General features: G+C 35.5%; 1 pseudogene; it reads left to right on the forward strand.

Annotated features, from left to right (window-relative positions):
* The first annotated feature begins 32,729 nt into the window (after positions 1–32,729).
* LOC104867624 lies at positions 32,730–33,658 on the forward strand (annotated as a pseudogene).
* Positions 33,659–66,094: the final 32,436 nt, after the last annotated feature.

Consider the following 66,094-nt stretch of genomic DNA (forward strand, 5'->3'; position numbering starts at 1 on the left):
AAAAAAAAAAAAAAAAAAAAAAAAAGATAGGAATCAATAATACAGTGTGCCAAAGGAATGTCATCTACGGAGAAAAAAAATCTCTGATGCTTTCACAGTAAGCGATATTATCAAGCAAGGCCATGACACGTTCTGATGGCAAAAACTGGTAGGAACTGAGAGGCTCTATGCATTGTTCAAAGTTTGCTGAAAGAGTCTTAATTGACCTTAATAGATAGCAAGAGGATACTTTTAATTAATATAGGTCTCATCTTAACTTGGTCTTAGATATCCAGTAGAAAAATATAACTAAAAAATATATGAAGTCAAGACATAATAACAAACTAGACTTCAAAAGAGGCTCCAACTTCCTACCCCTTTTGACATTTTCCAGGTACACCAGTAACTAACCACTATTATGGTTATTAGACAAAACTATGGTAAAATTTATAAGACTTCAAAAATACTTTATCAAATCTTTAGGCAAAATTATTTTTCCAAGTTGTTAAATTTTAATCCTTTTACAGCTAATAGTTTTTTTTAAAAAATCAGACTGATAGATAATCTCCATTACTACAGGGGTCCAAAAACCATCAGTTACAATGGCTATTTTAGTTCCTGAAAAAATGGTTTCTAAATATGACTCTTTTCATAACTGTTTTTTATAGTGTTTATACTTTAAATATACATGCTCTAATTTATTTAAAATGTTTTATTTGATACTGCCTGTAGGCTGCCAAACTCTAGGTGATCATACAGATAATATCAACAAGACATATAATATAACTTTTTTTTTAAAATAATGCACCAAATTGACTTTATATAGAGAGTTTATAATTGCTAAATTACAACACGCCTTTGAGTTAAGGCCTATTAAACTAGCTCCCTAGAAGTAGTCCCTAAATGCAGTAATCCCAGGATCAACACTTCTAAGCTTGAGGCAGTGGATTGAAATGATGCCCTTTCACCCTGCCTGCACACAACCAGCCAGAGTAAGGAAGGTGAGATTTGGAAGGCCACTCTGAGGTTTGTTCTCCCTCCAGGCTGCTTGGGCCCATTTGGAGGAACTGGGTAGCCATGCCATCACCTGCCGGCTCTGACACCACCTTCAGCAAGGAAGGTAGCTGGGCAGACACCCCTGAAACACCCTGCACTCTCATACCTCCTGATTGGGCCTGTCCTTGGACCTAGTAGACGGAGGCAGAGGTGGTCATAAAGGGTAGTTTTCTGAGCTCCCAACTTTAAACATCTTTAAAGAAAGGGGGGGGGAACCTGAGATAGAGCTGTGTGGAATTCAACACTGCAGGTCAGGAAACTCAATCTGGGCCTTATGGCCTGAGGTCAGTCTGAGTCATGAGGATCTGCCATTGGCTAGCTTAGATCAGGGGACTTGGTTCTGCACATGGCTGCACATGTTCTGCATTATAACAGCAGAGACATAGTCTGAAAGAGATGCTTGAAATTCATTTTTTTCTTTCTTTTCCTCATTCCACTCTGCAAATTATTTATTTTTTCTTTCCTTTCTCCAACTCAGTCTCTTGCTCCACCATATTATCCATCATGTTCCTTTCTGTTGCTGTTCCTGCCCTAACTCAGACTCTTCTTTTATCCTTTTTTCTTTTTTTTCTTTATGTTCTTCTCTTCTGTCATTTTACCTCACTCATGGGTCAACAGTTGTAAGGGAAAGGGAGCCCCTATTATGGTTAATGGAATATATTCATGTCCTTATTCTTGTACTCTCTCTAACCTTTTCAAATTTAATAGTTTCCTAAACATTGTATGGTTATTCTATGTCCTCTGGCTTCACATTAAACCTTCTCCAATTCTTTCACTTAGATACTCCTCTCACCCTAACTCTATCGAAGCTGCCATCCTAAAGGGTAAAGATGCTTTACTGAAAAGTCAATTCACTGCAAACATAATTTGGGCTGCTTCTTGATTTTAATTTAATTTATGTGGTTTAAAGGTTATAAAAAAAACACTACCACAAGTGGTCAATTTGTAAATTATGCTTGATCCTATTGTGCTGCTGATTGTATCAATTGGGATAAAGGATTGTGATTGATTTAATGTGTTGCTTCCTCAGATAATATGAAAATGAGAATGTCTATGAGTCATTAGAGATTCAAAAGCTAAGGCACAGTGATATCATGGAGATTTAAATAATAACCCAGAAATTAAACCAAAAAAAAACACAATATCAAAAATAAAAATGAGAAAACACTTAAGCAAGATACAAAGACAGACTTCTAGTTCACCAATGAAAAACAGTAGGGAAAATGAGGATGAAAAGTCTGATAACGAACCACCAGGACACCCTGAAGCAATAGCACAGGAAGTAACAAAACAGATCAATAAGGCTCCACAAAAAATCAAAACAGAAATAATTTCTCAGATAACCATAGAGATGGTGAGTAAAATGTAAGTCATGATTCAAGACTCTAGAACAGAAACTGAGAAAAATATACATGAGCTCAGGACCATGATAGAAGCCAGGAAGGACCAGCATGAGAAAGAAATGCAAACCATGAACGCACAACATAGGAAAGAAATGGAATCCATGAAACAGATTCAAACAGATTTTCAGGAGATTAAAAACTCTATTGAAAATGTACACAAAAGAATAAAAGAATGAGAAGATAAAATCTCAGATATAGAAAACAGGATTGCAGTTAGTGACTGTGAAAAGAGAGGTCTCTTAAAAACGTAAGGCAGCATGAGAAATTGATCCAAAAATTCCTAGATGTTGCATAGAAGAATAACAGAAGAATGATAGGAATCCAGGAAGTAGCAGGAGAAAATAAAAATGACTTTAAAAAACTTCACAGAATTAATGACAGAAAACTTCCCAAACAGAAGGGAAATTTTAGACATACAGATATTTGAGGAATATAGGACGCCAACTAGTGATAAACAAAAAAATTCTACACCTGGACATATAATAGTCAAGATCCCAGAAACCCAACAGAAGAAAAAATACTTCAAGCAGTAAGAGAAAAGAAACAAATCACATGCAAAGGAAAGCCAATCAGAAACGTAGTAGACTTTTCAACACAAACCCTCAGGTCAAGGAGAGACTGAAGTAAGGTATTTCATGTCCTAAAAGAAAAAAACCTGTAACCCATACTTATGTATGCTGCAAAATTCTCTTTCAAAATGGATAGGGAAATAAGATACTTGCATGACAAAGAACACCTGAGAAACTTCATGAACACCAAACCAGCACTACAAGGACTTCTAAACAATATCCTAGAAAAGGACAATGAATGTCACAACACCATGAGCCCCAACAGACCAAATCAAATAGGCAAGGCAAGAAACTGAAAGTAGAGGGGGAGGGGGAGTGATTTAGCTCACCTTGCAAGCACAGGGACCGGAGTTCCATCACTGGTACCAAAAAAAGAAAAAAAAAAAAGAAAAAGAAAAAAGAAAAGTAGATGGGGGAAAAAGTAAAAATAGTCAACAAAACGACAATAATATGACAATAATAAGTCAGTGCATGCCATTTAAAATCATCAATGTCAGTGGCCTCAATACACCAATTAAGAGAAATAGACTGGCAGAATGGATTAAGAAGCAAAATCCAAACAATATGTTGCATACAAGAAACACACCTAGAGCAAAAAGAAGCCAATAGACTGAAAGTGAAAGGATGGAAATAAATTCTCCAAGTGACAGGAGTCCAGAAATAGCAGGGGTAGCAATCTTATTCACAGACAAAGTAAATTTCAAACCAAAACTAACAGAGAAAAGCAAGGCCACCACATCAGTGTAAAGGGAACAATTCAAGAGAAAGAGATAAGAAAAAATATATGCATTGAATATTAATTTCCAGAACTATATAAAAAATTAGGAAACATGAAAAACCAAATAAGAACTAATGCAATTGTGGTGGGGGAGCTAAATACCCCACTTTCACAAATAGACAGACCATCTAGGCAAAAAATCAACAATGAAATACTAGAACTGATCCAAGATGTTGTGTGCTTTTTTCAGCTTTAATTGAGTTTATTCCTACATTTTAGGGATACAGTACAGTTACATTCATTGTTGGGATCTTGTACATCTACATGACAGGTCTTGGTGCACATTTTTTACCTTTTCCCTGCTCTCCCCTCCCCATCTACAAGCACTTTATTTCCGTCTTTTCTTTTTCTCACATTTTTTTCATTTCCCTTGTTACCTTTCCCCTATCCATCCCACCTTCCCTACACATGTAACCCCTTTCTTCTCATTTCACAATGTCAGTAATCTTATTAGGATCTTACGTATTATTGCAGTTTTATTCACACCAGAGAAAGTATTCCATTTTATAGAAAAACCACATCTTCTTTATCCAGTTTCCAACAGAGGGGCAAATGGGCTGTTTCCAAATTTTAGCTATTACAAACTGCTGCTATAAACATTGGTATGCATACATCACTGTGATATGATTCTTTTAGTTCTTTTGGAAAGATACCCAGCAGAGGGATGGCTGGGTCAAATGGAACTTCCAGTCCAAGCTCTTTGAGGTATTTCCATATTGATTTCCATAGTGCTTGCACAAGTCTTCACTCCCACCAACAATGGAGAAGGGTTGCTTTCTCCCCACGACCCAACCAACATTTGTTATTGTGTGATATCTTGATAGCAGACATTCTTTGTGGTGTGAGGTGGAATCTCAGTCAACACTGAGATTTTTCATCTTTTTTCATCTTTCATTTTCATCTTCATCTCTCAAATGACCAGTCACGTGTAACATTTTTCATATGTTTACTTGCTCCTTTTATTTCCTTGTCTGAGAAATGTCTGTTCATTTCCAATGCCCATTTTTGGATCAGGTCTTTATGTTTGGGGGGTGCTTGTTTTGAGTTCTTTATGTATTCTAGGTAGTGCTTTGTCTGAGGAACAGCTGGTAAAATTATTTCCCACATTGTAGATTGTCTCTCAGTTTGGCTGATGGTTTCTTTTTCAGTACAGAAGGTTTTTAATAAGATGAGATCCCATTTGTTGACTATTTCTGCTAGTTCCCATGCTACTGAAGATTTGTTCATAAAGTATTTTCCTAGGCCAATGTATTCAAGAGTTCTCTCTAGCTTACCTTCCAGCAAATTTAATGTTTCTCTTTTAATATTTAGATCTTTAATCCACTTGGATTTTAATTTAGTGCATGGTGAAAGGTAAGGCTCTGGTTTTTATCTATGGCAGGTTGGAATCCAGTTTTTCCAACACCATTTATTAAAGAGGCTATCTTTCCTCCTGTGGGGATGGTCAGCTCCTTTGTCAAAGATGAGGTAGCTGAGTACATCTGGAGTTGGTTTTTTATGTTCCAGTCTGTCCCACTGATCCTCAGGTCTGTTTCTTTGCCAGTACCATGCTGTTTTTATCACAGAGGCTTTGTAGTATAGTTTCACATTGGGAATTGTTATACCCGCTGCCATATGTCTGTTGCTTAGGATGGCTTTTGCGATTTTAGGTCTCTAATGGTTACAAATGAATTCTTGGATTCATTTTTCTAGTTCTGAGATATATAGTGATGGAATTTAATTGGTATTGCATTGAATCTGTATAGCAGTTTTGGTAGTATGGCCATTTTCACATGTTGATTCTTCCTACATGGAACAGGGAATATCTTTCCATTTTCTTATATCCTCTTCGGTCTCTTTTCTTCAGAGTGCTGTAGTTTTCAATTTATGGGTCTTTTGCTTTTTTTTGTTACATTGGTTCCTAGATAATTTTTTTTTGGATGCTATTGTAAAAGGAATTTTTTGCCTTATTTATATCTCAGTGAGTCTGCTATTTGTATATAAGAAGGATATAGATTTTTGGATGTTCACCTTGTATCCAGCTACTCTACTGAATCTGTCAACTAAGTCTAGAAATATTATGGTGGAGTTTTTTGGGTCTTCAATGTAGAGTATCATATCATCAACAAATAATGACAGTTTAACTTCTTCCATTCCTATCTTGATTGCTTTAATTTCTTTCTCTTATCTAATTGCGATGGCTAATGTTTCCAGAACTATATTGAAGAGGAGTGGTGATAATGGGCATCCTTGTCTTGTTCCTGATTTTAACGTGAAGGTTTTCAGTTTTTGGCCATTTAATATGATGTCAGCTGTTTGTTTTTCATAGATAGCCTTTATTAAGTTGAGGTATAGGCCATCTATTTCAATTTTTGCAGGGTTTTTATCATGAATGGGTGTTGAATTTTATCAAATGCTTTTTCTGCATCTATTGAGAGGATCATATGGATTTTGTCCTTGACTTTGTTAATGTAATGTATTACATTTATTGTTTTATGTATGTTGAACCACGCTTGCATTGCTGGAATAAATCTGACTTGGTCAGGATGTAAGATCTTCTTGATAATCCTCTGTATTCTGTTTGCTAGTATCTTATTAATGATTTTTGCATCTATATTCATTAAGGAGATTGGCCTGTAGTTCTCTTTTTTAGTCACATCTTTTTTCTTGTTTGGGAATCAAAGTCATATTTGCTTCCAGGAATGAATTTGGAAGTATAGCTTCCCTTTCAATTTCATTGAAAAGTTTGAAGAGTAATGTCAGTAGTTCTTCTCTAAATTTCTTGAAAAAGTCAGCAGTGAATCCATCAGGGCCTGGGATTTTCTTTGCTAGTAAATTTTGAAATACATTTTCAATTTTACTGACTGTAATTGGGGTGTTTAAAATGTTTTTATCTTCTTTGTTCAACTTTCATAATTCATATCTAAAAATATGTCCATTTCTTCAGTGTTTTCCATTTTATTGGAGTTCAGGTTCTTAAAGTAGGTATTCATGATCCTCTGGATTTCTTTTGGATCTGTTGTGACTTTACCTTTTCTATTCATGATTGCATGTATGTGAGCCTTTTCTTTCCTTTTTTTTTTATTGAGTTTATTGGTACATTTAGGGATACAGTACAGTTACATTCATTGTTGGGATCATGTACCTTTACATGGCAAGTCTTGATTCTCATTTTTTTCCCCTTACCTTTCCTTTTTTTGATAAGATTAGCTAAGGGCTTGTCAATTTTATTTATTCTTTCAAAAAAACAGCTCTGTGTTTCATTTATTTTTAGTATCATTTTCTTAGTTTCCATTGCATTGATTTCTGCTTGAATATTTATAATTTCCTCTGGTGTTCGAGCTTTGGGTTTTTCTTGCTTCTGTTTTATAGGAGTCTAAGTTTCATCATTAGGTTGTTTATTTGAGCCTACTCTGTTTTCCTAATATTGGCATTCAATATTATGAATTTTCCCCGTAGAACTTCTTTCCTTGTGTCCCATAGATTCTTGTATATTGTATTGGCATTTTCATCTATTTATAAAAACTCTCTGATATCTTCTTTAATGTCCTCTGTAATCCATTGATTGTTCAGGAGAGTGTTGTTCAGTTTCCATGTGCTTCTGAAGTTCCTACGGTTTCTTGTGCTATTGATCTCCAGCTTGATTGCACTATGATCTGATAAGATACAAGGGAAGACTTTTATTCTTTTGCATTTATTCAGACCTGTTCTGTGAGCCAATATGTGGTCTTTCTTGGAGAATGATCCATGTGCAGCCAAAAAGAATGTATATTCTGATTTTGTGGGGTGGAATGCTCTATAGATATCTGTTATGCCCATGTGTTCCAAAGCTTGTTTCAGTTCTATTATTTCATTGTTGATTTTCTGCTTAGATGATTTGTCAGTTTTTGTTAGTGGGGTATTTAAATCTCCCACTACAATTGCATTAGTGCTTATTTGGTTTTTCATGTTACTTAATATTTGTTTTGTATAGTTGGGGGCATTTATATTTGGTGCATATATGTTTATGATTGTCATCTCTTCCTCTTGAATTGTTCCCTTTACAAGGATGTAGTGGCCTTCTTTGTCTCTCTTAATGAGTTTTGGTTTGAAATTTACTTTGTCTGTGAATAAGATTGCTATCCCTGCTTTTTTCTAGGCTCCTGACACATGGAGAATTGTTTTGCATCCTTTCATTCTAAGTCTATGGGCTTCCTTTTGCACTAGGTATGTTTTTTGTATACAATGTATTTTTGGATTTTGCTTCTTAATCCATTCTGCCAGTCTGTTTCTCTTGATGAGTGAATTGAGGCCATTAATATTGATGGTTATAACTGATATGTTCTGAATTATTATTGTCATGTTATTGTCCTTTTGTTTACTCTTTTTACTTTTTCTCCCCTCTCCTTTTAGTTTCTTGCCTTGCCTATTTGATTTGGTCTGTTTTGCCTCATGGTATTGTGACCTTCATTGTCCTTTTCTAGGATATTGTTTAGAATTCCTTGTAGTGTGATTTTGGTGTTCATGATTTTTCTCAAGTGTTCTTTGTTGTGAAGTATCTTATTTTCCCATCTATTTTGAAAGAGAGTTTTGCAGGCTACATCAGTCTAGTTTGGAGGTTGTTTTCCTTTAGGACTTGAAATACCTCACTCTAGGCTCTGCTAGCCCTAAGGTTTGTGTTGAAAAGTCTGCTGTGATTCTGATGGGCTTTCCTTTGCATATGATTTGTTTCTTTTCTCTTACTGCCTGTAGTATTTTGTTCTTCTGTTGGATTTCTGTGATCCTGATTATTATATGTCTTACTGTAGATTTCTTTTTTATCATGGCTAGTTGGAGTACTATATGCCTTGCCATCTGTATGTCTAATTCTTCCCTTCTGTTTGGGAAGTTTTCTGTCATTAATTCTGTGAAGAGATTTTTTAAGTCATTTGTGTTTTCTCCTGCTATTTCATGCATTCCTATCAGTCTTATGTTATTTTTCTTTGCATCGTCTAGAAGTTGTTGGATGGATTTCTCATGATCCCTTACTCTTTTTGAGAGACCTCTTTTTTCACGGTCACTCACTGTGATCCTCTTCTATATCTGAAATTCTGTCTTCGCAATCTTTTATTCTGTTGCATACACTTTCAATGGAATTTTTAATCTGGATATCGGTTTGAATCCGTTTTATGGATTCCATTTCTTTCATCTGTTGGGCATTCATTGTTTCCATTTCTTTCTCATGCTGAGTCTTCATGGCTTCTATCAAGGTCTTGAGCTCATCTATTTTTTTGTCAGTTTCTGTTCTAGAGTCTCGAATCATGATTTCCATTTTGCTTATCATCTCTATGGCTAACTGGGAAATTATTTCTGAGTTGAAATTTTCTAGAGCCTGATTGATCTGTTTTGTTACCTCCTGTGCTATGGGTCCAGGGTATCCTGCTGATTCACCGTCAGACTTTTCATCTTTATTTGCCCTACTCTTTGCCATTGGTGAACTGGAAGTCTGTCTTTGTGTCTTGCTTAAGTGTTTCCTCATTTTTACTTTTGTTGTTGGGTGTTCCTTGGTTTACTTTCTGGGTTATTACTTAAATCTTCCTGATATGGTTGCTTTTTAGGTTTTGTGTCTCTAATGACTCATAGTCATCCCCATTTTCATAATATTGGAGAAAAAAACATTAAATCAATTACAATCCTTTATCCCAATTAATACCTTCGGCATCCCTGTAGCATCAAGAACAGCTTGCAAATTGACCACTTGTGGTAATCATTAATCTATCACTTTAACCCATTTGAATAAAATTAATATCAAGAAGCAGCCCAATATATGTTTGCAGTGAATACACTTTTCTATATACCATCTTTATCATTTAGGATGGGGACTTAGACTGAGTTAGGATGAGAGTAGTAGATAAGTGAAAGAATTGGAGAAGGTCTGAAGTGAAGCCAGAGGACGTAGAATGACCATGCTATCTTTACAAAACTATTAACTTCAAAGGGGATACACAGCTTGCAGGCATAAGGAGAAGAATATATCCCCTTAACAGTAACAGTGGTTCGCCTTCCCTTGAAGTTATGCAGACAGGAGTGAGGTTAAATGACAGGAGAAAAGAACATAAATAAAAAAAATAATAAAAGATGAAGTCTGAGTTAGGGCAGGAGCAGGAATAAATGAGAGATGAGGGATAATATGTTGGAGCAAGAGACTGAGTTGGAGAGAGAGGACAGAAAAAAGAAAGAATGTGAAGAGTGGAATGAGGAAAAAAAAAGAACTTGAATGGAGTCTTTCAGACTATGTATCTATTTTCATATTATACCATGTATACAGCCATGTGCAGAACTGAATCCCCTAATCTCAGCTAGCCAATGGCAGGTCCCTGTGACTCAGACTGACCTAAGTCCGCAAGGCCTAAATTGAGTTTCCCAACCTGCAGGGTTGAACTCCACTTAGTTCTATTACAGGTTTCCCCTGCCCTTTCTTTAAAGATGTTCAAAGTTGGGAACTCAGAAAAATACCCTTCATAAGCACCTATGCCTCTGCAGAGTGGGTCCAAGGACTGGCCCAATCAGGAGGTTTGAGAATGGGGGGGCGGTGCACAGGTCATAGGGGTGTTTCAAGTGCTTCCACACCACTACCTTCAGTACTGGGTCAGGGGGCGTGCAGTCGGGGAGGTCATGCACCTGCCAGTTGGGCCCAAGCAGGTGGCTGGAGCGATATCCTCCAGGGTCTTTGCTTCCTTACTGGATCTGGTGATGCACAGTCGGGGAAGTTGTGCTTCCATCAGATAGGCCCGAGCAAGCTGCTGGAGAGACCTCTGGGGACCTTGCTTCCTTAGTGGATCTGGGGACAAACAGTCAGGGAGGTCATGCAGCCACCAGGTGGGCCTGAGCAGGTGGCTGGAGAGACCTCCTCTGGGGTCCTTGCTTCCTTACTTGATCTGGGGACATGCAGTCTGGATCGTCGTGCAGCCACCAGGTGTGCCCAAGCAGGAGGCTGGAAAGACCTTCTCTGGGGTCCTTGCTTCCTTACTGGATCTGGGGGCACACGGTCGGGGAGATCTCACACCCGCCCTGAACCAAGATTTTAAATACATAGAATTCTAAGGCATCTATAGAGCGTTCCACCCCACAACATCAGAATATACATATTTTTCAGCTGCACATGGGTCATTCTCCAAGATAGATTGCATACTAGCTCACAGAACAGGTTTGCATGAATGCAAAAGAATTGAGGTTATTCCCTGTATATTATCAGGTCATAGTGCAATCAAACTGGAGTTCAATGGCAGAAGAAACCATAGGAACTTCACAATCACATGGAATTTTTTTTTACTTTTATTGAGATTATTGGTACATTTTACAAACAGTACAGTTACATTCATTATTGGGCTTTTGTACCTTTACATGATAAGTGGTCTTAGTTCTCATTTTTTCACTTTGTTGCTGCCCTCCCTTCACCCCCTCCTCCCCTCCCAATTTACAAACACTTTATTTCCATTTTTTAAAATTTTCTCATATTTTGGCTTATTACCTTTCCCCTACCCTGCCGACTTTCCCTACACTTTTATCCCTTTTCTTGCCATTTCACAATGTCAGTTATTTCTTTAGGATCTTATGTACTATTAGTGTTTATTCACATGAGAGAAACTATGTGGTATTTACACATATGGACAAACAAATTGAAATTGAACAACACTCTCCTGAAAAACTGATGTATCACAGAAGAAGACAGTTTTTACAAATAAGTGGAAATACCAATACAACGTACACGATTCTCTGGGACACAATGAAAGCAGTTCTATGTGGAAAATTCATAGCACTGAATGTCTACACTAGGAAAACACAGTGAGCTCAAATAAACAACCTAATGACCTTAGACTCTTAGGAAAACAAGAGCAAGAAAAACTCAAAGCTCAAACAATAAAGGAAATTATAAAGATTAGAGCAGATTTCTAAATGTCAGTAATCTTATTAGGCTCTTATATATTATTGCAGATTATTCAAACCAGGGAAACTATTCGGTATTTACACATGTGTGACTTATTTATTTCACTTAGGAGTATATCTTCAATATGTATCCTAAAGGTGTTGGGAAGGTGGGATGGGTAGGGGAAGGGTAATAAGGGAAAAGAAAAAATGTGAGATGATGAAAATAAAGTGTTTGTAGATGGGGAGAGGAGGATGGGGTGAAGGGATGGCAGGGATAAGGGGAAAAATGAGAATCAAGACTTGTCATGTAGAGGTACAAGATCCCAACAATGAATGTAACTGTACTGTATCCCTAAAATGTACCAATAAACTCAATTAAAGCTGAAAAAAAGATTAGAGCAGAAATCATTGCATTGCAAACTAAGAAAACAATACAAAAAATAAAGGAATCAAAGAGTTGTTTTTTTTGAAAGAATAAATAATATTGATAAGACCTTAGCTAACCTTATCAAAAAATGGAAAGAAAAGGCTCAGATCCATGGTATTAGTAAATAAAAAGGTGAAGTCACAGCAGATACAACAGAAATCCAGAGGATAGTCAATACCTGATTTGAGAACCTGTACTCTAACAAAATGGAAAACACAGAAGAAATCGACAGAATTCTAGATATTTCTGAATTACCAAAGTTGAACAAAGAAGACAAAAACAAATTAAACACCCAAATTACAATCAGTAAATTTGGAAATGTAATTAACACTTTACCAACAATGAAAAGCATAGGTACTGATGGATTCACTACTGAATTTTATAAGACATTTACAGAAGAACTACTGCCATTACTCTTCAAACATTTCAATGAAATTGAAAGGGCAACAATACTTCCAAATTCATTCCTGGAAGCAAGTATCACTTTGATTCCCAAACCAGAAAAAGATGCAAGTAAAAAAGAGAACTACAGGTCAATCACCTGAATGAATATAGATGCAAAAATCCTTAATAAGATATTAGCAAGTAGAATAGAGTATCATCAAGAAGATTATACATCCTGACCAAGTCAGATTTATTTCAGGGATTGAAGGATGGTTCAACACACATAAATCAATAAATGTAATACACTATATTAACAAAGTCAAGGACAAAAACCACATGATCTTCTTCATAGATTTAGAAATTCATTTGACAAAATTCAACACCCATTCATAATACAAACCCTGTAAAAAATGGAATAGGTAATCTATATCTCAACTTAATAAAAGCTATGTATGTAAAACTAACAGCCAACATCATATTAAATGTACAAAAACTGAAAACTTTCACAATAAAATCAGGAACAAGACAAGGATGCTCACTATCACCACTTCTATTCAATATAATTCTGGAAAGATAAGAAACAGCAAGTAGACGAGAGAAAGAAATTAAAGCAATAAAGATAGGAAAGGAAGAAGTTAAACTGTCATTATTTGCTGATGATATGATACTCTACATTGAAGACCCAAAAAACTCCACCAAAATATTTCTAGAGATAATTTAGCAGAGTAGCTGGATACAAGGTCAACACCCCAAAATCAATAGCCTTCTTGTACACAAATAACAGACTCACTGAGCAAGAAATTAGTGAAACAATTCCTTTCACAATCACACCCAAAAAAAGAAGTATCTAGGAATCAATCTAACAAAAGAAGCAAAAATATCTACACTGAAAACTACAACACTCTGCAAAAAGAGATCAAAGAGGATATAAGTAAATGGAAAGATATCCCCTGCTTCTGGGTAGGAAGAATCAACACAGTGGAAATGGCCATACTACCAAAACTGCTATACAGATTCAATGCAATGCCAATTAAAATTCCAACACTATATTTCACAGAACTAGAAAAAAAAATAAAAAATTCATTTGGAACCATATGAGACCTACAATAGCAAAAGCCATCCTAGGCAACAGACACATGGCAGCGGATATAACAATTCCCAATTTGAAACCATACTACAAAGACTCTGTGATAAAAACAGCATGGTACTGGCAAAAAACAGACCTGAGGAACAGTGGAACAGACTGGAAGATACAAAAACAGCTCCAGATGTACTCAGATACCTCATCTTTGACAAAGGAGCTGACCATTCCCACTGGAGAAAGTATGGCCTCTTTAATAAATGGTGCTGGAAAAATTGGATCTCAACCTGCCATGGATTAAAACTAGATGCTAATTTTTCACCATGCACTAAATTAAAATCCAAGTGTACTAAAGATCTAAATATTAAAACAGAAACATTAAACTTGCTGGAAGATAAATTAGGCAGAACTCTTGAATACATTGGCATACAAAACGATTTTATGAATAAATCCTCAGTAGCACTGGAACTAGCAGAAAGAATCAACAACTGGGATCTCATCTTATTAATAACCTTCTTTACTGCCAAAGAAACCATCAACATAATTAAGAGAAAACCTAAAATGTGGGAAAAAATTTTTACCAGCTGCTCCTCACACAAAGTACTATTATCTAGAATACATAAAGAAGTGAAAATAGTCACCCCCCCAAATATAAAGACCCAATTCAAAAAAAGGGCATCCAAAATGAACAGACATTTCTCAAACAAAGAAGTAAGAGCAGCAAGTAAATATATGAAAAAGTGTTCCGCATCACTGGTCATTTGAGAGATGCAGATGAAAACAACACTGAGATTCCACCTTGCTCCAGAAAGTATGGCTGCTATCAAGAAATTAATCAGTATCAAATATTGGCGGGATTGCGGGGAGAAAGGAATAGGCTGGGGATTTAGCTCAGTGGTTCTGCCACCTGCCTTCTAAGCTGAAGAATCACAGTTCAATACCCAGTGTCAAAATAAGAAATAAGAAAGGGACTCTTCTCCATTTTTGGTGGGAGTGCAGACTGATGCAACCACTATGGAAATCAATATGGAGATACCTCAAAGAGCTGGGACTAGAGGTTCCATTTGACCCAGCCATCCCTCTGCTGGATATCTTTCCAAAAGAATTAAAAGAATCCTATTAGAGTGATATATGTGCACCTATGTTTATAACGGCACAGTTTTTAATAGCTAAAACTTGGAAACAGCACATTTGCCCATCACTGTGAAACTGGATAAATAAAATGTGTTTTTTCTATAAATTGGAATACTACTCAGCCATAAAGAATGAGAAATTAGATTCATTCATTCAAAATGAATACATATTGAGGATATAACCTAAGTGAAATAAATAAGCCACACATTTGTAAATACGGAATAGTTTCTGTGATGTGAATAAGATATAATAGTACACAAGATCCTAATGAGATAATGGACAATTTGAAATAGGAAGAAAAGGGCTAAAAGTGTAGGGAAACCGGGAAGGGTAGGGGAAAATTCATAAAGGAAAATTTAAAAATGTGATAAACTGAAAAAAATGGAAATAAATTGTTTGTAAAGTGGGAGGGGAGGAGGGGGTTAAGGGAGGGCAAAAAAAAGAAAAAAAAAGAAATAAAAACAAAAACAAAATGAAATAAAGAAAAGAGTCATGAACCCCATCCTCAATATTAGTGGGACAAATGCTATCTAATTTTTAAATCCTTTTTAGCTATTTTTTTTTATTTATGTCTCATACTACACAGGACTACTTCGTGTAAAAGCAATATTTTATCTTAGGAATATCTATTATCTGCCTTTTTGGCTGTGAAAGGATCTAAGCCCCTTGTATTTTTTTTCTCTTTGAGTTTATTGGTACATTTATTTATGCAGTACAGTTACATTCATCATTGGGATCCTGTACCTTTACATGACAGGCCTTAGCTCTCATTTTTCCCCTTGTCTCTGCCCTCCCTTCACCCCTTTTCCCCTTCCCCATTTACGAATACTTTATTTCCATTTTTTTTTCATTTTATCAGATTTTTTTCTTTACTCTTATTACCTTTCCCCTACCCTTCCCACTTTCTCTACACCTTTAGCCCTTTTCTTCCTATTTCACATTGTCAATTATCTCATTAGGATCTTATGTACTATTAGTTTTTCACACCAGAGAAACTATTTGGTATTTACACATGTGTGATTTATTTATTTCACTTAGATAATATCCTCAATATGTATCCATTTTCCTATGAATGACTAATTTCTCATTCTTTATGGCTGAGCAGTATCCCATTTTATAGAAAACCATATCTTCATTATCCAGTCTCCAACTGATAGCCTCTAGTATTTGAAGGGTTTTTGCTGCCAGGGAATCTATCTGAGCTTGTAAAGTGAGAAAAAAAGTCATGTATTTTTTGAGCCTGTTAGAACTCAGAGGAAGAAATGATATTATGTCAGAGGGGTTATAGGTCTCTATGTTGTTGGATCAGAGCTTTAATGGAGAAAGGCAGACTAGGGTAAAGGAGGGGAAAAGGGATGAAGATTGCCCATGAAGAGCATAGAGATGTAATGCTAGTGGCAGGCAGAAACTAAACAGAAGAAGTCTCCAGCTAGAAGAGCCTAATGGAGTATAGGTGAGTGGCCAAGGCACAGGTCCCAGTGGTTGGCCAAACACCGAGGGAACAGAGGACTCTTCAATTACCAGTGCTGAATTTCAATGGTGTGGAAAGTGGAATGAGATTCTTCAGGTCTTAGTGGATGAAGAGACAGGAGAAGCAGGAGGAGGGAAATCTAGAAACAGGATTTTCAGGGACCTCTGTATGTGTCATTGAATAGAAGAAGGGCTGGCAGGAAGGAAAACAAATGGGTCTTATTTGGGTTGAAGTCACAGTGTCACCTGAAAAAGGATAACTTTTCTTTACATAAGGGTATGTAAGGAATCCAAAGTGAAAACCTGAGGGTAAAACCAATTAAGGTCAAAGCAGACTGAATGAAGGAATTGGGTGAAGCACAGGAGAGGGACGGGCAAGGCATTTAAATGTCCTCTAGAATCCACATCAGCTGTAGGGAAGTAGGGAATGTTACTTGAGATTTTCACAAGGAAGTGTCAGGTGAGTTATCAGCAGGACACAGGGAGTGGTGTACCCAATGGGGAAGATCTCAAAGATGGGCAGCCATCAGGGTTACTCTATTTTTACAAGGCTGAATTTCAGAAGGCAAAAGAACATTAGTGGAGTGTGGCATTTTTTTCAGGCTTGTGGCAGATCTGGGAGATTGTTTCTGGTGGAACTGGCCTCTTGGCTGAAGCTTTCCCTCAGGAGAAAAGTGTGACCATATAAAATCTTAAATAGCAGGGGATTTAGCTCAGTGGTTCCAGTGCCTGCTTTGCAAGCGCAAGCACCCGACTTCGATCCCTGGTACAAAAAAAAAAAAAAAAAAAAAAAAAAAAAAATCTTAAACCTTTCTCCCACAGGTTCCTGGGAGATGGGCATGGGCTCAAATGTGAAGAGAGCAATAAGGAGCAGAGAAACACAATCTTTATAGAGTTTGAGTGTGAGCCTAGTAATGCCTTAACAAGGCTATTGTTCCTATGTACCTTTCCAGATGAGTGAAGCTGGTAGGCGGTTTGAAAGTTCTATTGTATGCAAAGTAACTTGGACACTACCTGAGTAATTTGACTAATGGAAGCTGGGACATGTCTGATTGAATGGAGGTGGTACAGACAAACTGATGGATAATGTTGTCTAGGTTCAGTTTGGGTAGAAAGCACTGTTCCTACTGTTGAGATCTCTTCATTTGGTGTGAATCCAAGTCAGAGGTGATGTTAGCTTTGATTATGTTTTGGTGTTCACACACCTATTCGACCTATTCAAAGTAATCAGAACAGCCCTGGACACTGTGTTACTAGAACAGAATAGCTAGGGGTTATATCAAAATCTACAGAAACAAACATATATAAGTCATATAACATGATACCTGTCTAAAAATTTTATACACAGAAAGGAAGAAAAGAAATATGTACTGATGATGAGTATGGTGGGATATAGGAAATAAGAGAAGTAAAGTGTAAAAGAATAGAAAGAGATAGTTCAGAAAAAGGAGGAAGATAAAGTGGAAAATAAACAGTGCAAGAGAAAAACAAATAAGATTTGCTGATATTATTCTTATATCTGGAATAAAGAAGTGTGGAAAGTGTGTTTCAGAGGTTGAGAAGAAAGAAGACAGAGCAAAAAGTAGAGTTTGAAAGAAGGCTTAAGAATGTTAGAGTCAATCTACATCTACCAAAAAAGCTTGTTTTAATTCTCCATACACAAATTGTATTGAGGATTAATTTGACATGACCATCAAACATACTATAGAAAATAAAGCAATAATTAAATATTTTCCCCACTTCACTTACAAATACCTCACATACATTTTCTAAAGTTGAAAAAATGTAAAACAAAAAATTTAAAAATAAATAAAGTAAAATTATTAAAATGTGATGTAAAATATTATTTGTGTCACACAGTATGAGAAACAAAGAGAGACAGAGAGAAAGACACAGAGAGATAGAGAGCGAGAGAGGAGGCATTTGAAACAGTGCCAATGGAAAGAAAGTATAGAGGAATAGAGAAAGGAGTTTAAATGGGCCATGTTGGAAAGTACAGTAAGATTGTGTCTGATTTATAAATCATAAAACTAATTTAGCTTACCCTACATAACAACTCTTTCCTAGTAGAATTTAGCATGCCTAGGTAAGGAACTATGGAAGTAAAAGCATAAACCCTTAGTTCTACACTATTTATAAGACATTGCTGACCCATTAGCTCTTAATAAAAACAACGGAAGATGCAATAGTGAACGAGGAGAAAGAAAAAAATAGAAATGCATTGTGATGTCAGTATTGGTGAAAGACAAAGGGAAGGGATGTAGTGGGGGATTTGAGTTTGTCTGAAAGGGGAAGAAAGTAAAAAGAAAAGGAAGAAAGTGTGAAACAAAACACTGTGGAGTGTACAGGAAGACTGGTACTGATAGATTATAAAACAAAAAAATAGTTAAATTTATGTAACAACCTATGGGAATAAAAAAACCTGGTGCAGATTTGAAAGAGCCATAGGCTAGACTTCCATGATCTTCCTAGCACACAACATCCCCTCAGGTCTTTCAAAAAGCAATTTAAGGCCAGGGATTTAGCTCAGTGGTTCTGCCACCTTTCTCACAAGTGCAAGGACCCAAATTTGATCCCAGTACCAAAAAAAAAATTTCAGATGATATGAGAAGAAAATATGCATACAAAATACCCCGCAAAAGTATAAAATCATTTCAGTCTTAGTTACATTGCCCTAAGAATTTGACCAATGTGATCTACTCCCTCAACTGAAAAATGCAAATCCCTTGTGTAATAGCATCTGGGGGTGCTAAGCTCCTGACATCTGCATTTAGGATCTAGAGGATGTGTGTGTCCACCAGTGCTTGCTGTAATTTTCCTCTAAGTACTTGTTCTTTGCCTATTATGGAGTGAAAAGCCTCAGGGGTGTTGATGGACCTCAGAGAATGGAGTCTAGTAGCCAGTCTTCCCCCTATCTCAAGAGGGCCTTCCTAAATCTCTGTTCACTTCCCCCTGCAATAATCCCTACACCTGCTTACATAATTCTCTTTTTCCACTATTTTGCTTGAGTTCATTGTGCCAAAATTTTTGATCACACTGTTCCTCTCTTGCTTTCTAAATACACCAGATTCTATATCTAAGCCATGCAATGAATCTCTGCCTCTCCTATGAATTGAGTGACATTTATGGCTTAGCTGAGGAAAGTGAACCTTCTGTTTGAAATTCAGTATGTCTAGGACATTAAGGGAGGGAGCTCACATAGGCACAAAACTCTGCAGCTTTAAGTAAATAGTGAGAGGGCTCCTGAGTAGGTGCTGAGCTCTCTTCATTTTCATTTTGACTTTCTGGATTATCCAGAATTTGCACTATTTCAGGTCCTGTGAATGAGGGGTTTGAGGACCCACCACAATGTATTCATGATGTTGCTACCTTTCAGTTGGATGGCAGCCAGCAGCAGCATTCACCATATTTTGGTCACATGTCATAAAGACACCTAAGAAATAAGAATACCTCAAATTTAATATACAATAGTTCAAATATTAAAAAATTTAGTTACAAAGGAAATATTCAATATGTACTTTTTCAAGTTTTTTAATGATTTATTAAAAATAATAACAAGTACTATTAGGGCACCATTTCTAAATGCCACTATGTATCTAAAGCAATGTTTTTGAACCCTGATTTAGGAGAAGACCGCCAGAAATTCATATGGTACTATTCTGGTGGAATTAGTTGCAAGTTGATACCAGTTGTTTGAAAATCTACAGGTAAAAATATCGATAAATAAGAATGCAGTTAGATCCTATGCATACTATATGACCCAGAGTTCTCTTATTCTCAGTTTTGGGTGTTTGGGTGACATGTGCCTGCCTGTGTTGGCTATTTTTATCTATTTAAAAGTTTTTAAAATGATCAAAACATGTTACATTCATGTACATATTTGGTACATATACCAAAAATGAATCCTATTATTCTCTAAATTATATTTTAAATAAAAAGTATTTTAAAAGTCGTCATACTGTTGTTCCAATATCACACATAGTAAAATTTCCATGATTTTATTTACTTTCCTCTTTCTGCATTTTTTTCAGTTAATTCGTAGTAACAGCTGATAAAACAATGGACCAGGATTCTTCCTGTAGCTGAGGTATGGAAATTGCAATTCAAATATCCCAAAGTATTGATGAAAAATGTGTTAACTACAAATAAGGAGTGTTGTACTCAAATCTTGGCTTTTGTCTTCACACTGATCCTAAATACTTAATTAAAAATGAAAAACAAGAAAATAGTTTCAATAGATCACTAATAGAATATAGAATAAAATATGAAAGCAGATCATCTCACATGATATTTGGGTGGTGGATGGGTTTGATACAAATAAACCTAAATGAAATAAACATTCTTAAGTGTTTCTTAACATTTTATTATTTTTTAGCCACAGACTAGTGCAGTGTGTACTTACGCTACAATTCTGGTCAATGTTGTTGTATTAGAATGTGTATTTAACTAAAAGTCATATATTAAATTTACTGCTCATGAAGACCATAAGAGACATTATAAAGTTTCAAATGTATATTTGGATAAGCACATAAGACTTCATAGAGGGAAATCATAAAAAAGTAAAATTATGAAAAACTATAGAGAGATAAGTAGCATATTACAATATTTTCTTATCATGAAGCATTTAAATTGTTATTTGTATAATGCAGTTGAAATCCCTACTATGTGTTTATGAACACTTTAAATCAAGGGAATATGTACTATTCTCTTAGAATAATGTAAGATGGATCCAGTGGCAGGAAGGTGGAATGTGGAGGTTCAAGATAGCCACTCTGAGATCTGTTCTCCTTCTGGCCTGCCTGGGCCCAATCTGGCAGGACTTGGCAGTCACACCCTCAGCTGCCTGTGCCACCATCAGCATACAGCGGAAGGAAGGTGGAAGGCGGAGGTCTGGGACAGCTACTCTGAGATCCAGTCTCCCTCCTGCCTGCCTGGGTGCAATCATTGCGGAGTAGCTAGACACAAGGGTGCCCGTACAACAAACACACCACGCCCCTGCACTCAGGCCTTCTGAATGCACCAGTCCTTGGATCCACTCTGCAGAGACATAGGTAATCATAAAGTGCATTTTTCTAAGCTCCCAACTTTAACATATTTAAAGAAAGGGCAGAAGGAATCTATAATAGAACTTTGTGGAGTTCAACCCTGCAGGAGATCAGGGAACTCAATTTGGGACTTGCACCCCAAAATCAGTCTGAATCTCAGGGGTCTGCCATCAGCTAGCTGAGATCAAAGGACTTAGTTATGCACATGGCTGCACACCTTGTATATTATGACAGCAGAGATATAGTCCAAAAGAGGCCCCTCAAATTCTTTTTTTTTTCTTTTCCTCAATCCACTCTGCAAATTCTTTTTTTTTTCTTTCCTCTTTTTCCAATTCAGTCTCTTGCTCCACCACATTATTCCTCATTTCCACTTCTGTTCTGTTGCTGCCCTAAGTTGGATTTCTTCTTTTATCGTTTTTTTTCTTCATGTTCTTTTCTTTTCTCATTTTACCTCACTCAAGGGTCAATAGTTTCAAAGGAAACTGAGCCCCTATTACTGTTAGGTGATTATGTTCTTGTGCTTATTCTTGCACTCTCTCTTTCCCTTTTGAATTTAACAGTTTCCTGAAGATTGTACTGTCATTCTATGTCCCTGGCTTTACTTGAAAACTTCTCCCAATTCTTTTACTTATCTACTCCTCTCATCCTAACTCTGTCTAAGCCCCCATCCTAAATGGTAAAGATACTATATGACAGACTTTATTCACTGCAAAAATACTTTGGGCTGCTTCTTGATTTTAATTTAATTCACATGGATTAAAGGTGACAGATTAATAACTATCATGAATGGTCAATTTGTAAGTTATGCTTGATCCTAATGTGTGGCTGATTGTTTCAATTGGGCTAAAGGATTGTGATTACTTTAATGAGTTATCTTCTGTGATATTATAAAAGGAGAATATCTATGAATCATTAGAGACTCAAAAGCTAAAGTGCAACTATATCAGGAAGATTTAAGTAATAACCCAGAAATTAAGCCAAAGAAAACTCAACAACAAAAATAAAAATGAGAAAACAGTTAAGCAAGACACAAAGACAGACGTCCAGTTCACCAATGGCAAACAGTAGGGCAAAGGAGAATGAAAAGTCTGACAGTGAATCACCAGGACACCCTGAACTCATGGCACAGGAAGTAACAATACAGATCAATCAGGCTCTAGAAAAATTCAAGATAGAAATAATTTCCCAGATAACCATAGAGATGGTGAGCAAAGTGAAAGTCATGATTTGAGACACTAGAACAGAAACAGAGAAAAAAAAATAGATGAGCTCAGGACCATGATAGAAACCATGAAGCCCCAGCATAAGAAATAAATGGAAAAAATGAATGCCTACCATAGGAAAGAAATGGAATCCATGAAACAGATTCAAACAGATATCCAAGAGATTAAAAAACTCTATTGAAAGTGTTCACAGAATAATAAAAGAATGCAAAGATAGAATCTCAGATACAGAAGATAGGATTGCAGTCAGTGACCCTAAAAAGAGACAGTTCTTAAAATCAGTAAGGGATCATGAGAAATCGATCCAACAACTCGTAGACCATGCAAAGAAGAATAACATAGGACTGATAGGAATCCATGAAGTAGCAGGAGAAAATACAAATGACTTAAAAAATCTGTGTACAGAATTAATGACAGAAAACTTCTAAAACAGAGGGGAAGAATTTGACACACATTTAATTGAGGCATATAGGACTCCAACTAGCTATGATAATAAAAAAAACTACATCTAGACATATAATAATCAAGACTGTAGAAACACAACAGAAGAACAAAATACTACAAGCAGTAACAGAAGAGATGCATTTCCTTCTTAATTTTCTTCTTTTTTTTAGGGATAGAGGTAGATTTCTTATTCGTTTTGTGTTTTTGTTTTAAAAGAGTAGGGTTCATTTTAATAATAGGGTTCATTTTACTGTGATCATGAATATATTATCTATAATGTCCTGAACTTTTCATTTTTCAAATAAGTGACCCTTGCAGGTGTGTATAGAAGTTCATGATCAACTAGCAACCAGGATTGAATGAAATGAGATTGCCACTACTGAAACAGTGCTGAAAATGCATCAATGTAAAGTGTGAATTTACTAGTGAGAATGTGATTCAGAATACACAGAGTATTTTATACCTGTTCAGTTGTTTCTCTTTTACCAAATGTCTTTTGTTTTAGATAGATAGATAGATAGATAGATAGATAGATAGATAGATAGATAGATAGATATATGATTAGGGAAACAGAAATCTAACATTTGCCTCAGAATTTCATTTTCCAGAAATATATAATCTTCCTCTTTGGATTATTCCATGTATTTGATCATTGTGCTCAGAAACCTCTGCATCCCGGCTGTCAATTCTAACTCCCACATCCACACCGTCATGTCCTTCTCCTTAATTTTCTTTCACTGACATCACTTTTTTCTCCACAATGCTCAAGGTTGATGATTTTAAATATGGAAACACAAAACAAGGCAGATCCTATGAAGGCTGTATGACCCAGAGTTCTCTTTTTCTCAGTTTTGGATATTAGGGTGCCATATGTCTGCCTGTGATGGCTGATTATCAGATTGTAGCTCTCCATGACCCATCAACTTACTTGGCCAATGCATACTCTTCTTTTGTGGCTCCTTAGTTTAGGGTTTTATTTTTGCTTAGCCTTTTGCACTCTTATCTGCATAGTTTTATTGTCTTATACCTTATCTCCGTCAGGAATGTGATAAATTCTTGTGTTACCCTGCCTACCTCCTTAACTTTTCCTAGTTGGAAAACTTCCCCAGTAACACAGTGAAATATATGAATGATGTAATTTTCTTTAGACCCAATCTTACAGATTTTTTTACTCTTACTAGAAAATTGTTTTCTCAGTCTGAAAGTCCCATCATCATCTTCTTTACTTATAGAGCCAAATTGGCAGGGGTTTGTTTATTTTATGAAGCAGGTGCTATGAGAATGTATTGACTCAAATGTATCAGGTTTGCCTAGAAACAATTCAGTAGCCTTGGTGATATACATTATGCTCTCCCCTGCACTGAATTCCCTGAAAGCCAGAAGGACAGGGACAATGTAGGTACCCTGGGGGAATTCCACATCAACATAGTCTAATATCAAGATCAGGAACACCCATTTGAATACAGTTGAAAAAGACAAACAACATACATCTAGAATCGTAAGTCCTGCCTGCCTGATTGTGTTAATATTGTATCTTCATGGATTTACTTTTTCACAGTTATCATAGTGTAAATACTCATGACATCAATGGAGAACTTTAAAATTGATTATAAATATTCATTTTGGAGTAAAATGTTCCTTAAGATGGAATATGTGGAATATTTCACAACAATGTGAAAGTAATTAAAGTGATGGAGGTGTGTACTTAATTCAGTTAAAAATATAAAATACTTATGCATGTTTTTTCTCCAAGAAGGAAATAAAGCAGACGAACATTTAACATCATGTATTAATAAGATCAGTGATTAGAACACACCAGTTTTACCTAAGTACAGAAATCCCAAACCCCCTCATGGACACTTGTTTTCCAACTCTCTTTTCTTCTCTTTAATTTTGGGAAGTACTTAGTGGTTGGGATGGCAGGGACAATTTGGCTAATTATGAACTCTGTTTTGAATCTCTGCAGTTACACACTTGTGAATAAACAGCTTGTGCCTCCAGCCCTTCAGTTTGATGACTCTAGTCTGGTGAGTCCCATACCTATGTTCAAGTTCCCGCAGTGGTCAGCAATGAGAAGCTTCTCCTGTCTATCTGCTTTAATTGAATCCTGAGGCCAGACCTGAGCTTTCATTGGGCAGCAAACATAGGACGTTGTTTTGATGTTCTCTTCTTAACTGTGATCCAGCAGAGAAACAGCATTACCTAATCAGTGCAGATGAAACTCACGGACCTAGGAAGGGTGCTTGAAAATATATTTTTCTTACCACGAAGACAAAAATGACAGTAGGATAGACAGATTGAAAGGTATGAATATGAAACATATTTGTTATGAGAAATAGAATTTGTATGTTTTTGGTGTAGTGGGGAAAGCAAAAAGATTATGCAAAATTTGGTTTCTACACACCCTGTTTCTGCTATCAATTGGTGTCCCATCCATAGCAGAGGAAAATGTGCCCCTCTGCAATATTTCTAAGAACTGTGAAGGGACAGTGAAGATGATAATGAGGATGGAGAGGAGGAGGATAATGAGTATAGAGTCATGGACTGGTATTAAGGGATTCCTGGACTGTGGGCAATGAAGAATGTGTTCTATGCAGCTCATTGCATTTCAATGGTTTTGTCTTCCTATCATTTTGAGTGCTTACATTGTTATTCTGCATCTAAGTTATTCTTCTCCAATTTCTGTGGCAGCACATTTTATTTTTCCTGTGTGTAATTACATGTGTATGTTTGCAGAGGAATGATGTGCTGTCCTTTACATCTGATTCCCCAGAGCCTATACTGTGTTTGACACAGAGGAGGCATCAGAAATGTGAGAGGATTCTTCCCTGAGTCATGATAATTGTCCTTACTCAGAGTGACACAAACTTTAGTAAGTTCCTCTCTGCATGGCTATTTTTTCCTTGAATATCCCATAGCTATAGAGACTATAAAGATAGCTGTTTGTTTGTGTCATGGACACATGGGCCCAATAATCTATTTATTTGCATCTGTAACCATGATCATTAAACATGGCAGAGATACTTATGGGTTAAAGAAAAAAAAACTCAGAAAGAAGGAAGCAGGTGAATATATTCCTCAGGCTGAGATGTAACAGACCGTCATATCAGTTCAGGTTCTAGCACCTTTTGAATACAGTTAATTGTGTTTAATCAATAGTTTTCTCCTTAGAGAAGGAAGGAACTCCTTATTTTAAAAACAAAAACTCACATTGACTACATTCTTAATTTCCAAATATTCTTTAGTTGTTGCACAGATGAAGATGGGTGATGCTCTTCTTATTTCCCTTAAGCAGTGTGAATGCAGAGAGGAGGAGATATTCACACACAGTTTGCATTTGGCAGCAAATCAGGGACGCATGACTAAGTACCCACTCCCCCACTTCAGAAGTGGTCTCCTCCAGTAGGGCAAAAGTTTCTTGTTAGTCTCTATTTGATCATGACATTTCATTGTGTTTTATCTCATTGAGATCATTGCTGGACAGACTGCAGGGCATTTTGAAGATTTTTCTGAGGAATAAGTTAATGTAAGTGATAATGACTGAGTTCTTTGATGAAAATGCAAAAATTATAGGGGATTTAGCTCAGCAGGTTGGTGGTCTGCTTGCAAGTGCAAAGACCCAGGTTCCATCCCCGGTACCCCCCTCAAAAAAAAAGCAAAAATTTAAATGTATTAATATTTGGAAATCAGAGAAGTAACTCACACCAGTATTTTAATAAAAATTTTCACTTGTTTGTTAGGAAAAGATACACAGGTATTCCAAATAGATTGTCATACTTATAAGCTTACAATTGGAATGAAAAACCTCCAGGCAATTGTTCTCATTACTTCAAGAAGATATAAACCTTGTGTATATGAAGCCTACTTACTTTCAAGGGCAATATGTTTGTATTATACATAATTTAAATGGACTTTAGGCAATTTTAGGTAATTTTTGAATAAAACTATTGATTCCAAAATAAATGCAGACCTAAATAACTTGGCGGGAAAATATATACATAAAATACATGAGAACCAATTTCTTTGAAGATGACTTATCAAAAGAATGGAATTATAGAGATATGGTAACAATGAAAATTTCATAGGTAATCATCAATCTCTAAAAATTAGTTATCTTACTATCAATATATATTTATATGTTATTATTTGTTTGTTTGTTTGTTTGTTTTTTTGAGACAGGGTCTCACTGCATAGAGACTGACCTGGAATTCACTATGTAGCCCAGGCTGGTCTCGAACTCACAGCGATCCTCCTGCCTCAGCCTCCTGAGTGCTGGGATTACAGGTGTGCACCACCACACCCGGCTATATGTTATTATTTGGAGAGGTAATATGGATGAAGTTTTATTTCATTTTGTTTTAGACAGTGGCTCACTATGTAGTTGAGACTGACCTTGAAATCACTATGTATCCTAGGCTGGCATTGAACTCAAAGCAATCCTGCTGCCTCAGGCTCCGAAATACTGGGATTACAGGTATGTGCAACCACACCTGGCCTGGATGTAACTGTTGAACACAACAAATATTCTAAGACAGTGGTTTCAAGCCTAGTGTAAGAAATTAAACAAAATCTCAAAATCTCACTAAAGTGATAGTCCGAGTCTAGAATATCCAAGTTTTTAAAAATTATCTAACATTTATCCATTTATCTATGGATCACTAGTGATGAAAATAAAATTTCACATAACAACCTATAAAATTGGTTAATGTTATTCCCGTTTTAGAGATGAGAGTGAATAACTATTTACACATATTTCTCACTATTCTATATATAATTCTTTTGTACATGAGTTTTCAGCTGTGTAAAATGATTGTGTGTACTTTTTTGCACGTTCCAAAATTATATGGGGTAACAATACAAAGTATCCCAATTTCCTTTATGTAGCTAAAGTAAGAGAAATAAAAATCATATATCAAAAAGAATGCTATGAAACATATGTCAATCAAGGGTGCAAATCATTTGTGCCTTTGGAATTTCCTGGTTTCTAATGTTTGAAACTGGATATGAAAGGGTTTGTTATCAGAGAAACAATGAAGCATAATTTTATCCTGCTATAGAATATAGAAATTTAAAAAGAGCAAAAACTAATACAACATAGGAGATATTTTGGTGATATTATATGGAGTGAATTAAGCCTGTACAATACATAAATGTCAGATGTGCTTCTTATATTTTATTACTTTTATTATTATTATTATTATTATTAATGTATAAGTATAGTATGCACTAATGTCACATTCATAGTTATTGTGTCATACGATTATGTGCATATATTAGCATTGGCTTTATAGCAATTTATATTCACTACAGGAAATTAGGAATTAGATATTAAATTAGTTGTAGATAACGAAGCCTGAGCTAGTACATACATTCTTCAAAGATGGAAATAAGAAAACCAAAGAATGTTGAAAACTTCCTGGGAAATAACTGGCTTAATACTATACATTTGGATTATGGACTATTAACTTTACTTAAACATTCAGATCACAAATTCCTAGGTATTCAGTAACCCTAGATATTCTAGGTCAAGAGAAATTGTCCAATTTTCACATAATAAAATGAGGCGAATTTAAATATTTATCAGCTTTCCTCCAGTAGAATCATATATTGTTGAATCTAATTTTCCTATTTATAAGTACTGTCTATTCATTTCATTTGCCCAGATTTTTTTTTTAATTTTATTGAGTTTATTGGTACATTGTAGGGATACAGTACAGTTACATTCATTGTTGGGATCATGTACCTCTACATGGCAAGTCTTGATTCTCATTTTTTCTCCTTACCTCTGTCCTCCATTCACCCTCTCCTCCCCTCCCCATCTACAAACACTTTATTTTCATCTTTTCATTCTCTCACATTTTTTTCTTTCCCATTTTTGTTCTTCCCCTATGCATCACACATTCCCTACACCTTTAGCTCCTTTCTTCAAATTTCTAAATGTCAGTAATCTTATTAGAATCTTATGCATTGTTGCAGAATATTCACACCAGGGAAACTATTTGGTATTTACACATGTGTGACTTATTTATTTCATTTAGGAGTATATCTTCAATATGTATCCATTTTCCTATGAATGAATCTATTCTCTCGCTCTTTATGGCTGAGTAATACTCCATTTTATAGAAAAAGCACAACTTCTTTATCCAGTTTCCAACGGATGGGCAAATAGGCTGTTTCCAAGATTTAGCTGTTACAAACTGTGCTGCTATAAACATGGGTGCACATACTTCTCTGTGATATGATTCTTTTAGTTCTCTTGGAAAGATACCCAGCAGAGGGATGGCTGGGTCAAATGGAACCTCCAGTCCAAGCTCTTTGAGGTATCTCCATATTGATTTCCATAGTGGTTGCACTAGTCTGCACTCCCACCAACAATGGAGGAGGGTTCCTTTCTCCCCACAACCCCGCCAACATTTGTTATTGTGTGATTTCTTGATAGCAGCCATTCTTTGTGGGGTGAGGTGGAATCTCAGTGTTGTTTTCATCTGCATCTCTCGAATGACCAGTGATGTGGAACATTTTTTCATATATTTTCTTGCTGCTTTCACTTCTTTGTATGAGAAATGTCTGTTCATTTCGGATGCCCATTTTTGGATCGGGTCTTTATATTTGGGGGGACTGATTGTTTTGAGTTCTTTATATATCCTTGATAATAGTCCTTTGTCTGAGGTACAGCTGGTAAAAATTTTTTCCCACATTGTAGATTGTCTCTTAGTTCTGCTAATGGTTTCTTTTGAAGTACAGAAGCTTTTTAGTAAGATGAGATCCCAGTTGTTGATTCTTTCTGCTAGTTCCCGTGCTACTGAGGATTTGTTCATAAAGTCTTTTCCTATACCAATGTCTTCCAGAGTTCTGCCTAACTTACTTTCCAGCAAGTTTAATGTTTCTGTTTTAATATTTAGATCTTTAATCCATTTGGATTTTAATTTAGTGCATGGCGAAAGATAAGGGTCTAATTTTAATCTGTGACAGGTTGATATCCAGTTTTTCCAACACCATTTATTAAAGAGGCTATCTTTCCTCCACTGAGGATGGTGAGCTCCTTTGTCGAAGATGAGGTAGCTGAGTACATCTGCATTTGTTTTTGTGTCTTCCAGTCTGTTCCATTGATCCTCAGGCCTATTTCTTTGCCAGTACCATGCTGATTTTATCACAGTGGCTTTGTAGTATAGTTTCAAATTGGGAATTGTTACACCTGGTGCCATGTGACTGTTGCCTATAATGGCTTTTGCTATTCTAGGTCTCTTGTGGTTCCAAATGAATTTTTGGATTCTTTTTTCTAGTTCTGTGAAATATAGTGTTGGAATTTCAATTGGCATTGCATTGAATGTATATAGCAGTTTCGGTAGTATGGCCATTTTCACTATGTTGATTCTTCCTACCCAGGAGCAGGGGATATCTTTCCATTTTTTTATATCCTCTTCGATTTCTTTTTTCAGAGTGCTGTAGTTTTCAGTGTAGAGATCTTTTGTTTCTTTTGTTAGATTGATTCCTAGATACTTCATTTTTTTGGATGCTATTGTAAAAGGAATTTTTTCCCTTATTTCTCTTTCTGTCTGTCTGTTATTTGTGTATAGAAAGGCTATTGATTTTTGGGTATTCACCTTGTATCCAGATACTTTACTGAATCTGTCAATTAAGTCTAGAAGTTTTTTGGTGGAGTTTTTTGGATCTTCAATGTAGAGTATCATATCATCAGCAAATAATGATAGTTTAACTTCTTCCTTTCCTATCTTTATTGCTTTAATTTCTTTCTCTTGTCTAATTGCTGTGGCTAATGTTTCCAGAACTATATTGAAGAGAAGTGGCGATAGTGGGCATCCTTGTCTTGTTCCTGATTTTAACATGAAGGTTTTCAGTTTTTGGCCATTCAATATGATGTTGGCTGATGGTTTTTCATAAATAGCCTTTATTAAATTGAGGTATAGACCATCTATTCCAATTTTTTGCAGGGTTTTTATCATGAATGGGTGTTGAATTTTATCAAATGCTTTTTCTGCATCTATTGAGAGGATCATATGGTTTTTGTCCTTGACTTTGTTAATATAATGTATTACATTCACTGACTTTCGTATGTTGAACCACCCTTGCATCTCTGGAATAAATCCGACTTGGTCATGATGGATGATCTTCTTAATAATCCTCTGTATTCTGTTTGCTAGTATCTTATTAAGGATTTTTGCATCTATATTCATTAAGGAGATTGGTCTGTAGTTCTCCTTTTTGGTTGTATCTTTCTCTGGTTTGGGAATCAGAGTGATACTTGCTTCCAGGAATGAATTTGGAAGTATAGCTTCTCTTTCAATTTCATTGAAAAGTTTGAAGAGTAATGGTAGTAGTTCTTCTCTAAATGTCTTGTAAAATTCAGCAGTGAATCCATCAGGGCCTGACATTTGCGCAAATTTTGAATGGGTCTTTTACTTTGGGAATCTAACGTTTGTGGGGTTTTTTGCTTTTCTTTTTTATATTTTATTGGTACAATTTAAATATACATAATAATCACACCCATCAGAGGAAATTTGTAACTTTACATGGGACCACTTGATTCCTCTTTTTCTCATGGTGTAACCGAATGGAAAATAAAAAATATTGAGATAAAATAATTATACAAATGTGATTCCCTCTTCACTATGAAATAATTGTGAAATCCATAATTGTTAATAAATTATTGGATATTTTAATAGATAGAAAAATAGAAATATATTTGGTAAGTAGCAGCAAGAAAAATGCATACACATATAAAGCACAAAATATAAGCTGGAAAATAAAAAGGAAGTAGTGAGAAGTTCAAATAATTCTCCAAATTATTCCATTGTTTCTAAAATATTTCAGTAGACATGCTAATTTGTTTCATTTCTACTACTGGCTTCCATGTTAAAATGAATATTTTGTGCAATGATCTATTTAATTTCCTTTTTAAGGGAGATCCCTTTTTGTCCATGAATTATATATTCTCTGAGTAACATTTGTGCCCTTCTTTTGAGCTTATGGGAAAAATAAAACAAGATATATCATGTAAAGGTACAAGATCCCAATGATGAATGTAAATGTACTGTATACCTAAAATGTACCAATAAATAATATACTTAAAAAAAACAAGACACCTTTTATTTTATTAGAATCTTATAAACTATTATATTTTATTCATACCAGATAAACTATTTGGTATTTACACAGGTGTGACTTATTTATTTCACTTTGGAGTATATCCTCAATAATTGGGAAGGGTACGGGAAAGGTAACAAGGGAAAATAAAAAAATAGGAGAAAATGAAATAATGGAAATAAAGTGTTTGTAAATGGGGAGGGAAGGAGGCAATGAAGGGAGGGCAGGGACAAGGGAAAAAATGAGAACCAAGACCTGTCATGTAAAGGTACAAGATCCCAATAACAAATGTACCTGTACTGTATACCTAAAATGTACCAATAAACTCAATAAAGAAAAGAAAAAAAAAAAACAAGACTATGGTAGACCCTGTAGTAAGTAGGTCATTCTCTTACTATTTTGCAATGAGGTTTTGTTTTATATTTTCATAGACATAAAAAAATTGTTTTAAAAATAATCATATTCTCATTTTTTAAAAGTGCTTAGTATATTGCACTGGGTCATTGAATTCTCAACTAGAATATTCTCACCTGGACAGTAGAATTCTATAAACTGAGAGTGCTGAGAGAGAGGTGGATAACAAATAATCCAGTAATCAGAGTCCCTGAAAATGGAATTGATCACAATGGGTCACTGTTTAAAGATTTATAGATCTCATATAGGTATATTTTGCTTGTGAAAACATAAATTTATAACAGACAGAAAGTATTGAGTGCTATTTATTCATTTTTTCCAGGGAATTTTTGGAAAAGGTGTTCAAGAGCTATGGAAACACATAATGTTACATACATCTTCGAATTCTATCTCACTGATTTCTCAGAGGACCCAGATTTTCAACCCATTCTATTTGGATTGTTCCTGTCCATGTACCTGGTCACAGTGCTCGGGAATCTCCTTATCATCCTGGTCGTCAGCTCTAACTCCCACCTCCACACCCCCATGTACTTCTTTCTCTCTAACCTGTCCTTGGATGATATCTGTTTCACCTCCACCACAGTCGCAAAGATGATTGTGGACATCCTAACTCACAGTAGGATCATTTTCTATGTGGGCTGCCTGACACAGATGTCTTTTGTTGCCATATTTACATGTATGGATGACATGCTTCTGACAGTGATGGCTTATGATAGGTTTCTGGCAATCTGTCACCCTCTGCATTATGCAGTCATTATGAATCCTTGCTTCTGTGTCTTACTACTTTTGGTATTTGCCTTTATTAGCCTTCTGTACTCCCAGCTGCAAATTGTAACTGCTTTGCAATATACTTGCTTCAAGGATGTGGAAATTGCTATTTTCTTCTGCCATCCTACTCAACTATTTAACCTTTCATGTTCTGATAGTTTGATAAAAACCGTTGTCACATATTTATCAGATACTATGTTTGGCTTTTTTCCCATATTATGGATCCTTTTTTCTTGCTGCAAAATTATTCCCTCCATTTTAAAAATACACCATCAGGTGGGTGATGCAAAGCTTTCCATACTTGTAGTTCTCACCTGTCAGTTGTTTGCTTATTTTATGGAAGTGGTATTGGAGTGTACCTTGCTTCAGCTGAGTCATATTCTCCCAGAAAGGGTGAGGTGGCCACACTGATGTACACTGTGGTTACCCCTATGCTGAATACCTTCATCTACTGCCTGAGGAACAGTGACATTCTTAGCACCCTGAAGAGGCTCCACAGTTGGAAAGCATAATCCCAGGACCTTTGGCATCTATTTCAAAATGGCTAAAGGTGTACGGAAAGTGGGAAGGGTAGGGGGAAGGTAATAAGGGAAAAGAAAAAAATATGGAAAAATGGAAATAAAGTCTTTGTAAATGGGGAGGAGAGGAGGGGCTAAAGCAAGGGCAGGAATAAGGGCAGGAACAAGGGGAAAAAATGAGAACCAAGACCTATTGTGTAAAGGTACAAGATCCAAATGATAAATGTAACTGTACTGTATACCTAAAATGTACCAATAAACTCAATAAAAGAAAAAAGGTAGTTTGGAAAATATAGTAAAGTGGAAAGCTCAAAACTAATTTGCAAATACTGACTCCTTGGCTATACTTCAGAAGTTTGATGTATTCCATTTACCATGTTTCACAACAGAATCATGACTGGTTGGGAAATGTTGGAATTAAGGTTCTTCCTATGTGCAAAATTAATTTTGGATGTAAATTTTTTTGGAGAAGGATAAGAATGAAGGTTGTACATCAACAAAATTATAGTTAATATTACCAAGTTGTGTATATAAAAATGATTGAAATGGTATATTTGATTACGTGTATCTTAACACAATAAGTATAAATAGAGCCACAAAATTCTGATATATATATTTTGCAGTTTGTGAATTGTGGTTGCCAAATTCTTAAAAGTATCATTTTTAAATTATGACACTTTTAGTCTTTCTTCTAACTAACTTTATTTCTTCTATCCATTCTTATTTCAACCTACCTCTTTGGTCTCTCCTTTCTAAGAAATTGGGAGGGGCTCAAGTTCCATCTTCTTATGACTGTTTCAGGATGAGTATGTTTTGGGGCACCACCACTGCTAAATAAGGCAACAACAGTTAGGGAACTGTCTCACACCAATTGATCTAAAAGGAGGCACAGAAAGAAGAGTTTTGTGGTTTGATGAACCATCTTCCTTTAAAATCCTGCAAAAGAAACTCATTAGTGAGTGAATGAGTTTTCAACCTCATTTTTTAAACAAGTTAAATAAGTAAGTATTAAAAAAATAGAATATTGATACATGGTCACTAAATTAAAATCCAAGTGGATTAAAGATATAAACATTAAAACAGAAACACTAAACTTGCTGGAAAATAAATTAGGCCCAACTCTTGAAGAAATAGGCATAGAAAAAGACTGTATGAACAAATCCTCTGTAGCACAGAAACTATCAGAAAGAATCAAGAACTGGGATCTCATATTATTAAAAACTTCTGCACTACAGGATAAACCATCAACAGAACTAAGAGACAACCTACAATGTGGGGAAAATTTTTACCAGCTGCTCTTCAGACAAAGTACTATTATCTAGAATATATAAAGAACTCAAAATAATCAGCATCCCCAAATATAAAAACCCAATTCAAGAATGGGCATCTGAAATGAACAGACATTTCTCAGACAAAGAAGTAAAATCATCAACTAAATATATGAAAAAATTTTCCACATGACTGGTCATTTGAGAGATGCAGATGAAAACAACACTGAAATTCCACCTACCCCACAAATATGGCTGCTATCAAGAAATTACACAATAGGCTATTTCCAAGTTTTAGCTAATACAAACTGTGCCACTATAAACATGGGTGCACATACTTCTCTGTGATATGATTGTTTTAGTTCTTTTGGAAAGACACCCAGCAGAGGGAAGCCTGGGTCAAATGGAATCTCCAGTCCAACCTCTTTGAGGTCTCTCCATATTGATTTCCATAGTGGTTGTACCAGTCTTCACTCCCACCAACAATGGAGAACCAAAAATGTACCAATAAACTCAATTAAAGCTGAAAAAAAAATCACACAATAACAAATGTTGGTGGGGTTTTAGGGAGAAAGAAACCCTTCTCCATTGTTGGTGGATGTACAGACTGGTGCAACCCCTATGGAAATCAATATGGAGATATCTCAAAGAGCTAGGACTAGAGGTTCCATTTGACCCAGCCATCCCTCTGCTGGGTATCTTTCAAATGAATTAAAAGAATCATACCAGAGTGATATATGTGCACCCATGTTTATAGTGGCACAGTTTGTAATAGCTAAAACTTGGAAACAGCCCATTTGCACATTAGTTGGAAACTGGATAAAGAAAATGGGGTTTTTCTGTAAAATGGAATACTACTCAGCCATAAAGAATGAGAAATTAGATTCATTCATAGCAAAATTGATACATTTTGAGGATATACTCTGAAGTGAAATAAATAAGTCACACATGTGTAAATACCAGTTTCTCTGGTGTGAAAAACTATACTAGTACACAAGATCCTAATGAGTCAATTAACAATATGAAATAGGAAGAAAAGGGCTAAAGGTGCAGGGAAAGTGGGAAATATACAGCAAATATATGTTTATGTTTCTATGTGAGCATTGTACCATCAAAAATTTTAGTACCAGTCTCAGAAGGTGAGATCTGTCTTCTATTTTGTATTCCTGAAGATATTTTGTCCTGATTGTCCTCTGAAAATATAAACATAGTCTGAAGTAGGTATCAGAAGGTTCGTACTGCAAAAGTAATAAAGTTTAGCAGGTTGAATATTTATGTTACCATTTTCAACTTCTTAGAAGACATATACAAGGAGTCAAATCCTTTCCTGAGAGTTAAAGCTACATAAAAATAACACAATGATTGTTCACTAAGATAATACAAGGACACATTTAGGGGAGAGATAGGAAATTAAAAAAAAACTTCTTTGGATTATAGTTTAAAATTTTATAAGTTCAGCTGGTGACTACCAGTAGTTGCTACTGCAGTGTTGCGAGCTCCTTATTCAAAGATAGCCTAGCTTTCTCTGATTTATAATGGCATTATTCCACATTTTCAGATATGCTTTGCTGTTGGGTGTTTACACCAACTCAAAGTAAGACATTGTCAACAAAGTTAATATATTTACACATATTTGTGAAGGACAGTCCGTTATGGGTCTTCAGGAATTTCTTTTGGGGCCTTGTGCAGTGTCTCAGATTATCTAGTTTTTTGTTGTACAAGATACATCATGTAATGGTATAAGATCCCAATGATGATTGTATGTCTGAAATGTACCAATAACAAAACGATGTTATGAGTTAAACTGGAGACTGCCAGTAGTGGCTGGTACTGTGTTTTGGAGCACATATTTAAATATAGCCAGCTGTCTCTGATCTTATAATGCCATTGTTCCACAATTTCAGTTAGACTTTGTGTTTACATCAAGTCAAAGTAAGACACTGTCAAAGAATGTTAATGATTTTACACATATTTGTGAAAGAAATTCAGTTAAGAGTCTTGAGGGCTTACTTTTGGATCCATGTGTGATGCCTTAGATCCTCTAGTTTTTGCTCTACATGTTGTTTCATTGGCCAGGTTGAGTCATAGTTTTGTTTGACAGTATGGCTTTACTAGAAAACATGGTAACAATTTCCTCTCTTGCGACTATCTTTTTGGCAAAAATGCATACCTGACTCATGTTGTCTGTGGTTCAACTTTCCCTTTTGTTCAGTATTTGGTGACTCAAAACATAATTCAAAGGGATATTGTCATATATAGGGATTTGACTGGCCACCCAGGGCTAGGGCCATAGTGTAGGCTCTCTTTGTAGCCTCTTTCTTAAATTCTGTCTCTAAGCCTATGTTTTCAACACCCAGAAGGCCAGTTATACCCGTCTTGAATGGGAGAAGTATATCTTATTCCTATAATAATAGTTCCAGGATATTGGAAACTTTGAAATATGTAGCATGACCAGTGAATAGCCACTTCTTCCATTAATCATGGTCAGGATTATGACCTGTAGGGGATGTCACATCATCTAAGGCTAGTATATACGTTGTCTTTTAGAAGTCACATTATTTTTCTTAATTAATTTTATTGACACATTTTAGATATACAATACAATTACAATTTGGGATCTTGTAACTATACACGACTTCTCTTGGTTCTTATTTTTCCCCATTCCCCAGCCCTCCCTTCACCATCTCCACCCTTGCCTATTTACAAAAACATTGTTCCATATTTTTCCTTTTCACATATTTTTTCTTTTCCCTTTTCCTTGACCCCGCCTTCCTCTACTCTTTTATACCTTTTCTTCCTATTAGACAATATCAATTATACATTTTGATTCTCATTTACACTTTTAGTTTTTCATGCTAGATAAATTATTTGATATTTACATATGTGTGAAATATTAATTTCACTTAAGAGTATGGAGTCAATGTACATCCACTTAGCTTTAAATATCTTTAGTTTCTCATTATTTATAGCTAAGTAGTACTCCATTTTATAGAAAAACACATATTTATCCAGTCTCCAACTGATGGACAAATGGGCTGTTTTCAAATTTTAGCTATTACAAACTGCTACTATAAACATGGGTGAGCATATATTGCTGTGATATGATTATTTTAATTCTTTTGGGAAGATATTCATCAGAGTAATAGCTGGGTCAAATGGGACTTCTAATCCTAATTGTTGTTTAGTTATTTTCATATTTATTTCCACAGTGGTTGCACCAGTCTGCACTCCCACCAACTATGAAGAAGCCACATTCTGATAGAAAGTTAGTAGATTTTACAAATTTTACCAAGAAAATAAAAATAAAATTAATAAGAGGAAACATGGCATTTTAGAATAAACTCAGGAAGACATTATTAGAACAGTGCCATTAGATTCTCCTTCTTGACTCTAAATATATATTTAAATTTTATGTTATAGTATAACTTATAAGTAATTTGTCACCTTTTACCAAATTATAAAATAGCAATTGACATAAATAAGTCAACTACTTGTGTATTTAAAAAAAAGTGTCTAAGTAGAATGTTTTTGTTTACTGATATATTTTATAAATGATTATTGCCCAACCTTTCTTCACTAGAATAAAACTGCACACACTGTATAATGCACAGGCACAGCTAGCTACCATAATACAATAAAAGACTCCTAGACATATACCAGGAAAATGTTTTCATTATAAATAATAACACTTGAGGATACCAACATGTGTTTTTCTAAGCTTTGCACTTTACGAACCATGTATACACAGGGAATGCAAAATGTATTTAACGTACAGAAATGTCCATAGTAATTAGCACTACAACTGCATAGACATCTTTATATATTAAATTTTATTTTACTCTTAAGGTAAAATATAGAGTCGTTTAAGAGGTTTACATAGTTTGTCAGGTGTGAGGGGTGAGTTTAAATATTAGTACAATTTTACAATTTGTGAAGAAGTAAAAATTTCTAGAAATGATAGTGAATGTTTCATTGAACTGTAAATATAATAATAGTATTGCACTATACACTTAACCCAGTTTAGAAGGTAATTAGTTTTATTTATATTTTATCATAAAAATTATGTTGCAAATAGCAGAAAGAACTTCAAATTTTTTATTAACCAGATGTAAAGACGTTGGGACTCATAACTTGGTTTAAAACCTTCCATGGTGCTAAAGTCATGCATTCTCAATTCATAGATTGATTATCCAAAAAAAAAAGAAGGGCAGAAGACATGAACAAAACTCATGGTAAATATTTAAAGAAAAATTATTGCAAAAGAAATCACATTGCTATTAACCTGCTTCAAAATACTTCTTTTAAACACACTTATCCCTCTTTCTTGCCACTTTCAGAAGCAGTTTGGGAAGTTTTCTTTGGTGAGTCTCTATAGATGATCTGTTCTGGATACTGACATGTCCTGAATTAATTCAATACCTTAGGTTTCATAGTCATTAGAGGTTTGGGGAAGAAACAGAAGCCACATAATTCCAGATCCAATGAATAAAGTAAATGAGATTATGCCATTATGAGCCTGCTTCATTAAACTGTTTTAATTATACACACTTTTTCTTTGATTGCTAGCTGTCATTCTTTTTTGACTCTTGGAGCAATTATGTTTCTGTTCCTTCAGTTATTGTTTGCCAACTGTCTCAATTTCAGTGCCTGCAAAGGCTGTAATTTCCTGCTTGCTCTTACTGTACAATCTTTTTCTCTCTTGTGCTGTACTGATCTTAGACAGGAGATTGTGATCATGTTTATTAATAAATTGGCTAATCTTTTTGGGGGGAGTGAGACAGGGTCTCACTATGCAGTTGAGACTGACCTGGAACTCATTATGTAGCCCAGGCTGGTATCAAACTCACAGCAATACTCCTGCCTCTACATCCCAAGTGCTGAGATTACAGGCATGTGCCACCACACCTGGCTTGGTTATTCTTGTAATATTTAATTTCTGTACTAAAAATCACCACTTTGTTATTTATTATTCCTTTGCTTACAAGTATCAAGTATTTCCATAAGCTTATGTGTGTCTCAGTGATATAGGCTCTGGTCACCTGTATTTTGAGTCCCCTTTTCTGTAGCCTAAGATGCAGAGAAATTTTTGCCCTGTCAGAGGTATAACTGTTGATTATTAAGTATGCTTTCAGAATGTATTTTGGAAATAGCAATGAAACAGTATCTAGAAATGTGATTACTACTTCTTTGCTCATATTTTATCACTTCATGCATTTATTTCCTTATGATTTTTTAAAATTGAAATTTTGTATTTGCAGTACACACTGATTACATTCATCATGGGAAATTGAAGGATGTACATTACACATCTGAATTATTTTACTTCCCTTTGCCTTCTTCCAACCCTTTCACTTCATATAATGGTTCCTCTAGCATTTGCAAAAAAAAAAAAATCCATCTCCTTCTTTCCTCTTTTTTCTATTTTATTTTACTCTTATAATGACTTTTATTGTGGGGTTTTCAAAGAAAAGAATGAAATACTTAAGCTTATATGTCTAATTATTTTCATTTACCATTATTATCTCTAAGTACTTCTATTTTCCTTAAAATAACTCAAATGTATTCACTATGGCAGTCATATTATTTTCATGTTGGACTTGTGTCTGCCTGGCTTTGATAGTACGATAAAGAGGCAGATTTAAAAGATTATAAATTTTCAATTTTGAAAAATAAAATCATTTGGCACATTTATGATACAAATAGATTTACAGCACTGTGGATTTAATTAACTCCACTGAGATGTGTTATTAGAAATGTCATGATATTAAGTTTTTATGCATATTTTACTTAAACAAAAATGGAAATAAAAAACAGGCTGTTCTGTAAAAATCATGTAGTAGTTGCAGAGGTATTAGCAAATATGAATTTTGCCTGAGTTGAAGAAGAGCCAAAAACATTCACTGTTTCTTCTTCTTACCTACTAATATTAGGTATTCCTTATAGATATGGATGGCATTGACCAATTTGACTAATTGTGAGTGCTTTGCATTTAGCTTCTAGGATAATATAATAGTAATCTGCTTGTGCTTTCAGACCTTCAGATGGTGGATTCAGCCCAGTTGTTTCCAACCTGAGTCTCTTCCTCCACAGTTGCATCCACATGGAATACCTTATCTGATACCATGTTCATATCCAACTCAGAGAGAGAACCTGAGCCTTCACTGGAAACCAGACCCAGGAGGTTCTACATACCTGTAGACCTTGCTCATGGTTCAGCAGAGAAAGGGAACATATCAGTAAGTGCAGAGGGAACCCTGAGGTATAGAAAAGAATCTTACAAGAATTTTTTCTCATGAAGAACACAAACAAGGCAGTTGTGAGTAGCTAAATAGGAGGAGACTAGTATGACACATTCATGTTATAAGGAAAGTTAGCTTTATATTTCTGGTTCCCTAAAATTAATGTAAATATTATATTGTGTTTAAACACCTTGATATAAAAGTCTAGTGTGTATATTAGTGAATCAGCATTTTCCTTGCGTGTGGTAGGTATAGCACAAAAATTATATGAGCAAAAGACAAAATATTTCTGTTAAGCATGGAAAAAACCCTTTTTCACTGATAAAAATTATTTTGAGACATGAAATACATTTATGACTGCACTTTCATCCTGCTCAGGAGATTCTATAAAAAGTTTAACAAGGAAAAAATGGCTCTAATTTGAGTCTATTTCACAGATATAGATTCTGTAATGAAAGGAAATTACTAATACATGCTTGGAATACAATGAGCATATTCCACATGGGATATATGCATATCATATCTTAACAGCTTTTAGATGTCCTTCTTCTATCCTCATCCTATCTACCTCCTTTCCTAAATACCCTTCTCATTTGACAAGCGTCTACTTCCTTGTTTCCTATTTTCCTTTACTCTGTAAATTATTTATGCATATGATTTCTCATATATGAGAGGGCATTTCTGATAATAAGACTGGCAGATCACCAATGGGTATGTAAAAATACTTTCGACCTCATTGATTATCATTGCAATGCAGATTAAACCACAAGCAGATACTACTTCATACATGTTAATCCCTCTATCAAAAGATAGATGATAACAGATGTTGATGAGGACTTCTAAAGAGAACATTGAGAACGTTAATAAAAGTGTAAATTGATATTGCCCTTAGGGAATCATTATGGACTTGACTCAAAAGACATAGAACTATCATATAAGTCTAAATTCCCTCCTCCAGGACAAGAGGAAAAATGGCAAAGTGGTCAACGCCAGGGACACAGCTTTTTCAAGACAAAGTGCCCAGAGTCTGGAAATCAACATCCAGAGAATAAAAAAAAAATGTATAGAAGGCATTCAAGAAACACACATGGATGGAGAAAGCCTCTCAGACGGGACATTGTAGCTCCCCCTGCCCACGTGGGCACAGCCCATGGCTCCAGCTAGCCATGGCTTTTGTCGTGGGTGCCACCATATCTGCCCCAGCACCAGGAGGGTAGCCATGCAAACATGGCTGAGCCAAACCCCCATCCCTGCTCTCAGATTCCCTGAATGTGCCAGTCCATGAACCTACTCCACAGAGACATAGCTGGTTATAAAGGGCTATTTTCTGAGCTCCCAAATTGAAACATCTGTAAAGAAGGGGAAGGGAAAACCTGAGATAAAACTGTGTGGAGTTCAACCTTGTGCTAGGTCAGGGAGCTCAAATTGGTTCCTCTGGCCTGAGGTCAGTTTGCATCATGGGGTTCTGCCTTCAACTAGATGAGATAGTGGGGGTTGGTTCTGCACATGGCTGCACACAATGTGTATTACGAAAGCAGAAATATAGTCTGAAAGAGGCCTTTCAAAGTCATTTTTTGTCCTTTTCCTCATTCCACTCTGTAAATTCTTTTTTCTGTCCTGTTACACCAACTCAGTCTCTTGCTCCACCATATTGGCCCTCACCTTCTTTTCTGTTCCTGCTCCTACCCTAATTCAGATTTCTTCTTTTATCATTTTTTCTTTTTTATTAATGTTCTTTTTTTTCTTTCTTATTAATGTTCTTTTTTTTCCCCATCATTGAGCCTCACACGAAGGTCAGTTGTTTCAAGGGAAAGTGAGCCCCTATAGCTGTTAAGGGGATATATTCTTGTCCTAATACTGGCGGTCTCTCTATCCCTTTTGAATCTTATGGTTTCCTAAAGATTTTGTGGCCATTCTGTGTCCTCTGTCTTCACTTGAAACCTTCAGTTCTTTAACTTGTTTGCTCTTCCCATCCTTATTAGGCCTGGGCCCCCAAGCCAAATAGTAAATATATCATGTTGAGGAGTTTGTCCACTGCAAACATACTTTGGGCTGCTTCTTGATTTTAATTTAATCAGCATGATTGGGGAGTGATCGGTTGATGACTATCACACAGATCAATTTGCAAGAGGTGATTGATCCTTGTGTTGCTGATTGTATCAATTGGGACAAGGATTAGGGATTGATAGGATAAGTTGTTTTCTCTGATATGGTGAAAGTGAGAATGTCTATGAGTCATTAGAGAGTCGGGGGCTGAAGTGCAATGTTATCAGCAAGATTTAATAACTCAGAGATTGAAACGATGACAACCCAACAGTAAAAATAAAAATGAGAAAACACTAAACCAAGACACAAAGACAGTATTCCAGTTCACCAACGGCAAAGAGTAGGGCAAAGGAGGATGAAAAGTCTGACAGTGAACCACCAGGACACTCAGAACTCAAGGCACAGGAAGTAACAAAACTGATGAATCAGGCTCTAGAAAAATTCAAAACTGAAATAATTTCCCAGATAACCATAGAGATGGTGAGCAAAATGAAAGTCATTATTCTGGACTCTAGAACAGAAACTGAGAAAAAAATAGATGAAGTCAGGACCATAATAGAAGCCATGATGGCCCAGCATAAGACAGAAATGGAAGCAATGAATGCCTGACATAGGAAAGAAATGGAAGCCTTCAAACAGATATCCAGGAGATTAAAAACTCTATTGAAAGTGTACACAACAGAATAAAAGATTGAGAAATAGAATTTCAAATATAGAAGATAGGATAGCAGCAAGAGAACATAAAAGGAAAGATCTCTTAAAAACAGTAAGGGATCATAGGCAATCATCCAACAATTATTAGAGGATGCAAACAAGAATAACATAAGACTGACAGGAATCCATGAAGTAGCAGGAGAAAATGCAAATGTCTTTATAAATCTGTTCACAGAATTAATGACAGAAAACTACTGAAACAGAGGGGAAGAATGTGACATACAAATAAGTGAGGCATATAGGACTCCAATTAGCCATGATAAAAAAAAACTACACCTAGACATATAATAATCAAGATCCCAGAAACCCAACAGAAGAACACAATACTAAAAGCAGTAAGTCAAAAGAAACAAATCACATGCAAAAGAAAGCCCATCAGAATCACAGCAGACTTTTCAACACAAACCCTCAGGTCAAGGAAAGCCTGGAGTGAGGTATTACAAGTCCTAAAAGAAAACAAACTCCAACTGAGACTGATGGATCCTGCAAAACTCTCTCTCAAAATGGATGGGGAAATAAGATACTTTCATGACAAAGAGCACCTGAGAAAATCCATGAATACCAAACCAGCACTACAAGGAATTCTAAACAGTATCCTAGAAGAAGGCAATGAAGACAACAACACCATGAGACCCAGCAGAGAAAACCAAATAGTCAAGACAAGAAACTAAAAGGAGAAGGCAAAAAATTAAAAAGAATCAACAAAGAGACAATAACATGGCAATAAGAACTAAGTACATATCAGTTATAACCATCAATGTCAACAGCCTCATTCATCAATCAAGCGAAATAGACTGGCAGACTGGATTCAGATGCAAAATCCAACAATATGTTGGATACAAGAAACATACCTAACACTGAAAGAAGCCCATAGACTGAAATTGAAAGGGTTAAAAATAATTCTAAGTGGGACATGAGCCAAGAAAAAAGCAGGGGTAGCAATCTTATTTACAGAAAAAGTAAATTTCAAACCAAAACTGATCAAGAGAGACAAACAAGGCCACTGCAGGGAACAATTCAAGAGGAAGTGATGATACTCATAAACATATATGCAGCAAATATAAATACCCCCAACTATACAAAACAAATACTAAGTAACAAGTAAAACCAAATAAGCACTAACAAAATTGTAGCAGGGGATCTAAATACCTCACTATCACAAATAGACAGATCATCCAGGCAAAAAATCAATGCTGAAATACTAGAACTCAACCAAGCTTTTGAACACATGGAATTATTAGACGTCCATAGAGTGTTTCACCCCACAAAATCAGAATATACATTCTTTTCAGCTGCACATGAGTCATTCTCCAAGATAGATCACATACTAGCTCACAGAACAGATTTGAATAAATGCAAAAGAATTAAAGTTATTCCCTGTATATTATCATATCACAGTGCAAAAAATCTGCAGATCAATAGTATAAGAAAGTGTAGGAACTTCACAAATACATGGGAACTGAACAACACTCTCCTGAATAATCAATGGAGGACAGAGGAAATTATAGAAGAAATCAGACAGTTTTTACAAATAAATGAAAATGCCAATAAAACATACTGGAATCTATGGAACACAACAAAAACAGTTTCTCTTGGAAAATTCATAGCATTGAAAGCCTACACCAGGAAAATAGAACAAGTTCAAATAAACAACCTAACAATGAATCTTAGACTCCTAGAAAAACAAGAGCAAGAAAAACCCAAATCTCAAACAAGAGAGGAAATTATAAAGATTAGAGCAGAAATCAATGCAATAGAAACAAAGAAAATGATACAAAAAATAAAGTAATCAAAGAGTTGGTCTTCTGAAAGAATAAATAAAATTGATAAACCCTTAGCAAACCTTATCAAAAAAGGAAAGAAAAGGCTTAGATCCATTCAATCAGAAAAGAAAAAGGTGGAGTCACAACAGATTCGATAGAAATCCAAAGGATCATTAATGCCTACTTCTACAACTTGTACTCTAATAAAATGGAAAACACAGAAGAAATAGACAGATTTCTAGATACTTATGAGTTACCAAAGTGGAACAAAGAAGATAAAAACATTTTAAACACCCCAATTACAATCAGTGAAATTGAAAATGTAATTACAAATTTACTAACAAAGAAAAGCCCAATAGCGGAAGGATTCACCGGTGAATTTTACAAGACATTTAGAGAAGAACTAGTGCCACTACTGTTTAAATTTTTAAATGAAATTGAAAGGGAAACAATACTTCCAAATTCATTCCTGGAGGCAAGTATCAATTTGATTGCCAAACCAGGGAAAGTCAAAACTAAAAAAGAGAACTACAGGCCAATCTCCTTAATGAACATAGAAGCAAAAATTCTTTACAAGACATTAGCAAACAGAATACAGAGTATCATCAAGAAGATCATACATCCGGACCAAGTTAGATTTATTCCAGGGATGTAAGGATGGTTCAACATACATAAATAAATAAATGTAATACACTCTATTAACAAAGTCAAGCGCAAAAACCACATGATCCTCTTGACAGATGCAGAAAAAGCATTTGACAGAATTCAACACCCATTCTTGATAAAAAAAAATTCTCCAAAAAAATTGGACTAGATAGTCTACATCTCAACTTACTAAAGGCTGTCTGTGAAAAACCAACAGCAAACATCATATTCAATGGCCAAAAACTGAAAACCTTCACATTAAAATCAGGAACAAGACAAGGATGCCCACTATCACCACTCCTCTTCAATATAGTTCTGGAATCACTGTCCATAGCAACTAGATTAGAAAAAGAAACTAAAGCAATAAAGATAGGAAAGGAAGGAGTTAAACTGTCACTATTTGCTGATGATATGATACTCTACATTAAATACCCAAAAAACTCCACCAAAAGACTTCTAGACTTAATTGACACTTTTAGCAGAGTAGCAGGTTACAAGGTCAATACACAAAAATCAATAGCCTTCTTGTACACAAACAACAGACTCACTGAGAGAGAAATTAGGGAAATAATTCCTTTCACAATAGCATCCATAAAATGAAGTATCTAGGAATCAACTTAACAAAAGAAACAAAAGACTTCTACATTGAAAACTACAACACTCTGAAAAAAGAGACTGAAGAAATGGAAAGACACCTCCTGGGTAAGAAGAATCAACATAGTGAAAATGGCCATGCTACCAAAACTGCTATACAGATTCAATGCAATAGCAAGTGAAATTCCAACACAATATTTCACAGAAATAGAAAAAAGAATCCAAAAATTGATTTGGAGCCATAATAGTCTTGAAATACTAAAAGCCATTCTAGGCAACAGACACATAGTAGCGGGTATAACAATTCCCAATTTAAAACTATACTACAAAGCCACTGTAATGAAAACAGCATGGCACTGGCAAAGAAACAGACCTGAAGATCAGTGGAACAGATTGGAAGACACAAAAACAACTCCAGATGTACTCAGTTACCTCATCTTTGAAAAAGGAGCTGACCATCCCCACTGGAGGAAAGATAGCCTATTTAATAAATGGTGTTGGAAAAATGGATTTCAACCTGCAAAGGATTAAAACTAGACCCTTATCTCTCACCATGCACTAAATTAAAATCCAAATGGATTAAAGATCTAAATATAAAAAAAGAAATACTAACCTTGATGGAAGATAAGTTAGGCAGAACTAAGGAAAACATTGGCATAGGAAAAGACTTTACGAACAAATCCTCAGTAGCATGGGAACTAGCAGAAAGAATCAACAAATGGGATCTCATCTTATTAAAAAGCTTCTGCACTGCAAAAGAAATAATCAACAGAACTAAGAAAAAACCTACAATAGGGGAAAAACTTTTTATCAGCTGCTTCTCAGACAAAGAATTCATATCTAGAATATATAAAGAACCCAAAACAACCAGTGCCCCCAAATATAAAGATCCAATTCAAAAATGGGCATCTGAAATGAACACAAATTTCTCAGGCAAACAAATAAAAGGAGGAAGTAAATATGTGAAAAAAATGTTCCATCTTCACTGGTCATTAGAGAGATGCAGATAAAAACAACACTGAGATTTCACCTCACCCTACAAAGCATGGCTGCTATCAAGAAATCACACAATAACAAATGTTGGAGCAGCTGTGGGGAGAAAGGAACCCTTCTCCATTGTTAGTCGATTGCAGAGTGGTGTAACCACTATGGGAATCAATATGGAGAAGCCTCAAAGAGCTTGGACTGGAGGTTCCATTTGACACAGCCATCCCTCTGTTTGGTATATTTCTAAAAGAATTAAAAGAATCATAACACAGTGATATATGTGCACCCATGTTTATAGCGGAACAGTTTGTGATAGCTAAAACTTGGAAACAGCCCACCTGCCCATCAGTTGGAAACTTGATAAAGAAAATGTGGTTTTTCTATAAAATGGAATACTACTCAGCCATAAAGAATGAGAAAGTAGAATCTTTCATAAGTAAATGGGTACATTTTGAGGATATACTCCTAAGTGAAATAAATAAGTCACACATGTGTAAATACTGAATAGTTTCTCTAGTGTGAAAAATTAAAATAGTTCTCAAGATCCTAATGGGATAATTAGCAATGTGAAACAGGAAGAAAATGACTAAAGATGTAGGGACAGTGAGAAGGATCGGGGAAGGGGAATAAGGGAAAGGGAAAAAATATGATAAAATGTAAAAATGGAATTAAAGTCTTTGTAGGTGGGCAGAGCAAGAGGTGGTGAAGGGAGGGTGAGGATAAGGGAAAAAATGAGAAGCACGGCCTTTCATGTAAAGGTACAAGATCCCAGTAATGAATGTAACTGTATTGTCTACCTAGAATGTACCAATACATTCAATAAAAAAGAAACACACATGAAGAAACTGACAGAGGAGAAGAAAATAGGCTCCATTGTTGTAGAAGAAATAGATTACTGACACTATATACTTGTTAAGGGAAGAGAATACAAAGAGATAACAATCATAAATATACATCCACCAAATAACAGTGCACCCAACTATGTGAATCAAACACTAATGAACATGAAAAATCTAATAATTGTAAACACAACTGCAATAGGGTACCTTAATATGCCTCTGTCACAAATAGATAGATAATCTAGAAAAAATTCACAAATCTTGTGAACAAATGTACTTAATATATTTCTCTTTTTTTCATTGAAATTATTGGTACATTTTAGGTGTAAAGTACAGTTACATTCATCATTGGGATCTTGTACCTTCACATGACAGGTCTTGGTTCTTATTTTTTCCCCTTGTCCCTGCCCTCCATTCAACCCTCCTCCCCTCCCCATTTACAAACACTTTATTTCCACTTTTTCATTTTCTTCTAGTTTTTTTCTTTTCCCTTATTACATTCGCCCTACCCTTCCCACTTTCCCTAAACCTTTAGCCCTTTTCTTCCTATTTCACATTGTCAATTATCTCATTAGGATCTTGCATGTTTGCAGTATATGATAACTAAATTTACTGTTCGGACTTGGTACATGTACATAACATATTTTAATTCTTTTTTCCAATACCTCCCCTCCCCTTTCTTACACCTCCCTCCATCTCTTAGTCTCCTTTCCTTTTGCAAAAGATCAATGTCCTTTTTCCTATTATCTCCCTTAGTAGTCCCTTTCTAAGCCTTTCTCTTAAAATGTTTGTCAAGTAAGTACGTAAGTGTGATCTGGAGTGAAAAATATAAGAAAAAAAACACTCTTACTAACTGCACTTAGTATATTTCTACAGAGTATTGTAACCCAAAATATTAGAGTACAAATTCTATTTAGCTGTAAATGTGACATTCAACAAAATAGGCCACATTTCTCTCCCAAAGAACATTCTCAAGAAATTTAAAGGTATTGAATTTATCCCAGGCATACTATCTAACAGCAGTGCAATGCGAATGGATAGCAACAGCAAATGACTCTCCAAAAGACTAAAAAACAAATAAAAATTAAATAAATTCTCCTGAAAAACCAATGGATCTCAAATGACATGAAAGTAATTAAACAATATCCACAATTAAATGATAATGCTTACAAAACATACCACAACTTATAGGACAAAATGAAATCAGTCCTAAGAGGGAAAATCATAGTAATGAATTCTCACATTAGGGAAATAAAGAAAGTTCAAATAAACAACCAAATGTTGAACCTCAAAAATCTAGAAAAAGACAGACAAGTTAAATCCAAAGCTTGCATAAGGGAGAAAATTATAAAGACCAGAGCAGAAATAAATGCAACTGAGACTTGGAAGAAAATACAAAGAATCAATGAAACAAATATTTGGTTTCTTGAAAGATTAAAGGAAATTGATGAACCTTTAGGCAATCTTACCAAAAAGGGAAATAAAACCCTCAAAGTCATGCAATTTTGAATGAAAATGGTGAAATCACAATGGATCTTGTGGGCATCCAGATGACCACTGATAACTAATTCAAGTATGGGTACACTGATAAGATGGAAAACATAGAATTAATGGATATATTTGTAGATATATATTAATTACCAATGCTAAATCAAGAAGTTGTAAATAAATCTAAACAACCCAAAAAAAGTCACTGAAATTTAAAATGTAATTTAAAAATAACCAACAAAGAAAATCCCATGTGGATAGCTTCACTGCTGATTTCTACAAGAAAATTAGAGAGGTGCTCCCCTGCCTGCACCACGATAAGCATCCAGGTGAAGGAATGTGGAAGGCGGAGGTCCAGGACAGCTGGTCCAAGATCTGCTCTCCCTCTGGCCTGCCTGGGCCCAATCAGTAAGGACAAGCTTGCCATGAGGGCACCCCAGCAACACCACCATCTCCCCCCTGCTCTAAGGCCTCCCAATTGTACCAGTCCTTGGATCGACTCTGCAGAGACATAGGTAGTCATAAACGGCATTTTTCTGAGCTCCCAACTTTGAACATCTTTAAAGCAAGGGCAGAGGGAACCTGTAGTATAATTTTGTGGTGTTCAACCCTGCAGGAGATCAGGAAACTCAATTTGGGACTTGCAGCCTGAAATCAGTCTGAATCTCAGCTGCCATCAGCTAAGTGAGAAAAAAGCATTTAGATGTGCACATGGCAGCACACAATGCATATTATGACAGCAGAGATATAGTCCAAAAGAGGCTCTTCAAACTCCTTTTTTTTCTTACTTTTCCACATTCCATTCTGCACATTCTTTCTTTTTTCTGTCCTTTTTCCAATTCAGTCTCTTGCTCCACCATATTATTCCTCATCTACACTTCTGTTCCTGTTTCTCCCCCTAACTCGGATTTCTTCTTTTATCATTATTTCTTTTTTGTTCATGTACTTTTCTCCTCTCATTTTACCTCACTCAAGGGTCAATAGTTTCAAAGGAAAGTGAGCCCCTGTTACTCCTAAATTGTTTTATTCTTGTCCTTAATATTGCATTCTCTCTTTCCCATTTGAATTTAACAGTTTCCTAAAGATTGTATGGTCACTCTATATTCTCTGGATTCACTTGAAACTTTCTCCGATTCTTTTACTTATCTACTCCTCTCATCATAACTCTAAGCCCCCATCCTAAATGGAAAGATACTATATTACAGAGTGCACTACAAAAATATTTTGGGCTGCTTCTTAATTTTAATTTAATTCACATGGTTTAAAGGTGATAGATTAATGACTACAACGAATGGTCAGTTTGTACATTGTGCTTGATCCTATTGTGTTGTGTATTTTATCAATTGGGATAAAGTATTGTGACTGATTTAATGAGTTGTGTTCTCTGATATCATGAAAATGAGAATGCCTATGAGTCATTAGAGACTCAAAAGATAAAGCACAACTATATAAGGAAGATTTAAGTAATAACCCAGAAATTAAACCAAAGACAAACCAACAACAAAAATAAAAATGACAAAACACTTATGCAAGGGAGTAATACAGACTTTCAGCTCACCAATGGCAAATTCTGGGGGAAACCAGGTGGAAAAGTCTAAAAATGAAACACCAAGACACCCAGAACTCATTGCACAGGAAGTAACAAAGCAGATCAGTCAAACTCTAGAAAAATTAAAAACAGAAATAATTTCCCAGATAACTACAGAGATGGTGAGCACAATGAAAGACATGATTACATTCTCTACAACAGAATCTGACAAAAAATAGATGAGTTCAGGACCACAATAGAAGCCTTGAAGGCCCAGCATAAGAAGAAATGAAAACAAGGCACAACATAGGAAAGAAATGGAATTTATGAAACAGATTCAAACAGATATCCAGATTAAAAACTATTGAACGTGTTCACAGCAGGATAAGTGATTGTGAAGATAGAATCTCAGGTATAGAAGATAGCATTGCAGTCAGTGACCATGAAAAGTGACATCTTAAAATCAGTAAGGGATCATGAGAAATCGATCCAACAACTCCTAGATGATGCAACGAACAATAACATAAGACTGATAGGAATTTATGAAGTAACAGGAGAAAATACAAATGACTTAAAAAACCTGTTCACAGAATTTGTGACAGAAAACTGTCCAAAAAGAATTTCACATACAGATAAGTGAGGCATTCAAGGACTCCAACTAGCCGTGATAAAAAAAAAATCTATACCTAGACATATAATAATCAAAATACCAGAAACTAAATAGAAGAACAAAAAACTACAAGAAATAAGGGAAAAGAAACAAATCACATGCAAAGGAAAGCCCATCAGAATCACAGATTTTTCAACACAAACACTCAGGTCAAGGAGAGCCTACAGTGAGGTATTTCAAGTACTAAAAGCAAACAACCTCCAACCTAGACTGATGTATCTTGAAAAACTCTCTTTCAAAACGGATGGGTAAATAAGATACTTACATGACAAAGAACACCTGAGAAATTTCATGAATACAAAACCAGAACTACAATGAATTCTAAGAAATATCCTAGAAAAAGACAAGGAAGGTCACAAAACCATGAGGCCCAACAGAGCAAACCAAATAGGCAAGTCAAGAAACTAAAAGGAGAAGGAGAAACAGTAAAAAGAAGCAACAAAAGGACAATAATATAACAATAATAAGTCAGTACATAGAAGTTATAACCATCACTGTCAATGGCCTCAGTTCACCAATCAGGAGAAATAGACTGGCAGATTGGATGAAGAAGCAAAATCCAACAATATGTTGTATACAAGAAAAATGCCTAGTGCAAAAAGAAGCCCATAGACTGAAAGTTCAAGGATGGAAAACAATTCTCCACATGACAGGAGTCCAGAAAAAAGCAGGGATAGCAATCTTATTCGCAGAGAAAGTAAATTTCAAACCAAAACTGATTAACAGAGACAAACAAGGACACTACATCCTTATAAAGGGAATAGTTCAAGAGGAAGACATGACAATCATAAATATACATGTACCAAATATTAATGCCCTCAACCATATTAAACAAATATTAAGTAACATGAAAAAAACAAATAAGCATCAATACAAATGTAGTAGGGGATCTAAATTCCCCACTATCACAAATAGACAGATCATCTAGGCAAAATATCAACAATGCAATACTAGAACTGAACCAAGCTTTTGAATGCATGGACTTAATAGATGTCTATAGAGTGTTCCTTCCCAGAAAATTAGAATATACATTCTTTTTGGGTGAACATGGGTGATTCTACAAAATAGACCACATTCTAGCTCATAGAAAAGGTTTGAATAAGTTCAAAGGAATCAAAGTTATCCCCTGTATATTATCAGATCATAATGCAATCAAGCTGGAGATCAATAGCATAAGAAACCATAGGAACTTCACAAACACATAGAAATTGAACACCACTCTCCTGGGAAATCAATGGGTCAAATAGGATATTAAAGAATAAATCAGACAGTTTTTACAAATAAATGAAAAAGCCAATACAATATACAGGAATCTATGGGACACAATGAAAGTAGTTCTATGTGGAAAATTCAAAGCACTGAATGCCCACTCTAGGAAAAGACAATAAGGTCAACTAAACAAGCTAAGGATGAATCTTAGACTCCTACAAAAAAGATGAGCAGTCAATACCTGTAAGACCTAAATTACAAGCCCATGCTAAATGACAAAGGGCCTAGGAGACAGTACTCTAGCTCCCCTCCCATTGTAGCCATAGCCCCTACTTTTGTTCTAACCCTGGCTTAGGAATGAAAGGCAATCTCGTACTGTTTGAAGTCCAGATCCGAATTAACGTGTAATTTAATGGCTCTAGACATAGAGACCCCAAACTGTTTGCTCATCTGGAATGTCTTGGTGACCTTTGAAACATCCTATAGGTATCTGTTACTTATCAATATATGACTGCCGAGTATGTGGCTGCTGACCACCAGCTCAAATCAGCAGAACTTTGTCCCCTGGTTCAAGCCTAAAATGTTAACCCCCCTTTTTATCCCCCGATAAAAGGACCTCAGCTACTGAGCTGGCACCTCTCTGAGCTACCTGGCTCTGGGAGTGCCGTCTAACCAGACTAATAAAGATCTGTTTGCCATCTAGCCTGGTGTGTTACTTCCTGGGTTTCTCTTTCCTCTGTCTAGCTCCTGGAGCCTCGCTGGATTTTAGGACCCAGCATCATGGAGGCCTTTTTGGCTGTTTATGCTCTGTGGAATGTAAGTGAGGCTTTGAGTTTTACAAACACAAAGCTCGTATAAGTGAGGAAACTATACACATTAGAGCACAAATCAATGCAATGCAAACTAAGAAAATGATACAAAAAATCCATGACTCAAAGAGTTGTTTTTCTGAAAGAATAAATAAAAGCAATAAACCCTTATGTAACCTTATCAAAAATAAGGGAATAAAATGCAAAGATCCATGCATTTACAAATGAAAAATAATGGTGCAGTCACAAGAGATCCAATGGAAATTCAGTGGATCATCAATACCTAATTTGAGAGCCTGTACTCTAATAAAATGGAAAACACAGAAGAAATGGACATATTTCTAGATACTTATGAAGTACCAAAGTTGAACAAAGAAGATAAAAGCATTTTAGACACCACAATTACAATCATTGAAAATGAAAATGTAATTAAATTTTACCAACCAAAAAAAAGCACAGTTCCTAATGTATTCACTGCTGCATTTTACAAGACATTTAGAGAAGAATTACTGCCACCACTCTTTAAATTTTTCATTGAAATTGAAAGGGAAACAATACTTCCAAATTCATTTCTGGAAGCAAGGAGCACTTTGACTCCCAAAGCAGGGAATGACCCAATTAAAAAAGAGAACTACAGGCCAATCTCCTTAATGAACATAGATACAAAAATCCTTAATAAGACACTAGCAAACAGAATACAGGGGATCTTCAAGAAGATCATACATCCTGACCAAGTCAGATTTATGCCAGGATGCAAGGATGGTTCAAGATACGTAAGCCATTAAATGTAGTACACAACATTAACAGATTCAAGAACAAAAACCATATGATCCTCTCAATAGATGAAGAAAAAGCACTTGCAAAACTCAACACCCATTCATGATTTTAAAAATCCTGTTAAAAGTGGAATACATGGTTTATATCTCAACTTAATATAGGCTCTCAATGAAAAACCATCAGCCAACATCATATTAAATTGCCAAATGCTGAAAACTTTTACGTTAAAATCAGGAACAAGACAAGGATGCCCACTATCACCACTACTCTTTAATAAAGTTTTAGAAATATTAGCCACAGCAATTAGGCAAGAGAAAGAAATTAAAGCAATACAGACAGGAAAGGAAGAAGTTAAACTGTCATTATTTGCTGATGATATGATACTCTACATTGACAATCCAAAAAACTCCACCAAAAGACTCCTAGACTTAATTGACACTTTTAGCAAAGTAGCTGGAAACAATGTCAACACTCACAAATCAATAGCCTTCTTATTGTAGTTTTTTTGTTTTTGTTTTTGTTTTTGTTTTTTTGTGTGTGTGTTTGTGTGTGTGTGTGTGTATGTGTGTATTTTGTGCTGGAGATTGCACTCTTGTCCTTCTGCCTATAAGGCAGACAGCAGAAACACTGGCCCTGAATAGCTTTCTTGTACAAAAATAACAGACCTGCTGAGAGAGAAGTTAGGCAAACTATTCCTTTCAAAATAGCATCCAAAAAATGAAATATCTAGAAATCAATCTAATGAAAGAAGCAAATGAATTCTACATTGAAAGTTACAGTAATCCAAAAAAAGAGATTGAAGAGTATAAGAAAATGGAAAGATAACACCTGCTCCTGGGTAGGAAGAATCAACATAGGGAAAATGGCCATACTACCAAAAATGTTATACAGATTCAATGAAAAGCCAATTGAAATTCCAACACTATATTTCACAGAAGTAGAAAAAAGAATCCAAAACTCATTTGGAACCAGAAGAAACCTAGAATGGCAAAAGCCATTCTAGCCAACAGAGACTTGACAGTGGGTATATCAATTCCCAATTTGAAACTATACTACAAAGCCACTGTGACAAAAACAGCATGGTACTGGCAAAGAAACAGACCTGAGGATCAGTGGAACAGATTGGAAGAAACAAAAACAATTCCAGATGTACTCAGTTACCTCATCTTTGACAATGGAGCTGGCCGTCCTCACTGGAGGAAAGATAGGCTCTTCAATAAATGGTGTTGGAAAAACTGGATCTCAACCTGCCAAAGATTAAAACTAGACTCTTATCTTTCACCATACACTAAACTAAAATTCAAGTGTATTACAGATGTAAATATTAAAAAAGAAACACTAAACTTTCTGGAAGATAAGTTAGGCAGAACTCTTGAAGACATTGGCATACGAAAATACTTCATATACAAATCATTGGTAACATGGGAACTAGCAGAAAGAATCAACAAATGGGACCTCAGATACTAAAAAGTTTCTTCATTACAAAAGAAACCATCAACAGAACTAAAAGATGACCTACAATGTGGGGAAAATTTTTTTTACCAGCTCCATGTCAGACAAAGGAATCTGGTGTAGAATACATAAAGAATTCAAAACAATCAGCTCCCCCAAATGTAAAGACCTGATTCAAAACTCGGCATCTGAAATGAACAGACATTCCTCAGGAAAAGAAGTAAAAGCATCAAGTAAATATAGGAAAAAATGTTTCATGTCACTGGTCATTCGAGAGATGCACATGAAACCAACACTGAGATTCCACCTCATCACAAATAACAGCTGCCATCAAGAAATCAACCAATAACAAATGTTGGCGGGGTTATCAGGAGAAAGGTACCCTTCTCCATTGTTGGTGGAAGTGCATCCTGCTGCGACCACTATGGAAATCAATATGGAGATACCTCAAAGAGCTGGGACTAGAGGTTCCATTTGACTGAGCCATCCCTCTGCTGGGTATCTTTACAAAAGAATTAAAAGAATCATATCACAGTGATATATGCCCACCTATGCTTATTCCAGCAGAGTTTGTAATAGCTAATACCTGGAAACAGCCCATTTGCTCTTCAGTTGGAGACCGGATAAAGAAGATCTGCTTTTTTTTTCTATAAATAGAATGATATTCAGCCATAAAGAATGAGAAATTAGAGTCATTCATAGGAAAATGGATTCATATTGAGGATATACTCTTAAGGGAAATAAATAAGTCACACATGTGTAAATACCAAATCATTTCTATGGTTTGAAAAAACTATTATGGCACATAAGATCCTGATGATGTATTTGACAATGTTAAATAGGAAGAAAAGTGCTAAAGGTGTTGGGAAAGTGAGAAGGGTAGGGGAAAGGTAATAAGGGAAAAGGAAAAAAATGAGAAAATGAAAAACTGGAAATAAAGTGTTTGTAAATGGAGAGAGTAGGAGGGGTTTAAGGGAGGGCAGGGACAAGGGAAAAAAATGGGAACCAAGACCTGTCATGAAAATGTACAAGATCTCAATGATGAATGTAACTGTACTGTATACCTAAAATATACCAATAAACACAATGTGGAAAAAAGGAATTACCACCAATATACCTAAAACTTATCTAAGTAGTGCATAAAACATCTATTGCTCTTAGAATATATTATTTTATATTGACCAGTATTTTTAAGTCTCTGTAGTTCACACATCCATTTCTAATTGTTTAACTGATGTTAAATTTTATCTGTGAGGACATCTTCTACATTGTAAGTTCATTATTACAACACCCTTTTAAAAATTCTTGTGCCTCTCCCTATTTCACACAAGTAAAATTTCAATATAATATGTAGTTGGAGAATAGTTGTCTCATTTCCCCAAATTGCTGGATTGTCTGTATTAATATTAATTACCTACATTTATTGTGCAAATAAATAATATTCCCTATCATGCATATCATCTTTTTTCTTGATATGCACCATCAAAAATATGCCTTAAGTCCATCTAATAATCCTGCCAAGATAACTAATCAAGAAATTTTATATTGCCTTGGTAATACTAAATTCATTGAACTACAATAAAGCAGGAAATACCCTGTTTGGTGTAAAAAACTAAACATTTCAGCTGTAATTACAGTACTTCACGAGGCTGAGGCAGGAGCACAAAATGTTCCAGCCCAACCAGCATATCTTACTTAGTAAGACTCCACCTCAAAATTTTTTTTAAAAAGTAAAATCAGGATTGGAGATGTGGATTAATTTGTCTACAGAAAATAAAAGGAAGGAAGGAAGGAAGGAAGGAAGGAAGGAAGGAAGGAAGGAAGGAAGGAAGGAAGGAAGGAAGGAAAGGGCAATCGAAGGAAGGATTCAAGAAAGAATTCTTTCCTGAGTATTGATCTGCTACATTGTATAGAAGTTATGTGAATTTTTGCTGTCTATTCAATAGAAATAGTATAATATCCATTGGCACAAAATCTATAGCAGTAAACAAGATTTGGACCCTAGTGAATATTTTTTTATTATTGTTTTTATTTTTTAAAATTCTGCAGAGAAATAAAATTGCCCAATGGAACTGGAGACTCAGAAAAGTGTGAATGTTTAAAACATGGCTCAGCCCAAACAATAAGATTTTCCTATACATTCTCTTTGTATTTCTTCTGCTTTTTTGTGCCCACGAAAATAACAATTATGGTGTTTGAATAATAGGATAAAGGTGAAGACAGGAAAGCACCAAATATGTTCAAGCCTCAATGATTATGGTCAGGATTTGTCATCAAAGGATGAAACTATTCAATGAATAATGTTTTCTCTGTCATTGACATTAAATCAAGAATGTATTGAGATACGTCATTGATATTTTGATTTTTTTTTTGAGACAGGATCTCTCTATGTTACCCCAGGTGACTTTCAACTTTTGATCCTCTTGCCACTGCCTCTCAAGTAGCTTGGATTCATGCATCTCTCACCATGCCCAGTGATGATTTTACTTTTGTTATGTCCTTGCATCAATACATTTTAGATTATGAAAAATCAGATGTGAGTTAGCTATTCCTCTCCAAATATACATAATATACCCACCGAAGGATAAAATTGAAAAGAAAAATACAGAAATAGAGAGAAATAAACAGAGCATAAGATATTTTAGTTGAATGGTGTGGAAGCTCAGCTTTACTAATAACAATATCACTTGTATTTGCCCCCATTTGATGCATTCAGCATAAATTAATCACAGAGTGGCCTTTATTTAATCTATACTCATGCAGTTGTCTCAAGTAGGAATCAACTCAGAACCAAGTTTTCATAGTTACTGACAACTTCCTCTATGCTCAAGGAATAATTGGAACAAACTCCAGTTGAAATTAAATTGTCAGTGACTAGACAGGATTACCTAAACTATTTCAGTGTCAACATCATGACAATTTAAGCAGGGGGTCCAGAGGCCTTACCTGCATTTCAGGCATGTCAAGTACATTTTTTACCTTCCTCTACCTTACAGAGAAGACTGAAATTTTGAGGCCTGAGTTTCAGTCTCTTTTTGAGACTGAATGAGCAGACTACAATATTGCAGAAAGACATAGACAGGTGCAAGGATATTCTTCTATTTATTTTTTTTTTACAGGTAAAAGTTCCCTATTATGAATGTGATCCTTTTTTCTCTCTTTTTATTTCTCATTGAGTTTGAATTTATTGGTACTTTTAAAATATACAGTGAAGTTACATTTATCATTCAGATCTTGTATTTTACTCATTCATTCATTCATTTATTTTATTTATTTATTTGGTAACAGGGATTGAACTCAGGACCTTCCAATTATGAGGCAGGCAGCAGAAACACTGAGCTAAATCCCCAGCCATATCTTGCACGTTTATATGACAGATTTTGGTTGTCATTTTCCCCATACCCCTGCACTTCCTTAGCCACCTCTACCATTCCCTATTTACAAAGATTTTGATCACATTGTTTCATTTTCTCATATTTTTTCTTTTCCCTTATTTCCTTCCCCCTACTCTTCTCACTTCCCCTACACTTTTAGACCTTATCTTCCTATTTCACTTTGTCAGTTACACAATTTGGATCTTATTTACACTTTTAGTTTTTCACACAAGAGAAACACATTTGCACATGTGTGTGTCTTTTTATTGCAGTTAAAAGTATGTCATCAATATGCATCCACTTTCCTATGAATGGCTCTAATTTCTAATTCTTTGTGGCTGTGCAGTACTCCATTTTATATAAAAACCACATCTTCTTTATCCAGTCTCCAACTGATGGGCAATTGGGCAGTTTACAAGTTATAGCTATTACAAACTTTGCTGCTGCATGCATGGGAGTGCATATATCAGTGTGGTATGATTCTTTTAATTCTTTTGGAAACATACCCAGCACAGGGATAGCTGGGTCAAATGGAACCTCCAGTCCTACTTCTTTGAGGTATCCCCATATTGATTTCCACAGTATTTGCACCACTCTGCACTCCCACCAACAGTGAAGAAGGTATCCTTTCTCCAAACAACCTTGCCAACTTTAGTTATTGGTTGACTTTTTAAAATTTTGGTAATGGGGACAGAATTAAGATCCTTCCACTTGTGACGGAGGCAGCAGAGCAATTGAGCTAAATCCCTGGCCCTTGGTTGATTTCTTGATAGAAGCCATATTTTCTGGAGTAAGGTGGAATCTTGGTGTTGTTTTCATCTGCATCTCATGAAACATCAGTGATGTGGAACATTTTTTCCTATATTTATTTGCTGATTTTACTTTGTCAGAAAAATGTCTGTTCATTTCAGATGTCCATTTTCTAATCAGGTTTTCACATGGGGGGCTTTTTATTTCTTTATGCATTATAGATAATAGTCATTTGTCTGAGGAGTAGCTGGTTAAAATTTTTTCCCACATTGTGTTTTCTATTTGCTGTGTTGGTGGATTCTTTCACAGTGTAGAGGCTTTCTAACAAGATGAGATCACAGTTGTTGATGTTTGTGCTAGTTCCCATCCTGGATATGTTCATAAAGGATCTGTTAATAAAGTCTTTTCATATTCCAATGTCTTCAAGAGTTCTGCCTAAGTTATCTTCCAGCAAGTTTCCTTTTTAATATTAGATCTTAAATCCACTTGGATTTTAGTTTAGTGCATGGTGAAAGATAAGGGTCTAGTGTTAATCTCAGGCAGGTTTAAATCCAGTTTTTCTAACACAATTTATTAAAGATGCTATCTTTACTCCACCTAGGATGTTTGGCTACTTTGTCAAAAAGAGATAGCTGAATATATCTGAAGTTGTTTCTGTATCTTTCAATATATTGAACTGATCCATAGGTCTTTTTATTTGCCAGTACCATTCTGTTTTTATCACAGTGGCTTTGTGGTATAGTTGCAAGTAGGGGAATGTGATACCCCTGCCATGTCTCTGTTGCCTAGAATTGCTTTTGATATTCTAAGGCACTTCTGGTTCCAAATGAATTCTTAGAATATTTTCTCAATTTATGTGAAATATACTACTGGAATTTTAATTGGAATTGCATTGAATCTGTATAGCAGTTTCAGTAGTATGGCCATTTTCACTATGTTGATTCTTCCTACCCAGGAGCAGGGGATGTGTTTCCATTTTCTTATATTTTCTTCAGTCTCTGTTTTTCAGAGTGCTGTAGTTTTCAGTGTAGAGGTCTTTTGCTTATTTTGATATGTTGATTCCTAGATACTTCATCTTTTTTTGGATGCTATTGTGAAAGGAATTGTTTCCCTTATTTCTCTCAATGAGTCTGCTCATTGTGTACAAGAAGGCTATTGATTTTTGTGTGTTGACCTTGTATCCTGCTACTCTGCTAAAAGTGTCAATTAAGTCTAGGAGTCTTTAGGTGGAGTTTTTTGGGTCTTGAATGTAGAGTATCATATTATCAGCAAATAATGACAGTTTAATTTCTTCCTTTCCTATCTTTATTACTTTAACTTCTTTTTCTTGTGTAATTGCTATAGCCAATATTTCAAGAACTATATCCAAGAGTATTGGTGATAGTGGGCATCCTTGTCTTGCTCCTGATTTTAATGTAAAGGTTTTCAGTTTTTGGCCTTTTAATATGATGTTGGCTGTTGGTTTTTCATAGATAGGCTTTATTAAGTTGAGATATAGACCATATAGGCCAAATTTTTCAGGGGTTTTTTCATAAATGAAGGCTGAATTTTTTCAAATGATTTTTCTTTTTTTTTCTTACCTCTGCCCTCCCTTCACCCCCCCATCTACAAAGACTTTATTTTCATCTTTTCATTATCTCACATTTTTTTCTTTTCCCTTTTTACTCTTCCCCTACCCATCCCACCTTCCCTACACCTTTAGCTCCTTTCTTCCCATTTCTAAATTCAAATGCTTTTTCTTCATCTGTCAAGAGGATCATGTGGTTTTTGCTATTGATTTTGTTAATAGAATGTATTACATTTATTGTTTTATATATGTTGAACCATCCTTACATCCCTGGAATAAATCCTATTTGGTCAGGATGTATGATCTTCTTGATGATACTCTGTATTGTGTTTGCTAGGATCTTATTAAGGATTTTGCATCTATATTCATCAAGGAGATTGGCCTGTAATTCTCTTTTTTAGTTTCATCTTTACCTGGTTTGGGAATCAAATCGATACTTGCCTCCAGGAATGAATTTGGAAGTATTGCTTCCCTTTCAATTTCATTGAAAATTTTAAACAGTAGTGGCACTAGTTCTTCTCTAAATGTCTTGTAGAATTCATCCGTCAGGACCTGGGCTTTTCTTTGTTGGTAAATTTTCAATTATATTTTCAATTTCACTGATTGCAATTGGGTGTTTAAAATGTTTTTATCTTCTTTGTTCAACGTTGGTAATTCATAAGTATCTAGAAATCTGTCCATTTCTTCTGTTTTCCATTTTATTAGAGTAAAAATTCTGAAAGTAGGCATTAATGATCCTCTGGATTTCTGTTGGATCTGTTGTGACTTCACCTTTTTCATTTCTGATTGCATGAATCTAAGCCTTTTCTTTCCTTTTTTGATAAAGTTTGCTAAGTGTTAATCAGTTTTATTTATTCTTTCAAAAAACCAACTCTTCATTTAATTTATTTTTTGTATTGTTTTCTTCGATTCCATTGCATTGATTTCTGCTCTAATCTTTATAATTTCCTCTCTTGTTCAAGCTTTGGGTTTTTCTTGCTCTGTTTTTCTAGGAATCTAAGATTCATTGTTATGTTGTTTATTTGAACTTGTTCTATTTTTCTGGTGTGGGCTTTCAGTACTATGAATTTTGCAAGTATAATTGCTTTCATTGTGTCCTATAGAATCCCCTGTGTTGTACTGGCATTTTCATTTATTTGTAAAAATTATCTGATTTCTTCTTTAGTTTCCTCTGTAATCCCTTGATTGTTCAGGAGAGTGTTTTTCAGTTTCCATGGGTTTGTGAAATTCCTACAGTTTCTTAAGCTATTGATCTTCAGTTTTATTGCACTGTGATTTGATAATATACAGGGAATAGCTTTGATTCTTTTGCATTTATTCAAACCTGTTCTGTGAGCTAGTTTGTGATCTGTCTTGGAGAATGACCCACGTACAGCTGAAAAGAATGTATATTCTTATTTTGTAAGAACACTCTATGGACGTCTAATAGGTCCATGCTTTCAAATCTTGGTTGAGTTTTACTATTTCAGTGTTGATTTTTTGCCTAGATGACCTGTCTATCTCTGATAGTGGGGTATTTAGATCCCCTGCTACAATTGTCTTAGTGCTTATTTGGTTTTTCATGTTACTTAATATTTGTTTTGTATAGTTGGGGGCATTTATATTTGGTGCATATATGTTAATGATTGTCATCTCTTCCTCTTGAATTGTTCCTTTACAACAATGTAGTGGCCTTCTTTGTCTCCCTTGATCAGTTTTGGTTTGAAATTTACTTTGCTAACCGTCCTTTTCTCTTGGCTCCTGTCGCATGGAGAATTGTTTTCCACCTTTTCACTTTCAGTCTATGGACCTCTTTTTGCATTCAGTGTGTTTCTTGTATCCAACATATTGTTGGATTTTGCTTCTTAATCCAGTCTGCCCGTCTATTTCTCTTGATTGGTGAATTGAGGCCATTGACATTGATAGTTATAACTGATATGCACTGATTTCTTATTGTCATTTTATTGTTTTGTTGTTGTTGTTGTTGTTGTTGTTGTTGATTCTTTTTAATTTTTCTGCCCTCTCCTTTTAGTTTCTTGCCTTGACTATTTGGTTTGCCCTGCTGGGCCTCGTGGTGTTGTGATCTTCATTTTCTTTTTCTAGGGTATGGTTTAGAATTCATTGTAGTGAGGCTTTGTATTCATGAAGTTTCTCAGGTGTTTTTTGTCATGAAAGTATCTTATTTCCCCATCCATTTTGAAAATGTTTTTCAGGATACATCAGTATGAGTTGGAGGTTGTTTTCTTTAGGGTGTTGAAATACCTCTCTCCAGGCTCTCCTTGATCTGAGGGTTTGTGTTGAGAAGTCTGCTATGATTCTGATGGGCTTTCCTATGCATGTGATTTGTTTCTTTTCTCTTACTGCTTGTAGTATTTTGTTCTTCTGTTGAGTTTCTGGGATCTTGATTATTATATGTTCAGGTGTAGATTTTTTTTTTTATCGTAGCTAGTTGGAGTCCTATATGGCTCACTTATCTGTATGTCTAATTCTTCCATTCTATTTGGGAAGTTTTCTGTCATTAATTCTGCAAACAGCTTTTTTAAGTCATTTGTATTTTCTCCTGCTACTTCATGGATTCCTATCAGTCTTATGTTATTCTTATTTGCATCATCTAGTAGATGCTGCATTGATTTCTCATGATCCCTTACTGTTTTTGAGAGACCTCTCTTTTCTCGGTCACTGGCTGCTATCCTATCTTCTATATCTGAGATTCTATCTTTGCAATCTTGTATTCTGTTGTGTACACTTTCAATACAGTTTTTAATGCCCTAGATATCTGTTTGAATCTGTTTTATAGAATTTTATTTCTTTCCTATGTTGCACATTCATTGTTTCCATTTCTTTCTTATGCTGGTCCTTCATGGCTTCTATCATGGCCCTGAGCTCATCTATTTTTTTGTCAGTTTCTCTTCTAGAGTCTTGAATCATGACTTTCACTTTGCTCATCATCTCTATGATTATCTGGGAAATTATTTCAGTTTTGTATTTTTCTATAACCTGATCGATCTGCTTTGTTACTTCCTGTGCTGTGAGTTCTGAGTGTCCTGCTGGTTCACTGTCAGACTTTTCATCCTCATTTGCCCTACTGTTTGCCATTGGTGAACTGGAAGTCTGTCTTTGTGTCTTGCTTAAATGTTTTCTCATTTTTATTTTTGCTGTTGTCTTGTCCTTGATTCAATCTCTGGGTTATTAAATCTTCCTGATATCATTGTGCTTCAGCCCCCGACTCTCTAGTGACTCATAGACATTCTCACTTTCACAATATCATAGAAAACAACTCATCCAATCAATCCTTATCCCTTGTCCCAATCGATAAAATCAGCAACACAACAGGATCCATCACCTCCTGCAAACTGACCACTTCTGGTAGTCATTAATCCATCACCCCTCAATCATGCGAATTAAATTAAAATCAAGAAGCAGCCCGAAATATGTTTACAGTGGACAAACTCCTCAACATGGTATATTTACTATTCAGGATGTGGGCCTAGACCTAATTAGGATGAGAACAGTAAAGAAGTAAAAGAACTGGAAAAGGTTTCAAATGAAGCCAGAGGACACAAAATAACCACACAATATTTAGGAAACAGTAAAATTCAAAAGGGAGCTGCGATCACCCAGCGGCGTGCGCGCGAGCTCCCGGCCTGCGCAGGAGCTCCCGGCCTGCGCGACAACAGACCCAGGAAGGACCCAAGGACCCCAGAGGGGTTTTTTTTCAGCTGCCCGCCTGCC

The sequence above is a fragment of the Fukomys damarensis genome, unplaced genomic scaffold (assembly GCF_012274545.1).
Source record: "Fukomys damarensis isolate Sample0158 unplaced genomic scaffold, DMR_v1.0_HiC HiC_scaffold_37, whole genome shotgun sequence".
Classification (NCBI taxonomy): Eukaryota; Metazoa; Chordata; class Mammalia; order Rodentia; family Bathyergidae; genus Fukomys; species Fukomys damarensis.